Here is a 55273-nt window from a genome sequence, read left to right as displayed (position 1 = left end):
CTGGGCAATTCCACAGCCTGCACCTGATGTGGGAAAACCTCATCCCAGCACCCTATAAAGACATTCTTAGCAAACCCTGTGACCCCTTTTCTGGGTCAGTAAAGACAGTCTTGAAGACTGGCCTTTCCCGCCTCCTGTATGCTGACCCCACCGCCCTGTGCTTGGAGAGGGTAGAGTGTGTGTGCGTGTGTGTGTGTGTGTGTGTGTGTGTGTGTGTGTGTAGTGGGGGGGGTCTTCACCCCCAGGTCCCTTCCCCCTTTCCCTTCCCCCTCCTCTCCATCCTTTCCCTCTTCTTTCCACTCCTTCCCTTTCTCCCCAACCTCCTCCCCTCTCTCCTCTCCTCCCCCTATTCGTCCTTCCTCCTCCTGTTCCCCGCTGCCCAGCTTCCCGCCCACCCTCTCCTTTCCCCTCCCCTCCCCCCTCAGCCCCGCCCACCTCCCTGATCACGTGGGGGCGCCGCCGGATTTAAGCCTAATCTGCCCAGCGCTCAGCACAGCAGTCTGGCTGTAGGGTGGGCGGGCTGTGTTGGTCTCCAGGGCCCTGGCGCAGGGCCTGGAGAGGGGTGCCCACGGCCTCCACCCCATGAACTTGGGGCTGGAGGGGTCGTTGGAGGCCCAGCTGGCACTGGAGGCGGTTATCCAGGTGGGTCCTGGGGGCTGTGCCCACCCTGTCCAGGGCAGGGGAGTGTGGGCCTAGCAGGAGTGGGAGGCGTGGGCACATCTTAGGGGTCCAGGGGTGGGAGAGGTGTGGTGACGGGGTGCGCAGGGACCCCAGCTTGCAGCTCCCGGCCAGACTGGTGGTAGAGGGGTGCTCAGGGCTCAACTCTGTGACTCCCTTATCCAGTGCCCCTCGAGTGAAGGGAAGTCCCTACTTCCAGATTTTAGGGTTGAGGTGACCTCTGCTGGAGCAGTGGGGTCATCACCCATCTAGGGCGGGAGCTGGATTGGAGCCCCCAACGCTCTGTGCTGCCCTGGGAGGTCTGTGAGTGGGCCGTGGGCTTTGGTTTGCTTCTCTGGCCCCCGAGGGGGCCTCCTTCCCGGGGCAGGGGGCACACAGAGTATCCTCCCATTGGGCTTTTTGCGATTCTAACTCCCAGGCTTCCTTCCATTTGGGGATTTCCCGAGGGTCTCCTGGGCACCCACATCTTTGTTTGGTGCGGCAGGACTTTGTTTCTCTCCCACCCACACCAGGGAGCCCAAGGTCCCAGGTTCCCCGCAGACCCTCCTTCTTTCCCTGCAGACACTGGAGAGCAGCATCCTGGGGTCGGGCCAGGAGAAGGGCCTGAACGTGCAGGACCCGGCCCAGGATTCCCAGCCCACCTGCCTGCCTGCCCGCATCAGGGAGATTGTCACCCGCAACTTCTCCCAGCCTGAGAGCCCAGGTACCACTCCCCTTCACAGACACTGCCTGCATCTCACCTCTTCTCACATCCCCCTCTTCAACAGTCATAATGACGATAACGAGTGCAGCTTCCATTTCTTGAATAATCACTGTGAGGCAGGCACAAGCCTGTGATGGAGGGTCCCATTTTACAGATGAGGAAATGGAGGCTCAGAGGTGTAATTTTCCCAGACTTGTTCTCCATGTGATGCTGCTGGAAGGCAGGGCTGAGCATCCCCTCCTTGCTTGCAGGCAGCCTGCTGCAAAGACTTAAACCCCAAACACCACATTCTCTCCCAGGGAAGGTGTGAGCTGGATGAACCCAAGATTAGAGGGGGAGGGCAGCTCAGCTTAGCTCAGGGCTTTGTAGAAGTATAAGGAGCGGCAGTGTCCATTCCCCACCCGGGCAGGAAGGCTGATGGGCCCCTGCTCCCCCTGGAGGGCGGCACCCACACCTCATATTTGGGTCGAGAGAGTCTGGGAAGGGCCCCCTCAGCTACAGCTCCTCGTGGGGACCTGGTCCATCTTCCTGCCTCCAGGGATGGGTAGGGCACCTGTAGGGGGAGGCGGTCCCTCAGGATGCAGGTGGAAGCTAATTGTGTGCCCGCTGTCCCTCTCCAGCCCTGCTGCCGGCCACCGAGATGGCATCCATGCTGTCACTGAAGGAGGAGAGCCAGCTTCTGCAGCAGGAGCTGTCCCGCGTGGAGGACCTGCTGGCCCAGAGCCGGGCTGAGCGCGATGAGCTGGCCATCAAGTACAACGCGGTCAGTGAGAGGGTGGGTGCTGCGGGGGGCTGAGAGCTGGGCTAGGGGCTCCCCTGCCGCAGGGGTGGGGAGACAGCCAGGGCAGGCCCTCTTCCTGGGCAGAATGTGGGCCCTGGAGTCAGGCCGCCTCCATTCAGATTGTGGCTCTGCCCACTTGAGCGGCCTTGAGCAAATCACCCCGCGCTGCGAGCCTGCTTTCCGTAGCGGGGACAGTAATGTGACACGGAGCTGTGAGGAATCAATGAGACGAGGGGATGAAGTGCCTGGAAACTGGGGTATTTCATTCCTGGCTGTCCCGAGCCTGCTTGTGGGGTGGGGCACGGAGCACAAGACCCCTAGAGGCCCCTGCCACCCCTTGAGTCTCTGGGCATCTTCCTGTGCCCCCGGTTACCTGGGCCTTGGGGTCCACCCAACAGGCTGGGGTAGGCACAGGTAGCCACAGACCTGCCCTGCTCTCCGTGGGGGTGAGGCCCAGCAAAGGAAGGAAGGAAGGAGAAGCCGGGCCTGCCTGCAAGTCCAGGCAGGATTCACGTCCCCCGGACCTGTGCTGCAGGGCCTGGGCAGGAGGTCGGTGTGGGTGGAGTACAGGTGGTTCTTAGTGCATTTTCTCCTTTAGGCCTCCAGGCTCCTGGGAAGTGACCCTGGGGAGTTGATGGTGGCTGAAAGTTGGTGAGAGAGTTGCATGAGGGAGGGAGTGTGTGTGCGGATGGGAGATGTGTGGGTGGTAATAACACTCATTATATTAGCTGCTGGTTACTGAGTGCCTACTCTGTGCCAAGCATGAGCTGGGTGCTTTACATTTAATGCACCAAGGTCGGGACCATTATGATGCTCATTTAACAGAGGAGATAACCAAGGCTCAGAGAGGGAAAGCACCCTGCTTGAGGGTCACACAGCTGAGGGCTCTGTGTTACAGTTTTGTTTCCTGGGTATGGGAAGAGGCAACCGGCCTGGGAGTTCCAGGGGGCACCTGGCCCTGGGAAAGCTGGAAGGGCCTCAGACGTGACCCCTGATGTTACAAACGGAAGATTGAAGCTGGCCCAGGGTCCCCTGTGTGGGACTAGCAGAGCTAGGGATGGCTAGACCCCTGAGCCGGGCCTGTCCACACAGGGGCTTGTATACCCGTGATGGGAAGAGGGATCTGTGTTCCTCTGTGTCGTTGTGGGATGTGCCTGTGTCCTGACATCCGCCTGCCTGGACAAGCCCCTGACGTGTTGGGACTTGCAGAAGAGCAGGATGGTGGCCGGCACTGGGGACCGTGCAGAGCTAGTTTTCCCAAAGTTTGCAGGGGGCGTGGCAGGTGGGCTGGGCGGAGTCTGTATTGTTGGTGGTGGGCCCTGAGACAGCCCCCTCCTAGTTTAGGCTGGTCATCTTTTGGCCCCTGGCACAGTGTCAGGCCCCTGGGGGCTGCCTCTTTTATTTATTTATTTTTGGCTGCCTCTTTTATTTTTATTTTTTATTTTTTATTATTATTATTTTTTTTTGCGGTACGCGGGCCTCTCACCGTTGTGGCCTCTCCCGTTGCGGAGCACAGGCTCCGGACGCGCAGGCTCAGCGGCCATGGCTCACGGGCCCAGCCGCTCCGCGGCATGTGGGATCTTCCCGGACCGGGGCACGAACCCATGTCCCCTGCATCGGCAGGCGGCCTCTCAACCACTGTGCCACCAGTGAAACCCTGGCTGCCTCTTTTAAATGCCAACTTCTGACTGACAGTGAGGCTAGCACTGCCCCTCAGGCTGGCATGGGGAGGGAAGAAGAGGTGGAGGTAGCGGGTCCCTTTGCTTCTAGGACACAGCTGTGGGGCTGGGCCGGTTGGGGGAGCTGCTTTGGTCTAGAAAGTTTCCTTGTGTGGCTGGAGAGGCCCCTGAATAGCATGTAGAGCGAGCCTGGCAGGAGACTGTCCTCTGTCTGAGATGTGGCCCCCTGGAGGCAGGGGCTGCATGACAGTGACCTTGAGGCCTTTCCTGGGGGTGGGTCCACAGGGAACCTCAGAGCCTGGAGATCACCTCATTAGAGTTGGGGAAACAGGCCCAGGGAGGGGACATGACAGGCCCAAGGTCGGTGGTGGAGCTGGGCCGAGACCCCTGGTCCGGGACTCTGTGCTCCTGCGGCACGGTCACTCCCTGCTGCCCACTTGTCCCCGGGCTGCAGGTGACAGGGCCTGCCCTTGTGGCTATAACTGCTGCACGTGCGCTGGCTTAGGGGGCCAGTCAGTGAGGTTGTTCCGACCCCTTAAACCCCACAGCATCCCTGGGAAAGGGGAGTGGAGGTGAGGTCAGGGTCTCTGTCCTATTGACTACATGTAGGGAAACTGAGGCAGGGGCTCCTAGTGGCTACCTCCCAGGTCAGAGGGAGAACCTCAGGGTCCCAGTGGAGACCCCCGCTTCTTCCTGTCCCTGATGAGCAGGTGCTGGGCGAGGCAGCTGGGATGGGAAGGAGGGAGTCGGCTCCACAGGCCAGGCCCCCTGCCCCCCCCACCCCCAGTGTCCGTGGCAACCTGGACCGGAATGTCGGGGACTGGGGCAGCGGTTGCTAGGGGAGACAGTAAACTTCTTTCATCCCTGGCTTGGTAGCAGCCTCCTTCCCTCTTGAATTACAAGTAAAATTGAAAGGCTGCTTGGTGAGCAGCAAAGTTTGTGGAAAGGGGTGGGGTGTGGCCAGGAGTGGCTTGGGTCTGGCGGTGAGCGCTGGAGAAGCGGTGGAGCACCTGGCGGCTGCAGGAAGCCCTCTAAAGCCACGAAGCAGACAGCAGCTGGTTCACACAGATGTGCAAAATGCACACAACACAGCCACAGTCAGACCCTCCCCGCACACCAACACAAACCCACCTCGGGGAGACACTCAGATTCACAGAAGCTGCCCAGACACCGCACAGTCCCACCCACACGCACAGTCACACACCGCGGTATATCCGGCATACCCACACCGCAGACAACACAACACTGTCTCACAGCTCCTGGACACCTACAGCCAGACAAAGGTACACACAAGTGCACAGACGCGTGCAGAGCCCAGCTTCGCTCCCCAGGTCCGCCCACTTGTGACTGTGCACACAGTCATACAGACACATGGACACACGGGTGCACATGAAGACGACCCATCGCCCGCAGCACAACGTAGACCTGGGACTGCAGCCGCCACCTCACCCGGTCCCTGTGAAGGCCCAGACCCAGAGACACACAGGGTCCCACATGGAGACAGACGACAAGACGCACCCCCCCACCCCCAAGGAAGCGCCCGCATCCATGCACAACACACTCACGGCATCTCGGTGCCACCGTCACCACACTCAGATGCGATGCTCTGCCCATCACCTGACTTAGGTGGACTTCGCGCAGATGCTGGCCACAGGCCTGCAGCACACCCTCCAGGTGGAGACCCCCTGCACATTGCCTTCTCCTCCACCCTCAGACCGGATCCCCACCCACATAAGCTGAAGCCCCCAGGCAGCCTCCGTGGGCACAGTCACCCTGCCCAGCGCTGTCCCCGGGGGTGGGCGTGGTTTGGCCGAATATCGGCTTCCCTGTGCACCGAGGCCGAACAGAAATACGGAGACAGGGATTTTGGAGGAAGAGAGAGATGGCTTTATTTTTCTGCCAGGCCGAAGGCAAGACACAGCAGGCTAGCACCTCAAGAACTGTGCCCCCACCCTTGGGAATCAGGGAAGATTTTATATGTGGGGCTCGCAGTCCGGGGTGTGTGATGAGGATCAGAGTAGTGAAGGTCTTGCATTCTTTCTTTCCTTTGCATTATTTCAAAACAGTCATAGCTGGCGTCAGGTCGCCCAGTAATTGGGGTCCGGCGGTCTGGTAATGGTGTCCGTTTGCCTCGTTCGTTGGCCTCTGGTTTATCAGCCGGCGACCTTGTTTCTGAAATGCAAAAACTATAGGGGGTGATTTGTTATCGAATGTAAGTGCCAGGACAAAGTAAGGTTAGGGATTGAGAGGCAGGGGATGTAACTTGAAGAGCTAGGCGTGATAGGTGCTGAACGTAAATTACATAGTGTCAGGGAGTGAGGTTAGCTTTGTAAAGTTACTACAAATTAGTGACAGTTAAAGTAAAACGAGGAGTGATTAACTCTTTCAGGCCAGGTTATGTTTCTTCTCTAGCCTGTTCACTGTTCCCTTTGTTCTCCTTGTTCTCAGGGGAGGGAAAACTCCATTTCTATATTTGCTGCAACAGGGGTGGGGCTGGAGATGCCTCTCAGCTTGGTGGCTCACTGGGTCTCTCCTGCCATACCGCTTAACACAGGCCTGGAGGGCTGACCTGGCCTGGCCCCGCTACTAGCGTGGGTGAGAGTAGCTGCCCTTGCCATTGGCTTCCCTGGGACCCAGTGTGGGTGGGCGTGTGAATACCCTGCCCGGGCTTTTGCAGGCCAGGCACTGGGCTGGGCTCTCGTGCTGTTGGTTCTCCCTGGGCACTGTCGCTCCTCTGTTGTTCTTGCTTGTCCTCAGCGGCCTCCTCCCTCCTCCCTTCCAAACAGCTGGAGGAGGCTGAGGGGCCCCCTGGGACCAGCGGGTACCTAAGGGTGTTAGGGGGTTCCAGGCTAGCGAGGCAGTCAGAGCCGGCAGGCATCCTGCCTCTGCCCCCAGGGTCTGATGATGAAGGGGCTGCAAGCTGCCTGTGGGTAAGGGAAGGGCGGCGACCGCAGAGGCTTCCCATGAGCCCAGGGAGAGGAGGGAGCCCAAGGCTAGGCTGGGCTGAGAGGGCATTAATAAACCACACCTTATATTAGAACCCATGTGCGCACCTCTTACAAACCTGAGTGCTGTGTATGTGGGGAGTGGGGGCGGGATGAGTTCATCTGTGTCACCTTCGGGGTGTTTTAGGTGGCCTCTGTGTGTTATGTGCGTGCATGTCTCTAAGCTCAGATATGCATACGTGTATTGATGCCTGTGAATGTATTCACGTGTGCTCATGCTGTTAATTCATTAACATTGCTACTGCCACTGTTCTAAAATACAATGGGGAGCAAAATCCAGGCTTTTCTGAGCTCACTTAGGGTGGGGGTGGGGAGACAGGGGCATGAATCCAATAATTATCCACCAGAGGGGGTTGGGTGTCTTGGAGGAGAGGCTCGCGGTGTACCCAGGGCCTTTAAGGTTTATCCCAGGTGCGTCTTTGTGCTTTGCATGCACACGTTTGTGGGCCCACCTGCATGTGTCCATGCACACCCAGTCTGTGTATCTGCGCTTGCCCAGTCTGTGTGTCCATGCACGGCTGCATTACCCGTGCACACGTGCATTGCATCATGGTATTGCCCACATGTGCCTGCAAGGCATTGTGGGTCCGGGTCCAGCCTGGCGCCCCCTGCAGAGGCCTGTGACTGCCTTCCTGGGGGGCCCAGGACTCTCACCCAGGGCCCTTCCCTGCAGCTGGAGCAGGCTGTGCGGCTGGAGTCTGGGGAGCTGGAAACACAGGAGCCCAGGGGGCTGGCACGGCAGAGCGTGGAGCTGCGGAGGCAGCTGCAGGAGGAGCAGGCCTCCTACCGGCGCAAGCTGCAGGCCTACCAGGAGGGCCAGCAGCGGCAGGCCCAGCTCGTGCAGCGGCTGCAGGCCAAGGTCAGGGCCACCCACTCCTGCTCCTGCCCACCCTTGCGCTCACTTGGCCCGGCCCCCATGCCCCCTGGGGCTGACCGGCCACTCTCCACCCATCCCCAGATCCTCCAGTACAAGAAGAAGACCTCGGAGCTGGAGCAGCAGCTGCTGGAGAGAGCTGCGGAGCTGGGGCAGCAGCGGCTGAGGGTGGGTGCCGGGCTGTGGCAGGGCAGACGCTTCCCTCCATGTTGCCCAGCCTAATGCCCCCGCTTCTCCCACCTAGGCCACAGAGCACAGCCATGACCTAGAGAGCGCCCTCATCCGCCTGGAGGAGGAACAGCAGAGGTGGGACACAGCGGGGGATAGCACGTGGCTGGCAGGGCTGTCCTCTCTGGCCACGCACCCACTGGTCCCTTTTCCCCCACCCAGAAGCGCCAGCCTGGCCCAGGTGAACTCTATGCTCCGAGAGCAGCTGGACCAGGCGAACTCGGCCAACCAGGCTCTGAGTGAGGACATACGCAAGGTGACCAGTGACTGGACACGCAGCCGCCAGGAGCTGGAGCAGCGGGAGGCAGCGTGGAGGCGCGAGGGAGAGGTGGGCACCGGGGAGCTGACCCGAGGGGAACAGCCTATGGGGGCGGGGGCGGGGGAGGGGGGGAGGGGGAGGGAGGGCCCTGCTGGTCAGGTGAGCCCTTTAGTAGAGGTAAATGGTTGTCATGGGCTTCCCTGGTGGCGCAGTGGTTGAGCGTCCACCTGCTGATGCAGGGGACACGGGTTCGTGCCCCGGTCCGGGAAGATCCCACATGCCGCGGAGCGGCCGGGCACGTGAGCCATGGCCGCTGAGCCTGCGCATCCGGAGCCTGTGCTCCACAATGGGAGAGGCCACAACAGTGAGAGGCCCGCGTACCGCAAAAAAAAAAAAAAAAAAGAAAAAAAAGAAAAAAAATGGTTGTCACAATAATAGCCTTGATTAGCACATACCACGTGCCAGTGCCAGGCAGGCGATTTCTCCTCTGTTCCTCATGGTAACCATATGTGGAAAGTGTCATCATCCTCCTTCTAAAGAGAGGTTGGATAGCTGCCCAGTCATGCAGCTGGCTGGCAGCTGGGATGCAAACCTCGGTCCCCAGCGCTTTCTGCCCTCCCTCACTGCTGCTTGCAGTCCGTGGAGGCTTTGAAATCCAGCTCCCCGAGCCAGCGGGAGGCTTGAGCTGGTGACCATACAGCTCCGGCACAGCCCTGTATGCGGGCCCAGAGCCGGCCCCCTGGGAGCCTCCGGGGTGGTCAGAGCTGGGGCAGGAAGTGGGCTGGCCCCCGCTCCAGCCCCTCACTCAGCCCCTCTGCCCTCCAGTCTTTCAACGCCTACTTCAGCCAGGAGCACAGCCGCCTGCTTCTCCTGTGGAGGCAGGCTGTGGGGGCCCGACGGCTGCTCAGCGAGGTGAAGATGTCCACCGAGAGGTGAGGAGGCCTGGCCGGCGGAGGGGCGGCTCGGGGAGACGCTGCAGCAGCCGGGAGACAACCCTGCTTTGCACACTGAATTCAACTCAACTCAGTTGAACTTCGGTCCGACCCAAAACACCTACCGTGTGCCGGGCCCTACGGAGATGCAGAGGCAACTAGTAATAATTAACTCTTACCAAGATCATGGCGGTCACTTAGTATTTACTTAATGTACTTGCTAAATTGGCTATTTATGACCAAATGACTAAGGCTAAATACTAAATACTATTTGGTATTTACTAAATTTACTGTTTCCTAGTCATTACCAGTAAATAGTAAAGGTTTACTAGGTGTTTGCTCTGAGCTAGGCTCTTTGTACATTTTATTTCATCTCATATCCACAGTGTCCCTATGAGGTAGGAACTGGAATGATCCCCATTTTACAGATGAGGACACTGAGGCTCAGAGAGGTAGAGTGACCTTCCCAAGGTCACACAGCAGTAAGTAAGTGGCTGAATCAGGATTTGCAGTTCCTGCTTTTAATCTACTATGATATTCAGCTTCTGCTAACAAGGACTTCACAACCTCTAGGGAATTCCCTGGCGGTCCAGTGGTTAGGACTCCACACTTTCACTGCCAAGGGCCGGGGTTCAATCCCTGGTCGGGGAACTAAGATCCCACAAGCCGTGTGGTGTGGCCAAAAATTAAATTAAATTAAATTAAATTTTTTAAAAAAGGAACTTGCAACCTCTAGACTGAGGAAGTGAGTGGTTAGAGACGTGAGAGTGGAACAGAAAGGATGTCCTGGATGCTCAGAAAACTGGGAGGGGTGGAGAGGTCAGAAAAATGCTTCATTGAGGAGGTGGAATTTGCTCTGACCCCAAGGGATGGGCGGGGTTTTAACTGGCAGAGCTGAGGGCGCCCCAGGCAGAGCAGCAGAAGCAAAGGCTTGGAGGTGCGAGAAAATGGCAGCCAGTGGGGTTGAAGCAAAAGGCAAGTGAAAGGAGGTCAGGTTGGAAAAGAGCCTCAAAGGCCTCCTGCCACAGGGGACTTGGTCCTGCTTGGTCTTTGGGCAGGTGAGGCTGCAGAGGGGAGAGCCTAGAGGCAGGCCGACCAGTTTGTTTCCTTTTGTGCCTTTGTTTGAGCGATGATCTTTTGTTGAGATCATCTACTATTCTCTCAGTATCCAAATTTCCAGCTGACTCATCAGTGTCACTGATGGTGTTTCTTCACTTTTTGTCTTTAAAATTGTTTGAATCAGGATCCATAGATGTTCACAAAGTGTGATTGGCTGATTTGTCTTCTAAGTCTCTCTTATTTGTTCAAGAAACCGGGACAGTCGTCCTTAGAGATTCCCACAGTCTGGATTCTGTGGTGTCCTTTAACACCTTTAACAGGGTTGTGCCCTGTAAATTGGATGTTGGATTTAAGGCTTGATCAGATTCAGGTTCGGGTTGTTGTGTTTTGTTTTGACAAGACTTCTTCATAAGCGCCGTGTGTACTCTGCCATCAGGAGCCTCTGTCTGTGCGTTAGCAGCCCTTGACGCTCAATGCCAAGGTCCAGACATTCGTCAGAGGCTGCAGAATCATGATTGTCTCATTCTGTCACTTCTTCATGTATTAACTGGAATTCTTCTATAATAAGGCACTTCCTCTTCTTACCGTTAGGTACCCAGTGGTACAGTTCATTCAGGAAGGGGGGAGGATTTAACCTATTTGATATATTTAAAATACCTAATTTTTAATTAGCATTTAAAATGTTAACATCTTGCTTTTGAATAACTCACACATGCACAAGGTTCAAATTTCAAAAGGGTGTATGGTGAAAACTCAACTCTTCCTGCTGCCTCTGACCCAGACACTCAGGCTCTTTTTTTTTTTTTTTTTTTTTTTTCGGTACGAGGGCCTCTCACTGTTGTGGCCTCTCCCGTTGCGGAGCACAGGCTCTGGACGCGCAGGCTCGGTGGCCATGGCTTACGGGCCCAGCCGCTCCGCGGCATGTGGGATCTTCCTGGACCGGGGCATGAACCCGTGTCCCCTGCATCGGCAGGCGGACTCTCAACCACTGTGCCACCAGGGAAGCCCTCAGGCTCATTTGATACAAGCAAATACAGCAGATTGTACGTTTCCCCCCCAGCCCCCACTTTTCTTTTATACACTCTTGGGAGAATTTCATCTTTGCAGTTCTTTTTTTTTTTTCGGGCACACCGCACAGCTTGTGGGAGTTCCCCAACCAGGGACTGAACCCATGCTCCCTGCATTGGAGGCACAGAGTCCTAACCACTGAACCACCAGGGAGTTCCCTTTTTGCAGTTCTTGAAGATGCTTTGTTCACCCAATAGTTATAGCTGGGTATTGGTTCCACATCAGGCTCTAAAGAGCTTCCCCATTCGTTTTTCTTGGCTCCAGAGTATTCCATTGAAGGGATGTATGTTTTTAATAGCAGCTCCCTGCCGAGTTACCTGGTGGCCTAGTGGTTAGGATTCCAGGCTTTCACTGCCGAGGCCCGCATTCAATTCCTGGTGTGGGAACTGAGATCCTGCAAGCCACGCGGTGGCCAAAAGAAAAAAGAAAAGGCAATAGCAGCTCCCTTTCGATAGATATTTAGGTTGCCACCAGTATTTCTTACATGAGCAAGGCTGCAGTGGAGATCCCCTTATACACAGGTCATTTTCCTTGCTCTGGGGCATATCTGTAGGATAAATTCTGAGCGATGGAGTCCGTGGGTCCTAGAACCTATCCATTTATAATTTTCAGAGTTCTTCTAATTGCCCTCTGTGTGGTTACACTCACCCTCCCACCAGGAGTGTAGGGAGAGCCTGTTTCCCCGCAGCCTCACCTACACTGCATTATGTGACTTTTTGTCCCTAGTCTGATAGCGACAAATGGCATCCCACTGTAGCTTTAATTTACTCTTGGGAGCCCTTCCCCGCATCCCGTCCCCATCCTGTGTTCTCTACACCAGGGACCTGCTGCAGCTGGGAGGGGAGCTGGCCCGGACCTCACGAGCCATCCAGGAGGCAAGCTTGGGGTTGAGTGCAGGCCTGCGGCTGGCCGAGAGCCGGGCCGAGGCGTCCCTGGAGAAGCAGGCCCTGCTGCAGGCCCAGCTGGAGGAGCAGCTGCGGGACAAGGTGCTCCAGGAGAAGGACCTGGCCCAGCTGCAGGTGCAGAGCAACCTGGACAAAGCCGACCTCAGTGCCAGGTGGGCGCCCAGAGGCACCACGCGAGGCAGACCTCCCCACAGAGTGTACGCCCGGAGATACAGGGAGGAGGGGACGTCTGTTCAACAGGGATGGGCCCTTCCCCTGTGTGAGTTCAGCCAGTCTCCCCAGGCACCCCGTTTGGCAGAGGGGGAGATGGAGGTTCATAGGGCTCTTGCCCAGGGCACATCACAAACAGTTCAGCCTCTGCTCCTGAGACCTAGACTAGTCCCAAGGGGTTTTCCCGTGAGATAAAGTGGGTGGCCACCTCATTCTCATTTAGAGATGAGAAAGGAGAGTGACTTCAGGTCACACGGCAAGGGAGGCGAATCCTAGGGTCCCTGCCTCAGGTTTGGGGAAGCATGAAGGACACAGAGCTGGTGGGTTTGAGGAGAAGCTGGGTGGGTCTCCCATTCACCTGTGTTGCTCCCCTGCCTCCAGAGTGACTGAGCTGGCCCTGACAGTCGAGCGCCTTCAGAACCAGAATCTGGAAAAGGATCGGCTCAACAAGGCCCTCACGGAGAAGCTTGAGGCCCTGGTGAGATGCAGGGCAGGGCGGGGGGACCGACCAGATCCATGGACACAGGCTGAGGGCTGGGTAGCTTGGGCCAACCCCAAGCATCCCACTCAGACTCAGTTTCACCCCTCATTAACTGAGCACCTAGTATGTGCCAGCTTTAGTGTGAGTGCCTAGTGGGGGCCAGCTTTGGTGATAAGCACATTCACCTCCTTTATCCCATTTCATCCTCTCAGCAGTTCTGTAGCATGATCCCCATTATACAGGTGAGGAACCTGAGGCCCAAGGGGAAATACTTGTCCAGAGTCTCAGAGCCATTAAGCTGGGGAGTCAGGACTTGAACTCATGCCTGTGCCCTGCTAGCCCAGGGCTCTTCTTTTGGAACTCAGCTGCCTCCCCACCAGAGGGACCCCTCTCAAGGGTACTGCCTGGGTTGGTCATCCTTCTGTGTGGGGTCTGGCCTGGGTTCTACGTCCAGCTCTCCTCCAATAGGCTGTGTGACTTGGGGCAGGACACCACATCTCTCTGGGCCTGGTCTGTTCAGTGAGGAAACTGAGGTCGCTGTGGGGTCTACCGAGCTGCTGGCCCCTGGGCATGGCCTTCGAGGCCAACTGATTGGTGGTAGTCCCGTGAGGGAGACGAAGGTGGGGTTTCTGACTAGGGCAGAGACCCTGACCCCTCTTTGCCTGTCTCCCCAACACCACTCTAGGAATCCCTGCGGCTCCAGGAGCAGGCGGCCCTGGAGACGGAGGATGGAGAGGGGCTGCAGCAGACCCTGAGGGACCTGGCACAGGTTCGGAGCCGGGAGAAGCCAGAAGGGGTGGGAACCCTAGGCAGGGCAAGGCCAGGTAGTCCTGGGCCACCACGACCCCTGGTGGCCTTCAGCTGAACTGCAAGTGGTTGGGGGCCCTGGAAACCTAGGCTGCTGTTTAACACCCCTGCTAGCTCCGCCCAAAATCTGCCACCCCCTGCCCCCCACCCCGGGGGAGTTCCCCGTTGGAGAGGAGGCACTGCATGTTCCCTGCCCATCTGTGAGAAACGCTGAATCATGTCTTCCCAGTAAATGGGAGGCCTTACCTGGTGGGCTGAGGGCTGTGAGCTAGCGGAGGTGAGAAAGTGCTGCAGGGTTAGGGATGAAGCTAGACATGAGGACCCTGGTGGCCCCACTGCCTCCCGAGGCTTCTTTGCCCAACTAACCCCGCAGCTCCCCTTCTCCTTCTGCCTCCCTAACCCACCCTCAGGCCGTCCTGTCAGACATGGAGAGCGGCGTCCAGTTAAGTGGCTCTGAGCGTACAGCGGCCGCATCGGACGGCAGCCTGCGGGGGCTCTCGGGGGCGCGGACCCCGTCCCCACCGAGGCGCTCCTCGCCCGGCCGTGGCCGTTCCCCCCGCCGAGGCCCATCCCCTGCCTGCTCGGACTCCTCCACACTAGCCCTGATTCACTCCGCTCTGCACAAGCGTCAGCTGCAGGTCCAGGTGAGAAGGGGCCTGAGTGTCCTGGGGCGGAGCTCGAGTCCAGCGGGGAGGGGCTTGGGCAACCTTGATCGGAGCCGGGGTCTTAGGGGAGGAGCCTGAGCATTCAGGCTAGAGTCAGAGCCTTGAGAAACGGCAGCTGAGTCAGGACCCATGGAGGTGGCTGAGAGCACTGGAGGAATCTGAGTCTAGAGTGGGAGGGGCTTGAGAAGCTGGGGGCGGAGCCCGGGGTGGAGTAAGAGGCCTGGTATAGGAAGGGAGATGGGGTTCCCACACAGAGCCAGAGAGCCTTGGTGTGTGTTTGGAGGGGGGCGGCGTGAGAGTGGGGGAGGGGAAGGAGTGTGCTTGGCGGTTTGTCTGGTGTCCTGGGGACTTAGGTTGCCTGGGACCCCAGGGAGATGGAGGCTCAGAGGCCTTGCAGAGGTCTCAGAAGGCTGGTGAGGGCACGATGCAGGGGAGTGGAAACTGAGTCTGGGGGCGTAGCTCCACTCTTCTGCCCCAGGCCTGGACCCAGGCCTAGGCCGCAGCGTAGGCTGGTGTGCATCGTGCGGAGAGCGGGGAGGGTGCTTCACAGGGCTCCCCTACACTCAGTGATTCCCATATGCCACAGGACATGCGGGGGCGCTATGAGGCCAGCCAGGACCTCCTGGGCACCCTGCGGAAGCAGCTTAGTGACAGCGAGTTGGAGCGCCGTGCCCTTGAGGAACAGCTGCAGCGTCTTCGGGATAAGACCGACGGGGCCACCCAGGCCCAGGAGGATGCACAGCGCGAGGCCCAGCGCCTGCGCAGTGCCGTCGACCTCCTGAACAGGTGCGGGGAGGTCAGAGGCGGGGAGCCCAGAGAATAAGTCAGCGTCTGGGCCTAACACGAGCCAGAGCCTGTGAACATGCGGATTTGCACTACTATGGTCATAACTAGCCGCATGTGTCTGTTCAAATGTAAATTAAGTAAATGTTTACAAATGTAAATGTTTGCATCAGCCACAGTTCAAGTGCTAACAAGTAGGACATATGACTACGAAACATTTCCATCATCTCCAAGAGCCATATTGACACTGTTATTCTCGACTCTGTCTCTCGGAGATTTTGGAGACAAGAAATTATCCACTCTTAGCTGCCTGGTTGTTTTGATTATTTGGGTGCTTGTTTTTTGGTTTTTCTCTTTGTAAATGTAACCACGTAATAAAAAGTTTGAAAAATTGAGGGGAAATAAAAAGATGGGACCTCCTCACAGCTTCCCCTGCTCATCCTAACCCCTGTTAATGCACTGGCTTTGCTTCCGGTTGTGTTTCCTGGCAGTCAGTTTGCAAACCTTTCCAGTATACCTACTATGTGCTAGGCTTATTGCCAAGTGCTTCCTGTGTATTATCTCAGTTAGTCTTCCCATCAAACTCATGCAGTTCACAACTGTTACTGTCCTGAGGTTGAGAGACTTGTCCAAGGTCACACAGCGACGTGGCTGGGGTAGGAATTAGGATTCAGGTCCATCTGACAGCAAAACCAGTGCTTCCCATGCCTTGGAAGGAAAGGGGCTTTTTATGTAGTTGGATTCCCAGCGAACACCTCATTTTTTTTTTTTTTTTGCGGTATGTAGGCCTCTCACTGTTGTGGCCTCTCCCGTTGCGGAGCACAGGCTCTGGACGCGCAGGCTCAGCGGCCATGGCTCACGGGCCCAGCCGCTCCGCGGCATGTGGAATCTTCCAGGACCGGGGACGAACCCGTGTCCCCTGCACTGGCAGGCGGACTCTCAGCCACTGTGCCACCAGGGAAGCCCGAACACCTCATTTTGCCTTCTACTATTTTTCTTAATTTCATGTCAAATGTTTTTTTTTTTTAAACTTGGGCAGAGTTTGACCCCCACCCTTTTTTTCTGATAATTTTATTTACTCATTTATTTATTTTTGGCTGCATTGGGTCTTCGTTGTGGTACGTGGGCTTCTCATTGCGGTAGCTTGTTGCAGAGCATGGGCTCTAGGTGCACAGGCTTCAGTAGTTGTGGCACACGGGCTTAGTTGCTCCGAGGCACATGGGATCTTCCTGGACCAGGGCTCGAACCCGTGTCCCCTGCATTGGCAGGTGGATTCTTAACCACTGCACCACCAGGGAAGCCCATGTCAAATATTTTTTCCCACCTACTGCCAGCCTTCGTATCTAATATATCAATATTTACAGGTTGCCACTTTGAGCGCAGGGGGGCGGCAGTGGAGGATATGATAGCGATCAGCCCTAAGCCTGAGCTAGAAACCCCTGCGTTGGAAGGAGCCTCCTCCCTCCCCTGCCCTGGCTACCATGTGTTGCTGGCCTGGGCAGCAGGCAGTTGTGGGATCTGGACAGACCCAGCTCTATTGAGCCTCCCAGAATTGAGGGGCATAGGGTGCTGTAGGGGGCATTTCCTGGTCACGTGGACTAGCAGAGCTGGCAGCAAAATTGCCCACATGTCTCAGGAACCTAGCCTGGCATCTTCACCTGGTGGGGTAGTTGGAGATAACGCCAGTGCCTCCATCCATTCCACTGGGCCTCCAAGTGGGCTGGTTGGGGTAGAAGGAAAGCTGAGTGCCCTATGCCGGGAAGAGTCAGCTCCAGGGAGACGTGGATGAAATGAGTGGGCCATGCTTAGGGGCAGGAAGGCTTTCTAGAGGCCGGGGCCTCGGAGGATGGGAGGATGTGGCTCCTGGCTAGGACAGCAGCACGGCCGTCTTCCCCGGTGGGAGTGGCCTCTGCATCCCCTTCAGCTCCCCCTCCCCTTTTCCTGCAGGGAGAAGGACAGCCTAGCCCACAGCCTGCAGGTGGCCCAGCAGCAGGCTGAGGAGCTACCGCAGGAGCGGGAGAAGCTGCATGCAGCCCAGGAGGAGCTGCGGCGCCAGCGGGAGCAGCTGGAGGAAGAGCGGGAGGACGCAGCACAGGACAGCGCACGGACACGCAGGGAGCTCGAGCGCAGGTGAGTGGCTTCTGGCTCCCTGCCAGGGCCGCTTGGATGGGCCATGGGGCTCCCGACTGTCCCTGGGGGCTAGGGAGTACTGACTGTGTCTTGGGCCTTCTACCGTCTCAAGGAGCCTCATGGCACCCCTCTGCTATAGGGTCTTCTCACCAGACCCATTTCAGGAAACTGAGATTCAGGGAGGTTTAGTCATTTACCTGAGATCAGAGAATTGGTAGGAGGTAGAGTGTGGATGATGATAACAACTGGACTTCCCTGGCGGTCCAGTGGTTAAGGCTTCGCGCTTCTACTGCAGGCGGCGTGGGTTCAATCCCTGGTTGGGGAGCTAAGATCTCACGTGCCTTGCAGCACAGCCAAAAAACAAAAAAACCGAATATAACAGTAGTTATATTAACTATATAGCATTAGTATTATTAATTAAGTTAACTAACAATAATATTAATATAACATTAATAATTTTTAAATTTAAAGTTATAATAATAACATCAGTACTTATGTTACTAAGTACCAGGCACCTTTTTTTTTTTTTTTTTGCGGTACGCGGGCCTCTCACTGTTGTGGCCTCTCCCGTTGCGGAGCACAGGCTCCGGACGCACAGGCTCAGTGGCCATGGCTCACGGGCCCAGCCGCCCCGCGGCATATGGGATCTTCCCGGACCAGGGCATGAACCTGTGTCCCCTGCATTGGCAGGCGGACTCTCAACCACTGTGCCACCAGGGAAGCCCCAGGCACCATTTTAAGCATTTAGATTCTCTTATTTAACCTTCATGATAACTCTGTGATGTAAGAGCTATTATTATCTCCATTTGGATGAGATGGATGGCGAAACTGAGGCACAGAGAGGTTATGTAACTTGCCCAAGGTCACACAGCTAGTTAGTGGAAGAGCCAGGATTTGAACTCAGTCATTGGGGCTTCAGAGTTAATCTCTTAACCACTTCACTATTTACTTCTGTGAGGATTAGTAACAGTGATGTTTAGTACATTGTGGCGGTGGATATTATCCTTGTTTCCGAAGGCCCTTGGAGAGATATGTCAGCTACAATAAGGACACGTATCCTTTTTTTTTTTTTTTTAATTTTATTTATTTTTGGCTGCATTGGGTTTTCGTTGCTGTGGGCGGGCTTTCTCTAGTTGCGGCGAGCGGGGGCTACTCTTCGTTGCGGTGCGTGGGCTTCTCATTGTGGTGGCTTCTCTTGTTACAGAGCACGGGCTCTAGGTGCGTGGGCTTCAGTAGTTGCAGCACACGGGCTCAGTAGTTGCGGCACGCGGGCCCTAGAGCACGTGGGCTTCAGTAGTTGCGATGCATGGGCTCAGTAGTTGTGGCTCGCGGGCTTAGTTGCTCTGTGACATGAGGGATCTTCCCGGACCAGGGGTCGAACTCGTGTCCCCTGCATTGGCAGGCAGATTCTTAACCACTGTGCCACCAGGGAAGTCCCAGGACACATATCCTTTTCACAACATTATGAGGCGAGCGTTACCCCATTTTGCAGATGTGAAAACTGAGGCCCAACAGTGGGCTTGGCTGTCCTTGTGGATGAGGCTCCTGCCTTGGGCCTGGCCCCTGGCTGCTCCAGCATGTCTGGCCATGGGAGACTCAGGGTAGGGGAGTGACATGGGGCACCCCCCCACCCTCTGTCCCACAGCCATAGACAACTAGAGCAGCTGGAAGTGAAGCGCTCAGGGCTGGCGAAGGAGCTGGTGGAGGTGAGGGAGGCGCTGAGCTGTACCACGCTTCAGCGGGACATGCTGCAGGCTGAGAAGGCCGAGGTGGCCGAGGCGCTGACCAAGGTGGGTCCCCGTTTGCCACACCGCCACAAACCCACCTCTACCCTAGGCCCCACGCCTTCTCACTCTGGGCGCAGACTGACCCCTATTTCAGGCTCACCTCTGACCCTGGCCACACACTGATCTCTGATCCCAGCCATAAGTGAACTGACCTTTAGGACTGGTCATATCCCTGCTTTTCCAGATGCTTCTGGGGCAGGGCCTGCAGCTCAGGTCATCCAGTCCCATCTGTGGACACAGGTCCTGGGGTCTGTGAGGGTTGGGGGCACAGATCTTGGTCGGTGCCTGCCCTGCTGTCTGTGGTCTGGGCCCTGAGCAAGGCCACCCTAGACCCCACTCTGGGGTGCCCTCTGACCTCTGGCCGCGCCCCACAGTGGGAGCAGCTTCATTGGTCCTTGCACGGCTCTGGGTGCGCAGCAGCGTGGGCAGCAGGGCGTCTGCAGGGATTTTGTTTCTGTCTCGTGTTCTCATGTTCTATCTCCCTCCTCGTGTCCCCTGCCCTGTCTCTGGGGGCCCTGTCTCTCCGTGCCTCTTCTCGTCACCTCCCTACCTCCTGCCTCTCCCATCTCTCTGCCTTTCTCTCCATCTCTCCTTACCTTTCCATGTCTCTGCACATCTTTTCCCATCTCTCTCCATCTCTCCCCGCCTGACCATCTCTGGCCGCCCTGGTCCTGACCCTGCAGGCTGAGGCTGGCCGCGTGGAGCTTGAGCTCTCCATGACCAAGCTGAGGGCCGAGGAGGCCTCTCTGCGGGACTCCTTATCCAAGCTGAGCGCCCTGAACGAGAGTCTTGCCCAGGACAAGCTGGGTCTGAACCGCCTTGTCGCCCAGGTATGTTGTGTGCCAGCAGGCCCTCCTGCCTCGCCCGCCTGTCCTCCCCGCTCAGAGACCCCGCTGAGGCATCCCCAGGCCCCGACATCTCCCTGTACACCTCTGTCCCTCTGTCTTGTTGTTCTGTCTCTGACTCCTTCTGTCTGTCTGTCTGCTCTCTCATGGTCTGAGAGGAAAGAAGCTCCATGGGCCCTTCCTTCTGCTCCTCCCCAGTGTCCACACACCCTAGGGCACCGCCCCTTACCCCCGGGAGCCTCCCACGTGCTGGCTGTAATAGGTGGGTGGAGAAGGCATCCTTGGTCCCGGGTGGGACCTCTTCGGACCATGAGGGCCTGGGCTGATCTGGTCACTCGCCTCCGCCTGGCCCCCACAGCTCGAAGAGGAAAAGGCAGCCCTGCTGGGCCGGCAGCGGCAGGCGGAGCGCGAGGCCGCCTCCGCGCAGGAGGGGCAGGTGCTGCTGGAGCAGCTGCGGCTGGAGCACGAGGTGGAGCGCCAGGGCCTGCAGGGCTCCCTGCGGGCGGCAGAGCAGGCCCGGGGGGGCCCTGGAGCGCCAGCTCCCGGAGTTGCACCAGGAGCGCTGCCGGCTGCAGGAGCAGCTGGCCCAGGTGGGTGTACGTGGGGTCTGGGGAGCAGGTGGGGAAGGGGTTCTAGGCTCCCGGCCTTTTGCATTCTGTCCTGGGGGGACGTCACAGGCTCAGGAGCCTGCTTCCCGGCTGAAATCCAGCCCCACCTCTGCCAGCTGGGGGCCTTGAGCAAGTTACCCGACCTCCCCATGCCTCAGTGGCCCCACCTGTAACATGGGGCTAATAGTTCTTAACACAAAGCATTGTTCTGAAGAGTATACGGTGTAAGCACTTAGAGAAATGAATCACCACTCAGTAAAGATTAATGATATGATAACTGGTAGAGAATTTTAGAATTGGAATCTTAGACTTGTTGGGAAATCATAGCTGGAAGGGATCTTAGGGTGTCTGTCCTGGAGGGCCTGGCTTCCTGGGAGGGGCCTCTAGGGAACAGACGACGTGGTGCAGGGAGCCAGGCTCTAGGTTCCCTTTCTGAGGCCTGCAGCACAGCTCTCCTTTGCTTTCTCTTATACATTCAGCTTCTCTGGACATTTTGGGGTGCAGGAAGTGTTTGGTTGCCACCCAAACTAAGTGACGACCCTTATGTTTGCATGTGCGTGCACTGCAGGTCCAGAGAAGGCTGTGGTTTGTCCAGGTTCACACAGCACATCAGGGTACAACCGGGGCTTGAACCTGGTCTCCTGCCTGCCAGGGCCGGGTCGGGCCCAGGGTCTGGGTGATGCCCGATAAGCAGGCTGGGGGATTCCAGGGCTGGTGCTCACAGCACCGGGGTGGGGCCAGCTCTCCCGGCAGCTGAGCGGGCGGGAGCATGAGCTGGAGCAGGCTCGGCGGGAGACGCAGCGGCAGACGGAGGCGTCGGAGCGGGCGGCCCGGGAGAAGGAGGCGCTGGCCAAGGAGCGGGCTGGCCTGGCGGTGCAGCTGGCAGCAGCCGAGCGTGAGGGCCGGACCCTGTCGGAGGAGGCCACACGCCTGCGGTGAGGCCTTGAGCTCTGCCCAGCCCGCCCTGGGGGGTCTGATGGAGCCACCCCGTGGCCAGCCACGTCCAGCACGGGCCCTCAGGGGCCAGGTCACCGGCTCATCTCAGCCTGGGCTCAGGCTTCCCTGGGGAGCGTGGGCACGGCTGGGCAGGTGGGCTGGCCCCTGGCCCATGGCTGGCCACGCCCTGGGATTCACAGTGTCCTGGGGCCCGGGAGGCTGGGTCCCGGGGCCTCAGGGATCGTACGTGCTGCAGCTTGGAGAAGGAAGCCCTGGAGAGCAGCCTGTTTGAGGTGCAGCGGCAGCTGGCGCAGCTCGAGGCCCGGCGGGAGCAGCTGGAAGCAGATGGGCAGGCCCTACTGCTGGCCAAGGAGACCCTGACCGGTAGGGAGGCCAGGGGTGAGGGGTGGGGAACCCCGGGCTCCAGCCCGGAGCTGGAGCTGTAACCTGTCGAGTTCTGGGGTCCCACCGAAACTGGGATCACTGGCTTTGGGTTGTGGCTGACCTGGCTTCCAATCCAGCCACTGTCCCAGGCCAGCCGCTTCCCTCTCTGGGCCACGGGTTCCTCATCTGACAGTTAGAGGTGATGAGGCTTTGCCAGGATGAGGTGAGAAAAGCATGGCCTTGGCACAGTGCCTGGCTCTGCAGCCAGCGCTGGCTGCTGTCTGTCATCATCAGGGCGCTTAGAGAGTTCTGCGTCTCCGCGGAGCCATCATCAGCTGCTTTTCTGACGACTCTCATTCCCGCCCAGTCTCTGAACTCACAGGTTTTTCTTGCTCAACAAACATTTACTAAGCACCTGCTTGGGCCGCGAAAATTAAGTTTTTCGTCCACGTCCATGTGAGCCAGACAGAACCGGGAAGGGAAATGCTGACAGTCTCTGGTGGACTTCCCACCCCGAGGATAGTTTTTAGATTGTCCCCTGTGGGGTGCACCCTCCCCTGGTCACTTTCATTAGTGCCGAGAGTCCAGCAAGTATGCTTATGGCAGGCAGTCATTAAAGGTGATGCCTCATGGAAAGCTGTGCAGCCTTGGGAGGTTACCTGTGTCCTCTGAGCCTCTGTTTCTTCATCTGTAAATTGGGGATAAGCCACGTGGGTGTGATGTGAAGCTGTGTTGTGCTCAGCCAGGTGCCTGCCTGTGATAAGCACTCAGTCAGGGATGGGGGTTCTCATGTTTTTGCTGTCCTCTCCATGTGGGGGGCCCTCCTCATCAGTCACTTCATCCTTTAGATGCCACTCCAGGTAGGTAGGGAGAGGGACAGGGCCACTGGGCCCATGCAGTTGACGGGGAAACAGAGGCCCAGAGAGGGCAAGAATGTTCTCCAAGGGAACTCAGCTAGATGCCGGTGGGCCCTCTCCCCTCTGGGATTTTGCCCACATAGCTCACCTGGCCTGAGTCTGTTGGCCCACTGGGAGGTTCTCCTTTCCATCCCTTCTGTGCAGGGGAGTTGGCGGGCTTGCGGCAGCAGATAACAACTACAGAGGAGAAGGTCGCTCTGGACAAGGAACTGATGGCCCAGAAGTTGGTGCAGGCTGAGCGGGAGGCCCAGGCCTCTCTGCGGGAGCAGCGGGCAGTCCACAAGGAGGACTTACAGCGACTCCAGCGAGAGAAGGTTCAGGCAGCTGGGTTGGGGCAGGCGGTGGGGTGGGGGAGGGCTCTGAACCACTGTCTCTGTCTCCTCTGTGACCTCAGGCGAGTATCCTTCTCACTCTGCATCCGTGAAATGGAACTTCATCTCTGTTTCAGGGGCTCTGGGGGCAGCTGGGAGGATCCATCGGGGACCACTCCTTATCAAACATGCAGATTCCCGGGCCCCAATCTGGTCCAGCCCTGGTGATCCTGATGCAGGGGGTCCACGACCATATTTGGAAAATGCTGATCTCATGTAGAGTCAGAAAGCACTTTAATTTGCTAAGAAGTGCAGTTTGCATATGAAAGATCACTTGGGGGACCAGAGCACATAGAAGGCGAGGGGCCAGGTCACCAAAAGACAGAAGTACCTAAGAACACTGGCTCTGGAGTTACATTGCCTAGGTTTCAACCTGATCTTGGCCAAATGCTGGTTATGTTACCTAAGGTCTCTGTGCCTTCATTTCCCCATTTAAAAAAAAATATATTTATTTATTTATTTATTTGGCTGCACCAGGTTTTAGCTGCGGCATGTGGGATCTTCGTTGCCGCATGTGGGATCTTTTTTTTTTTTTAGTTGCAGCATGTGGAATCTTTAGTTGCGGCATGTGGGATCTAGTTCCCTGACCAGGGATCGAACCTGGGCCCCCTGTACTGGGAGCGTGGAGTCTTAGCCACTGGACCACCAGGGAAGTCCCCCATTTCCCCATCTTAACAATGGGGATAATGATAGTATAATTTATGAGGATGAGGTGAGATGATCCTTACAAAGAGCTTAACATAGAGACTGGCGCTTTGTAAATGCTCCACAATTGCTGGTTGTCATTATTACTATCGTACTGAGATACTCTCCAGAGTGGGCCTCTGGACAGGGGACCTGAGTCCCTCATCTTGGACTGGGCTGCTACTGACAGAGGTTCAGGCTGTGGCTCCCGACACCAGGGGGCGCCATTCACCTTGTATGTAATCTTTTTGGATTTGTGGATAGAATCACTTCTCCAGCAGGTGGCGACAGAGCATTTGAAGCAGAGACTATTTTCACACAGCTGTTAGGGACTAGTGCTGGGGCCAGGCACCTCCCTCAGACCCCAAGTGGGCTCTGCCTATGGGTTGTACCCACCCAGTCCCCAGGGAGCCAAACTCTCCTGTGCCTTCCCTCATTCTCCCTGCACCAGCAGACTCAGCCTCTTAATGTCACCATACCTGTACTCTTCTCTGCAGCTATTCTGCCACCCCCAGACCCATGCCCTCTTATTGCTTACAGCTGACCCAACTCCCCTCTACCCCAACCCCCAATCCTGGTCCCTCTTTCACAAGCTCTGAGCAACCCGCTATTCTAAAATTCAGATTGCTCCTTGTCACTGTGTCTTGAGGCTCTGCCGTCTCAACTGTCCTGAAAATCAGGTCACCCCTCCCTAAAGCCCACTGGTCTGGTCTGGCCTGGCTGCTGCCTGTGGCTCTGGCCTCGTCCTTCACCATGTCCTCCTCGTAGTCCAAGCTCCAGTGACCTTAAATATCACAGTTTCCCTGTTCGTCATGTTTCCTCTTTCCTCCGAGTCGTCTCCGGGGCTGTACTCTGGCCTGGGGTTCTTTTCCTTTTCTCTCTACCTGACTGACGGCTGCTTGTTTCCTCCAGGAAACATTCTCTGACCCCTCACCCTCCTCCCCGCGCCCACCCAAAGGCCAGGCCGTTGCTGCTCCTGGCATGTCCCCATCACGGCCCTCATTATCACCCACCCCACCTTGTAGTTCCCTGATTACCTGCCCCACGGCCCTTGCTGCCCCGAGGTTGGCGAGGGGCTGTCTGGGCCCAGCCTCGTGGGTCACACGCACGTGGGCCTGGCCCCCAGGAGGCGGCATGGCGGGAGCTGGAGGCAGAGCGGGCCCAGCTGCAGAGTCAGCTGCAGCGGGAACGGGAGGAACTGCTGGCCCGGCTGGAGGCCGAGAAGGAAGAGCTGAGCGAGGAGATTGCCGCCCTGCAGCAGGAGCGTGACGAGGGCCTCCTCCTGGCCGAGAGCGAGAAGCAGCAGGTTCGTGAGCCCTGCTGTGGCCTCCGCTGCTGCCTGAGGGGCCCCTGTTCTGGGGCTGGTCCCCGCTCAGCCACCCAGCAGCCAGGAGCTAGGAGTCCTTTTCTGGACCTCGGTTTCCTCACCTTCAGGATGGGGGAGTTCAAGGGGTGTTTGTGAAGCGTCGCTGAGACCCCTGTCCAGCGAGCGGGCCCGGCACGTGGTGGGAGCTTACTGAGTGGCAGCCGCAGTCATGACACCGTGAGCATTGTTCCGGAAAAGCTGACCCACGTTCTCCCATCCCTCCTCCCACCCCAGGCTGGGCATGGCGTCCCCATGACCGCCTCTGAGCAGTCCCTGCGAAGCCCACATGCAGCAGCTGACCCTCCTCAGAAAGAACTAACTCCTGACTTTCCCATAATGTAATGGAGACAGGGCAGACTGCGTCCATCTCCTCTCCTCACCTGCTGCATCACCCTGGGCAAGTCACTTTACCTCTTTGAGCCTCAGTAGCCTCATCTGTAAAATGGGAATCATGAAAGGCCCTGCTTCAGGATGTGAGATGTCCGAGTTGTATCTGTGTCCAGGTTATTGTTACTGCTGTTGTACCCTTTCCTGGGGCTGCCGAGGGGGTGAGCCTGCACCTCTGCCCTGGCTCCACCTGTGGTGGCCCAGTCAGGTCCCCGAGCCCCCAGTGGGCACATTTCCGAGGCCAACGTGGGGGAAAGGCCCAAGCATGCCCAAGACCACCCAACACCCCGAGCCCTTTGCTCCCTGCCTCTGCCCAGGCCCTGTCCCTGAAGGAGTCCGAGAAGACGGCGCTGTCGGAGAAGTTGATGGGGACGCAGCACAGCCTGGCCGCCATCTCCCTGGAGATGGAGCGACAGAAGCGCGATGCTCAGAGCCGGCAGGAGCAGGACCGGGTAGGCCAGGCGGGGACGGGTGGGCCTCCATCGGAGCCGGGATTGGGGATCGGGGGGGCACAGCACTGCCCGAGGGGGACACGTGGCTCTGCCCTGGGGGTGGCATCCAGCTGTCGGCGGAGCTTCCCCCTTCCTTGGGAGTCCCCATTGGAGGGAGGTGGCACGGCTCTGCCCTGTGAATGCCCTAGTCTGAGGGAGAGACCGGCTACGTGCATAGCACTTGCCAGGCGTCAAGGGATCAGTAGAGGGCCCGGCAGGCCAGCGTGAGGGGCCGTGTCTAGAGCCGCAAATGGACAGTTCAGTTGGCGCAGCTGGGATCAGTGGCGGTGCGGGTTGGGAGTGCGGGGGAGGAGGACACGGCAGTGCCAAGTCTCAGGAGCCCGTGTGTCCTAGAGCACCGTGAATGCCCTGACGTCTGAGCTGCGGGACCTGCGGGCCCAGCTTGAGGAGGCTGCCGCGGCCCATGCGCAGGAGGTGAAGAGGCTGCAGGAACAGGCCCGAGACCTGGGCCGGCAGCGGGAGTCCTGCCTGCGTGAGGTGAGCTGCCTGCCCGTCCACCCACCCGCTTCCTCCTAGGCAGTGCAGCCTAGACACCGCTGGGAACCCAGAAGCGTGTGTTCGAGGACAAAGGAATGCATGAAAGGAAGCAGGCAGCAGGCGTTAGGCGTTTATTAAGTACATGCTGGGTACGTGAGGGACTTGGGCTCTCACGGAGAGGCTGGGCTGGGCGTCCCTGCCCTCTTGAGGTTGATCCACAGGATGATCTTTTTATTTATTTTATTTTATTTTATTTATTTGATTTTTGGCTGCGTTGGGTCTTCGTTGCTGCATGCGGGCTTTCTCTAGTTGCGGTGAGCGGGGGCTGCTCTTTGTTGCGGTGCGCGGGCTTCTCATTGCAGTGGCTTCTCTTGTTGCGGAGCACGGGCTCTAGGCGCGCGGGCTTCAGTAGTTGTGGCATGCAGGCTCATTAGTTGTGGCTTGTGGGCTCTAAGAGCGCAGGCTCAGTAGTTGTGGCGCACCGGCTCAGTTGCTCTGCGGCGTGTGGGATCTACCCGGCCCAGGGCTCGAACCCGTGTCCCCTGAATTGGCAGGCGGATTCTTAACCACTGTGCCACCAGGGAAGTCCCACAGGATGATCTTGATTGATGTTTATTTCAGGCCAGAGCACCGCTGACTCCAATATGTTTTGCCCCAAATCATAACTCACACCTGCAGTCCGAGCCGCTGCAGAGGGATGGGGCAGGTGCCCCGTGGCCAGGGAGACGGGGATGGGCTCCTTTCCACCCAGCTTGAGTGGGCCCCGACCCCCGTATGTGGACCCCCGCTGTCCTCACAGGCAGAAGAGCTTCGGACCCAGCTGCACCTGCTGGAGGATGCCCGCGACGGGCTGCGGCGGGAGCTGCTGGAGGCCCAGCGCAAGTTGCGTGAGAGCCAGGACAGCCGTGAGGCCCAGCGCCAGGAGGCGGGTGAGCTGCGGCGCAGCCTGAGCGAGGGGGCCAAGGAGCTCGAGGCCCTGCGGCGGTCCAACGAGGAGCTGCGGGTGGCCGTGAAGAAGGCGGAGAGTGAGCGGATCAGGTGGGGTGACACGGGGGCCCAGCCCCCAGCCCTTCACCAAGCCTCGTCCTTCATTCGCACTGAATGTCATCCCAGGAACTAACTTCACCCCCCATGGTTCTGGGGAAATCGCGCAGATGGGGAGTCTCTGCCCTCGAACCAAGCCCGGACTTGGTTTGTTTTAGGTGACTGTCCTCCCTGAAGGAAGGGGAATGGTGGTTGCAGGCAGGGTTGGGCCCAGACTCTGACCTCACCCACTGGCATCACCCTGGAGACTAGCGTGTGTCGCTGGTCCACCTCTCTCAGCCGAGGGCCTGATCCCCAGCCCTGGAGGGCTCAGCTCAGGAGAGGGCCACTTTGCAGGCAGCACTGGGGGAACCTCTAGGCCAAGAGCCTGCCAGACCCACTCCGGGAATCGGGAAGGGACCTTTGTGTAGGGCCACTCACCTACTCTTCCAGGACCTGGGGCTACCTCTGCCCTCTGTCCCCTCCAGCCTGAAGCTTGCCAATGAGGACAAGGAACAGAAGCTCGTGCTCCTGGAGGAGGCCCGGGCGGCTGTGGGCAAGGAGGCTGGCGAGCTGCGGGCTGGGCTGCAGGAGGTGGAGCGCTCACGGCTGGAGGCTCGGAGGGAGCTGCAGGAGCTCCGGCGGCAGGTAACACCCCTGGGCAGTCACTGTGTGCGCTGGGCCACAGCACCCCCTTTTGGGAGCCGAGGTCCCTCATAGGTAAAACCAGGGCCTTGAACTATAACAAGGCTTGTTACCTAACCTTGGTATTAATGGGTGGGCTTTGAGGAATCCTCAGACCCTGAAACCGTGTGTTTGTGTGTGTGTGTGTGGATACATTTGTGTTCACAGTCGCTCACATTTCTCCAAAGATTGGGTCTGGGGCTCTTGTCCAATTCTCAAAGGAATCTGTGAACAGCAAGAGGTGCAGATCCCGTGAACTAGGTCAGGAGCTGGCAACCTTTTTTTGTAAAGCGCCCAGTAGTAAATATTTCCAGCTTTATGGGCCGTACGGTCTCTGTTGCAGCCACTCAACTCTGCCATCGTAGGGAGGAAGCAGGTCTGGATGGTACCTACATGAGTGGAGTGTGTTCCATTAAAACTTTGCTTATGGACATTGAAATTTGAATTTTATATACTTTTTTTATGATTTAAAAAAATTATTTAGGCTGCATTGGGTCTTCTTTGCTGCGTGCGGGCTTTCTCTAGTCACGGCGAGCGGGGGGCTACTCTTCGTTGCGGTGCGCGGGCTTCTCTTGTTGCGGAGCACGGGCTCTAGGCACGCGGGCTTCAGTAGTTGTGGCATGTGGGCTCAGTAGTTGTGGCTCGCGGGCTCTAGAGGGCAGGCTCAGTAGTTGTGGCGCACGGGCCTAGTTGCTCCGTGGCATATGGGATCTTCCTGGACCACAGCTTGAACCTGTGTTCCCTGCGTTGGCAGGCAGATTCTTAACCACTGTGCCACCAGGGAAGTCCCCTGAATTTTATATACTTTTCACGTGTCGGAAATATTGTTCTTCTTTTGCTTTTCTTTCAACCATGTAAAAATGAGCCGTTTTTAACTACTTAAAAATGTACAAACCATCCTTAGCTCAAGCCCTTACAGAAGCAGATGACCGGTGGAATTTGGCCTGCAGAATTTTGGCCTGCAGTTTGCAGAGCCCTGAACTAGATGATTTCCAAGCCCATCAATAACAGCAAGCATTTAACAAGTGCCTGCTGTATACTGGGCACTGCACTGGACACTAAGGGCTCAGGCTTTCCCGCCCTAGAAGACCTGGCAGAACAGGAAACAGCCCCCTTTGGCACCCAGGCCCTGCCTCCCCAGAGATATTGCAGCCTGAATAACAAATCCCCTCCACCTCCCACCGATGTACCCCTCTACCCGGGCCCCCTCCCAATGGGCTGAAGTCCCAGGAAACATTAGGAATCCCTGAAAGGAACTGTGTGCCAGGCTCTTGCTGGGTGTTTTGTGTGTTATAGTACGTTTTCATATTCCCTTTGCTGTAGCACTGTGGGGTAAGTAAGCCTCATCCCCCCACCTGCTCCTCTGGGGAAATAGGGGCCTAGAAACATCCCTTTGATTCTGCTTGTCTGAGATCAAATCCCAGTCTGCTGCTTATGAGCTGTGTGACTTTGGGCAAGTCTCTTCACCTCTCTACGCTTTCGTCTTCATGTCTGTTAAAGAGGGAGAATGTTAGTACTTACCCCGTATTGAGTTAATAGGAGCAAAGTGCTTAGAACAGAGCTGGACACATGGTAAACACTCCATAAAAGTTAGGCATCATCGTAGAGGTGAAAAGTGACCCAGAGTTCCTGCCCTGCCCTATCTCTACTCTCCACGATAGGTAGTTATGATTAGGTGGTACATTGAGGTCATTGGTGCCCAGGTGCCTGGCGTGGCTCAACCAGGGTGGAGTTATCAGGGGCAGGCTCCCAGTGGATTGGGGTGGTGTTCAATGTATATGTCCCTAGAGCAGTGGGTCCCAAATACCCTCTGTGCCCGGTTTGGACTGGGCAGGGTATAGGGGCAGAGCTGAAAAGGCTGCCATTGAGCCTGTGGGCACTCTCCAGTACCCTGGGCTAGAAGGGGCTGTGGGTGCTGAGAATGGGTCCTAGGTCCTGCCTGTGTCCACTCTTTCTCACAGATGAAGATGCTGGACAGTGAGAACACCAGGCTGGGCCGGGAGCTGGTGGAGCTGCAGGGCCGCGTGGCACTGGGCGAGAGGGCAGAAAAGGAGGGCAGACGGGAGGCCCTGGGCCTCCGACAGAAGCTGCTGAAGGGCGAAGCCAACCTGGAGGCTGTGCGGCAGGAGGTAACTAGATGGTGGGCAGACTGCCTGGAGGAGGAGGATCCTCAGAGGCAGCCAGGCTGCCCTGGGCCTTCTCCAGTGAGAAGCAATGGGGACTCCAATGCTGGAGTCATTCTGAGAGATCACGCCTAGGACTGGTCCCTGTTCCCCACTCCTTGAGATTCTTCCCCAGGTATAATAATAGCAGTAATAACAACTGCAAGAACTGTGTAGTGGGGGTGGGGGGAGCCTTGTAGACAGAATCTTGTTTGATTCTCCCAGCAGCCTCATGATGTAGGTATAATTAGCCCCAGTTTACAGAGGGAACCAGACACTGGGGCTCAGAGAGGTCAAGGGATCTACTCAAGGTCACACAGCCACCCAGGTCTGTCAGACTCCAAAGCCTACACTCTTTTCACTCTGTGTTTTCTGGCAGTGAATCTACTGTGTGACCTTGACTAAATCACTCAACCTCTCTGTGCTTTAGAGCATTCATGGGATAGGGGCTAGCACAGCAGGGGATGTATACCAGGTCCTTGTGTAGGTCTTGTCATCCAGGAGGTGTTCCATAGATGGTTTCCATTGAAACTGATGACTGTGAGAGGTTGACTCATTCTTGGAACCAGAGGGGTATGTGTGAGTGTGTGTGACCATGCACTTCACTGGTAAATAATTTTTTACTACCTCCCCTCATTGTGGGATTTATTGATAAATTATGTGTACCGAGAGGCAGTGTGGCCTAGTGGTTAAGAGAAAAGGCTCTGGAGCCAGGGTGCCTGGCTTTGAATCCTAGCTCTCAGTTTACTAGCTGTGTGGCCTCCGGCAAGTTACATAACTGCCCTGTGCTCAGTTTCCTCATCTGTAAAATGGAGATGATTTATAGTGGTAATTAGAGTTGATTTTTTTGAGGGGAAAGTACTTAGTGCCTGGCACTAATAATTCCTATCTGTGTAAGCATTAGCTGTTAGCTTATTACTAATAAACTGTGTACATTGCAAGGCATATACACAGAAGAAAGAGGTAAACAAATTCTAATAGTTTCCTTCCATACTCCCATGATGTTCCTGCATCTCCTGCCTGGGTGGAGACCATTAACGAAACAGGAGTTCTGCAAGCCACTTTTGGGCTCGTGGGCTCCAGGCTGAGCCTGGGAGGGTGGGTGTCGGGTTGAGGGGCGGCCTTGCTGACCCCCACCTCCCGGCCTTGACCCCTCACCCCAGCTCCAGGGAGCCCAGCGGAAGCTGCAGGAGCAAGAGGGCGAGTTCCGAACCCGCGAGCGAGGCCTGCTGGGCTCCCTGGAGGAGGCACACAGCGCCCAGAAACAGCAGTTGGACCATGCCCGCAGCCTGGAACTGAAGCTGGAGGCCGCCCGGGCCGAGGCTGCGGAGCTGGGGCTGCGACTGAGCGCGGCCGAGGGCCGAGCTCAAGGCCTGGAGGCCGAGCTGGCCCGCGTGGAGACGCAACGGCGCGCAGCGGAGGCCCAGCTGGGGGGCCTGCGCTCAGCCCTGCGCCGGGGCCTGGGCCTCGGTGGTGTGTCCAGCCCTCCCCCGCGGCCCGCGCCCGTCTCTCCTAACCAGAGCGCGCCTGCTGGAGGTGAGAGAGCTCGGTGGAGAAGGGGAGGGTCAGTGGGCGGGCCTCGCAGAACCTCCGCCCCTACTCTCCGCCCCCATGTCCAGTTCTGTCCCGCCTACGAGGCCGCCCTTGGCCTGGTCAGCCCCGCCCCTCTTTTGATGACCAGTCTCAAACCTCGCCTCTTCAGCTAGTTCCTTGCTGAGACCCGCCTACCTGCGCCCCCCACCCCACTTACATCACTTTCTGGCCCTTCGCTGGGCCACGCCCCTCTTGAGCCCAGTCTCTGTCCTGCCACTCACCCAGGCTGATCTGCGCACAACGTAGCTTCTTTTTAAAGGGAGTAGAGGGCGCCGCTTTTTTTTTTCCATTGAAATATAGTTGATTTACAATGTGGTAATTTCTGCTGTATTGCAAAGTGATTCAGTTATACATATATATACATTTTTAAAATATCCTGTTCCATTATGATTTATCACAATATTGAATATAGTTCCCTGTGCTATACAGTAGGACCTTGTTGTTTATCCATTCTATACATAATAGTTTGCATCTGCTAATCCCAAACTCCCACTCAATTCCTCTCCCACCCCCCTTTCCCCTTGTCAGCCACAAGTCTGTTCTGTGTCTGTGAGTCTGTTTCTGTGTCATAAAAGTTCATTTGTGTCATATTTTAGATTCCACATGTAAGTGATTATCATATGGTATTTGTCTTTCTCTTTCTGACTTACTTCACTTAGTATGATAATCTCTAGGTCCATCCATGTTGCTGCAAATGGCATTATTTTGTTCTTTTTTATGACTGAGTAGTATTCCATTGTATGTGTATACCACATCATCTTTTTTTTTTAAAAAAAGAAATTATTTATTTATTTGGTTGTACCAGGGCTTAGTTGCAGCAGGTGGGCTCCTTAGTTGTGGCTCCAGGGCTCCTTAGTTGCAGCTCGCTGGCTCCTTAGTTGTGGCATACGAACTCTTAGTTGTGGGATCTAGTTCCCTGACAAGGGATCGAACCCGGGCCCCCTGCATTGGTAGCATGGAGTCTCATCCACTGCGCCACCAGGGAAGTCCCTGTACCACATCTTCTTTATCCATTCATCTGTCGATGGACATTTAGGTTGTTTCCATGTCTTGGCTATTGTGAATATGTGCTGCTGTGAACATAGGGATGCATGTATCTTTTTCCATTATATTTTTGTCTGGGTATATGCCCAGGAGTGGGATTGCTGGGTCATATGGCAGCTCTATTTTTAGTTTTTTGAGGACCCTCCATACTGTTTTCCATAGTGGCTGACGGTGCTGCTTCTTAACGCCCTTAACTCCTCTGAGTCTTTGAGTCTCCACCCTTTCTAATTGACCCCTGCCCTCTCTCCTCATCCTCTTCATTCTCTTGTCGCTGGCTCCACACCCCTCCATACCAGACCTATGACCCCCATATCTATCCATATCTACCCCAGAAAGATACACATTCAGCCCAACCCCCTTTCCAGGAACTTCTTCAGAAGAGATCCTCCCACCCGCACCTGCTCCCAAGGCCCAGGGGATGACTCTGGGAAAATCAGCACTGTGTTTCAGCGGGTGCAAGCAGCCTTTTAGGGGAGCATTCATCTTGTCTCGGCCTGACCCCAATCTCACCTTGATTCCTAGGGCCTAGAATAGAACCTGTGGAATCTTAGAACGGTGGGAAATTTCACTATGAGATATTGAGTTGTTGCCTCTTCAAATCCACGGATTTAGCCCCAGGATTGCATTCGTTCATTCAGTTCCGCTATTTATTAAGCACATACTATGTGCCCAATACAGTTGAAGCACTGGGGATGGAGTGGTAAACAAAACTGACAAGCATTTCTGCTTTTATGGAGCTTATGGTCTAGGTATGGGAGTAGCAGACAATAAAAGTGCTGTATAAATTAAATATAGAATGTATCGGGTGGTGGTATGAGCTGGAAAATAGGTAAGGAAAAATAAGTCAAGGGATATTGCTGGTGAGAATGTAAAACGGTGCAGCCACTTTGGAAAACAGTTTGGCAGTTCCTCAAAAAACTAAAACTTAGAATTACCGTCTGACCTAACAATTCCACACCTAGGTATATACCCAAAAGAATAGGCACTTGAATAGATATTGTCCACCAGTGTTGGTTGTAGCATTATTCACAGTAGCCAAAATGTGGAAGCAACCAAAGTGTGAGTCGGCAGGTGAATTGATCATGTGATACCATTATTATTCAACCTTGAAAAGGAGTGACATTTTGATACGTGTTACAACATGGGTAGACTTTGACAACGTTATGCTAAGCGAAATAAGCTACTCACAAAAGGACAAATATAGTATGATTTTACTTATAAGAAATATTTAGAATAGACATTCATGGAGACAGAAAGAGTTTAGAGGTTACCAGGGGTATAAGGGGGTGTGAGGAGGGGAGAATTAAGAGTTACTGCTTACTGGTTACAGAGTTCGGGGTTGTATTAGTCTGCCAAGGCTGCTGTAACAAAGTACCACAAACTGAGTGGCTTAAACAACAGAAATTTGTGTCTCAGGGTTCTGGAGCCAGAAGTCCAAGGTCAGGGTGTCTACAGGGCCATGCTTCCCCTAAAGGCATTAGGGAAGAATTTGTTCCAGGTTTCCTAGCTTCTGGTAGTTCCTTGACTTATGGCAGCATAACCCCAGTCGTCACACCGAGTTCTCCTTGAGTGTGTGTCTCAATTCCCCCTTTTTATAAGGACACCGATCATACTGGATTAGGGTCCACCCTACTCCAATATGACCTCGTCTTAACTCATGACATCCATAACAACCCTATCTCCAAATAAGGTCACATTCTGGGTATGGCAGTTAGGACTTCAACATACGAATTTTGAGGAAATGCGATTCAACCCATAATAGGGGTGATGGAAAGGATTTAGAAACAGTGGTGATGTTCACACAACAGCATATAATTAATGCCACTTAAAGGTGGTGAGAAAGGCATATTTTGTTATATATATCTTATCACAGTAAAAATTTTTTTTTTAATTAATTTATTTTTGGCTGCGTTGGGTCTTCGTTGCAGCGTGCGGGCTTTCTCTAGTTGTGGCGAACGGGGGCTACTCTTTGTTGTGGTGCACCGGCTTTTCATTGTGGTGGCTTCTCTTGCTGCGGAGCACAGGCTCCAGTTGTTGTGGCACGCGGGCTCAGTAGTTGTGGCGTGCAGGCTCTAGAGCGCAGGCTCAGTAGTTGTGGCGCACGGGCTTCGTTGCTCCGCGGCATGTGGGATCTTCCCAGACCAGGGCTCGAACCCGTGTCCCCTGCATTGGCAGGCAGATTCTCAACCACTGCGACTCCAGGGAAGCCCCAGTAAAATTGTTTTTGAAGCTAAGGCCAGGACGGGAGCTAAGGTGTCCCTGTGGGAGGCAGGGAGAGCCCCGCTGAGGAGGAGGTGGGGAAGGGAAGGGTGGGAGAAGAGACTGAGGGCAAGTGGAGAAGTCCTGAGTGGCGGTACCCCTGTCCTGTGCACAGCAAGGGCCACAGCGCTGCCGGAGTGTAGCGAACCAGGTGGAGAGGTGTGGGATGTGAGGCCATGGGACACCAGACCTGCTCAAGCGGTCCTTGCAGGCCGCCACGAGGGTACCGGTGTCACTCTGAGGGGAGGGAGGCAGTGGGTAGACGTCCCGCTCTGGGTCCTCTGGGTGCTGATGGAGCCGTGGGGCTGGCTGGGTGTCACTGCTAAGGCCGACCCCCGTCCTGCAGTTCTCATTATTGACCTCCAGGTGCTGTCTCGTCTCTGTCCGCCCTGTCCCCTCCCACCTCGTCATTGCCCGTCATCTCCCAAGCACAGTTCAAGTTTTTCTGCTGGGAAATAGGGGCACCTGGGTTCAAATCCCAGCTCTGGATCTTCCAGGCTTCGAGACCAAGCAAATCACTTAACTGCTCTGAGCCTGGCCAGCCTGTGAAGGGGGGAAGTTGGTCCTTACCTCTCAGGGAATTACTGTGAGGATGAAACGAGATGATGTAGGGAAAGCATTGGCCTAGTGCCTGGCACATAGTAAGTGCTCGTTACAGGGAGGTGTTGAGGGGATGGAGTGTCCACCCTTGGACTGGGCCCAGGGGATGCAGCCCTCATGCGCTTGTGGTCTGGGTGGGAGAGGCAGACATCGGACCCCATGAGGGTGGGATGAGCTCACCCTAACCCAGCCTGGGGTCAGGGAGGCCTCTGAGGAGTGTTCTTTTTTTAAAAAATAAATTTATTTATTTATTCATTTATTTAATTTTTGGCTGCATTGGGTCTTTGCTGCTGCACGTGGGTTTTCTCTAGTTGCGGCGAGTGGGGGCTACTCTTCCTTGCGGTGCGTGGGCTTCTCACTGCGGTGGCTTCTCTTGTTGCGGAGCATGGGCTCTAGGCGCTCGGGCTTCAGTAGTTGCAGCACTCGGGCTCAATAGTTGTGGCTTGCAGTCTCTAGAGCGCAGGGTCAGTAGTTGTGGCGCACGGGCTTAGTTGCTCCGTGGCATGTGGTATCTTCCCGGCCCAGGGCTCGAACCCGTGTCCCCTGCATTGGCAGGTGGGTTATCAACCACTGCGCCACCAGGGAAGCCCCTGAGGAGGGTTCTTTACACGTAGGAATGGGCCAGGCAAAGAGAAGCCATTGAGAGAGAAGGCAACAGAAGGTACAAAGGTCCTGGTGCCTTTGTAAGAGGGAATGTTCTAGAACGTGGGAGCTGTGGGTGATGTGAAGTGGCCAGCTTGTCAAGGGAGAGGGTGATGCTGGTGGGGGTGAGCGAAAGGTGATGGCAAGGAAGCTGGGCTTGGTTCTGAGGGTTGGAAGGGCTGGTCAAGGGCTAAGCAAGAGGCCGAGGGGACCCAGTTTGCGCTGTGGGGAGCTCACTGGGCTGCCGGGCTCAGCAGGGACGGGCGAGATGCACTGGGAGCCTGCAGGCACCAACCAGGCAGGAGAGGCCTGTGGCTCCTGCATCCCCGAGCGTGTCTCATTCTCTAGGAAGTGGGGAAGAGCTCAGCAGCCCCAAGCCCTTGGAACGCAGCCCTGGGTCCCAGCCACCATCCCCAGGACCTGCCACCTCCCCGGCATCTCCAGACCTGGATCCGGAAGCAGTGCGGGGGGCGCTCCGGGAGTTCCTGCAGGAGCTGCAGAGCGCCCAGAGAGAACGGGTGAGGTGGGGCGTGAGTGGCTGCAGGGGGAGCCCCGTGGCCCAGGGCCCTGTGAGGGGCCGCAGGTCGTCCGAGCAGGTCTTCCCTTCCCCCCAACATTGGGGTTGCAGGATGAGCTTCGGGCCCAGACGAGTACCCTGAGTCGCCAGCTGGCAGAGGCGGAGGCCGAGAGGGACAGTGCGACCTCACGGGCGAGGCAGTTGCAGAGGGCTGTGGCTGCGAGTGAGGAGGGTGAGTCTAGCCCTCTGGGTCCTTGCTTTGCTCTCTTGTGCCCTTAGCAGCTGAGGTGGGAGGCTATGGGCTTGGCCTGAGCCACTCCTGCGTCCCTGCCCTGGCCACCGTGGCCTGAGCGGGCTGTCTCCTCTGGGGCCCCCTCCCTGGTCAGCCTCACCCCATGTCCAGACCCACGGACCCCCCAAGGGCTCAGAGAGGGAAGCCCTGCAGTGGGCGGAGGGCGAACCTGATTCAGGTCTCAGGCTGTGTGCCTGGCTGGGCCTGACGGAGCTGGGCGGGGGCCGCAGCCCAGCGCAGCGTGGACGGGCGGCTGAGCGGGGCCCAGGCCGAGCTGGCGCTGCAGGAGGAGAGCGCGCGGCACAGCGAGCGGGAGCGCCGGGCTGTGCTGGACCAGGTGGCTGCCCTGGAGAGGGGCCTGCAGGCCACCGAGAGCGAGCTCCGGGCCAGCCAGGTAGGCAGGAGCTGAGGGCCAGTGGGAGAGGGCGGCGGGGTGCGGGCGATCTGTGTGCGCCTGAATGGACGTCTGTAAGGCCTCCTGTGCGCATCTCTGTTCTGTCTGCCTGGGTCTGCCAGCACCCACTGACGTGACCAGCCTGTGACTTTCTCCAAAAGCACATTCAGATTTCATCATCTTGTTCCATATGAGGTCATTAGGTTACAGAAGAAAGAGCCTGGGCGTTTGCAGCTCACAGACCTGGGTTCAAGTTCTTGCCCTGCTGTGTGATTCTTGCTTTCCTCATGTATAAAAGGGGGAGAACAGTAACTCTCTCCCAGAGACGATGCACGTGCACTCTTAACACATAGACAGTGCTCAGTGGACCTGTTTCCTTCATCTCTGTATAGCCACACCACTGGTGTTCTGGGGGTTTTATGTGTTTGGGAGACATCTGTATATACGTGTGTGCGTGCGTGCGTGCGTGCGTGTGTGTGTGTGTGTGTGTGTCTGGGGCAGGAAGCACAGGCCCTGGCGGTGACAGTCCAGGCCGCCGAAGCCTTGAGCCCTTCTTGCAGCCGCAGATTCCCCCCCTCCCCTCTCCTCCTCTGGCCCTCCATGCCTGTCCCCACAGCCCACCCCAGGCCTCTGGCTCCAGGCCGAGCTTGAGCTGGATTGTTGTGTCTGCGGCTCCGGCTCTGGCCTTGGGCCCAGCCACAGGGGCCGCGGGAGGAGGCCAGGAACAAAGCTGGGCAGGAGCCAGAGTGGGGCTGCTGGGCCCAGACATGGCAGGGTTGGGGCTCTGAGCAGGGTGGAAGCGGGGCAGGCCTGGACGCTGTTGTAATAACACCCCCTTGCCCCGCCCTGTCTTTAGGATGGTGACAGGAAGAGAAGGACCCCTGTCTGTCTTCCTGCCCTATCCCCACTCCCCAAGTCTCCTTCACCAGCTGACCCCGCATCGGGAAGGGAGGAGTATCATCCCCTAAAACCCGGCAGGGCCCAGGGCTCCTGCCCGACTCAGCTCAGGTCCCGCATGCAGCTCTGGGCCTGCCTCTGGAGGGCGATGCAGCAGAGCAGGGAAGCCCTGGAATCTGCATTTTTACACCTTCCACCCTCACCACCCTGGGGCTCTGTAAACACCCAGGTTGTGGCGTCCCTGGACCAATCTGGTCCCTCGACCACACAGAGGTGAAATAGGGCCAGAGAGCAGGGACGGAGGGATGAGCCTGGATCACACAGCCTGTGAGACTTGGGCAAACTGGAAAGTGCTCTGGGATCCTCAAGTCACCCTGTGAGCATGTGGGGAGACGGAGGCCCCAAGAGGGTCAGGGGCTGGCCCTGGGTCACACAGCAAGTGGTGTCTGTGACCACTTCCAGGCTGCTCCCCACTTCCTCCTAAGGGTCCTGAGGGATGTGGGAGGCGTGGGGTGGGCTGCACAGCTGGGGCCTGAGCCCTGCCCCACCCACAGGAGAAGATCAGCAAGATGAAGGCCAACGAGGTGAAGCTGGAGAGCGACAAGCGGCGTCTGAAGGAGGTGCTGGATGCCTCTGAGAGCCGCAGCGTCAAGCTGGAGCTGCAGCGGCGCTCGCTCGAAGGGGAGCTGCAGCGCAGCCGCCTGGGCCTGAGCGACCGGGAGGCCCAGGCCCAGGCCCTCCGGGAGCGGGTCGACTCCCTGCAGAGGCAGGTGGGTCCCCTCCCCTGACCTCAGGCCCCTCTTCTGCATGCCCTGTGCCAAGTGCGTTATGGGGACTCTGTTTGATCCTCCCAGCTACCCTGCGAGGCAGGTATTATCATCACCCCATTTCACAGATGGGCGGATGGAAGCTCACGGAGGTGATGTCATTGCCCAAGATCCCATAACTAATAAGAGGCAGGGCCAAAATGAGAATTCAGGACTGTTTGTTGACGGAGTCTGCACTCATAGGAGGCATGTGGGACCAGTTAGAGATATAGATTTCACTCATTTTCTTTTTTTGCCTTGGCCGCCAGGAAGCTCAGCTCTAACTGGAATGTTCAGTAGCTCTGCTAGCCCTACACTGTCACCCACCTAAGTCAAGAACACAGAAAATCTCAGGGTTGTGGTGGTTACCCTTTCTTCTCCATAACAGGGAGGAAAGGGGAATGAGAACCAGCGGAAGACCATGGGGTCTGGGACAGCCAGGTTGATGGCATTCTGCGTGAGGGTAGTTAACTGGCGGTGCGACCGGGCCCAGGTTGTAGTCACCTGAGCCAGTGGGAACGCATGGGAACAGTATCAGTGAGAAAGGCCTAGAGAGAGGTGGCGGGGGCCTGGGTTAGGCACACCTGGACCATCCTGTCTGTCTTCCCACCAGGTGGCAGACAGTGAGGCGAAGGCGGGGACTCTGCAGCTGACGGTCGAGCGGCTGAGGGGGGCCCTGTCCAAGGTGGAAGAGAGCGAGGGGGTCCTGCGGGACAAGGTGCAGGGCCTGATGGAGGCTCTGACCCAAAGCAGCGCCAGCCTCACCAGCACCCAGGACAAGAACCTGCACATGCAGAAGGCCCTGACTGCTTGTGAACATGACCGCCAAGTGCTCCAAGTATGGGGGTTCCAGGGTCTGGCTGCGGGCGGGCCCAGTGAGAGTTAGCCTACAAAGGCAGGCTTGGGGGCCCTGGTGGAGAGCTGACCCCTGGGACGGTCAATAAGAGCTGCCTTTGAGGGAGGGGTGGGCCCAGTAAGAGCATCAGCCAATGAGGGGAGGCTCTGGGGGGAGGTGGGATCAAGCCTACTAGGACAGGCTGCAGGACCCAGGGGCAGGCTAAGGGAAGAGCTGGGGTCTGAGGGCTTCCCCACCTTGTGTAGGTCAGTGGCTAGGCTGTGGGCCAGGCCTGCTGTCTGGCTTACTCTCCAGGTGAGAGGACTACCTGTTTAAGGGGCTGTGAACCTGGCCCGGAGGTCCCGAGTAGAGAGGAGCCCCTTGCCTCAGGGCTCCCAGGACAGCCTGGCACCATCAGCCCTTGTCCCGCAGGAACGGCTGGAGGCCACGCGGCAGGCGTTATCCGAGGCAAGGAAGCAGAGCAGCTCCCTGGCCGAGCAAGTGCAGACCGTGCGGGGCGAGCTAGCGGACCTGGAGCTGCAGCGGGCGGAGTCCGAGGGCCGGCTGCAACAGCTGCAGGAGGTGAGGGCCAGGGTGGCCCTTCCGTTCCCAGGACCGTGAGGCCCTCGGCGTCGGGACCTTCTCACCTATCTCCACCTTATCCCAAACCTAGGCCCAGCCTCCTGTGAGGAAGCATGGTTCACTCAGTCCATATCCCCATTATACAGATGGAGAAACTGAGGCCCAGAGAGAACTGTCTGGCCTCGGGTGACCATTCCCTGATGTGGGCCTCATAATAGTCTTACCTAGAAAGTGGGCCTGGCAGGCTGGCATCGTCATCTCCAAGCTTCCGATGCACACCCTGAGGCCCAGAGGGATTAGGGACTCGCTGGCTTCTGCTGCAGGCACTGCGGCAACGGCAAGAAGGTGAGGCTGCGGCCCTACACACGGTCCAGAAGCTGCAGGATGAGCGGCGGCTGCTGCAGGAGCGCCTGGGGAGCCTGCAGCGTGCCCTGGCTCAGCTGGAGGCTGAGAAGCGGGAGGCGGAGCGCTCAGCCCTGCAGCTGGAGAAGGACCGGGTGGCCCTCAAGAGGATGCTGGACAAGGTGGGCTGTGTCCCTAGGGCCCTCCCTTCACTTCCTTGGGTCCCAGCCCTGGTTGGTCCCAGCTGTGTGTCCCCAGGATGTGGGGGTTGCAAGTCCCCCCGGCCCTGCTACCTGTAACCCAACACCCCTTTCTGAGCTGCTCCCACTTCCTGGGACCTCCCTCCTTCCCCGGGCACCCTGACCCCCTCCCGCTCTCCCCACCTAGGTGGAATGGGAGAAGCTTCGCAGTCACGAGGACACGGTGCGGCTGAGCGCAGAGAAGGGCCTCCTGGACCACACGCTCACAGAGGCCGAGTTGGAGCTGGCCGAGGCCCGGGGGCAGATCCAGCTGCTGGAGGTCTAGCCCCTGCCCACCCAGCCCTGGACACGCTTTCTCTCCCCAGCCCTGGACCCAACTCCACCCCCACAGTCCACAAGCCCAGAGCCTTGGAGGGGGTGCCCAGAGCCAGGTCCCAGAGGGAGGGGTCCTCCCCAGAGTGGAGAGGAAAGAGACCTGTCAGCACACGCGCCTGTGTGCTCACGTTGGTTGTGGACGTGAAGAGCTATGAGTGTATGTGAGGGTATTCTTGCGCATGTAGCACGAATCTTGTGCATGGATGTGGCATATCTAAGTATTAGGGGTATATCTGTATCTTCGTGTACAGGTCTCTTCTTGTATGTAGATGTATGTAAGAGTATTGGGCTTCTGCACATATGCATGCATCCGTGTGAACACAGGTTTTTACATGCTTGCTTTTATCTGTCTTATCTATCTATATCTGTATACACATATGGGCTTGTCTCTGTGTTTGAATATGTCTGTGTGTGTGTTTGTGTGCCTGAATGGGGGTCACTAACTACCCTGACCCAGGATTTGCAGGCCAGGAGGGCTGGGGGGTGGGAGAAAAACAAGGGTCTCTCCTACATCCCCTGCTTTGCCCCAAGGGGCCCTCAGGCTCCCACCCCAGGGAGGTGCCTGACACCCTTCGGCCAGAGGCCTGACCCGTGGGCCCTCATGCAGGCCCAGGTGGCAGCACTGCAGCAGAACCACAGCCCAGCGCGGCTGGAGGTGGATGAGCAGCGGCTGGAGCTGCAGCAGGAAGTGGATCGCCTGCGCAGTGCCCAGGTGCAGACGGAGCGCACTCTGGAGGCGCGGGAGCGGGCCCACCGGCAGCGGGTGCGTGGCCTGGAGGAGCAGGTACTCAGGCCTGGTGGGCTCTGGCCCTTCCCCAGGGGGCGGCAGCATCGGCAGGACTCCCCCTTCAGGAGGCTGGGCCAGGATGGAAGTGTGGAGCTGGGGGAAGGGGACGGAGGAAGAGGAGGGGGCAAGGGAGAGGAAGAAGTGGGGGCAGGGAGAGGGCTGGCAGTAACCTCTTGGGTATAAGTGGTCAATGGCACCCATAACTGAAACGGTCCGGGTGGATCTGTGCTGCTATGAGCCACGGCTGGACACAGGGGCTCAAGTGATGTCATCGGAACTCAGTCCCCTTGCCACAGCACCATGCCCGGGCAGGCTGTCTCCCCGGGTGGCACAGGTGGCCTCAGCAGCTCCAGCCTGGGGTTATCCTAACAACCATGATCCCAGCGGAGAGGGGGGCCCTTTTCCCTGAGGTCAGCAGCACAGGTCCCAAGGATGAGCCTCACTGGCCAGCTGAGACCGCAGGCCCCCTCGTGACCATCTCTGCCTGATCATGTCTGCAGGGCAAGGCTGCTTTGGTGGGCCAGGCCTGGGTCACAGGTCCACCCCTGGAGTCCAGCTAGCTCCAGGCCTGGCCTAGTGGTGAGAGTGGGGATGGGTGGCCCCAAAGAGAGGCCAAGCAGTCTGGAGACACCCGCTGCTCCATGGAGCAGAATGAGAAGGGGAGGAGATACCCTGGCTCTTAATGACACCTGGTTTTTCTGAAACAGGCAGCACTGGGTCCCTTCTGGTGTCCTTCCATCAGTCACACCCCACCCCCGCCGCCCCGCTTTTTCTGAAACCAGGCTGGGGTCCTGGGCTGGCCCTACCGCCTTTCTTCTCCAGGTATCCACACTGAAGGGACAGTTGCAGCAGGAGCTTCGAAGGGGCTCAGCTTCTTTCTCCCCCTCCTCCGGCCCCCCAGAGAAGTGAGCACCTTGCCGGCGGGCACCCTGGAGAGCAGCCCCGTGGCCGGGGCGGGACAGGGGAGGGGGGACTCCGGCACCAGGCCAGACCCAGCAGCGCCCTCCCAGCCTCGTCAGAGCCGACCACCCTCTGTGGGCTCCCCACTCAGTCCAGCCCCCTCTCCCCCAGGATGAGCCCGTGTGAGGTCCCCCAGGACCAGTTTGAGGTCCTCCCTGAGTGTCTGAGCCAAAGCCAGGGGTTGGAGAGACCTCCCCCCTACCTTGTCTCTGGCCAACCCTGGAGCACAGGTTCACGGGAAAGAGAAGGGATGTCCAGGCCTGGGGCAGGGGACCTTCTCTGGCTTCCCAGAGATCTCTTTGCCTTAGTTCAGAGTATTTGTCAGGAAATTCCTCAGAGTTCAGAGTCCCTGTATTTTTGTACCTTTTTACAATGTTAACTGTTCAGAACTGTTGTGTTTTTTGTAACAAGACGACCCCATTTAAAAAAAGACGGTTTGTACAGATGTGTCCCTTTACTATTAATGTGCCTTCTCCACCTGGGAGACAGGAGGGGGGACAGGCGGGCCCTGGGGCCAGAGGGATGGGGTCCCCTAGTGGGTGCTCAGGGAGATGGGGGCAGCTTTTGAAAGGCCTGTGACGAAAGGTAAGGAACTTACCAACCTCACAGGATGTCGGGATGGGGAGGCCTCCAGGGTCCTGGGCCACCCACCCCATTTAACAGATGGAGCTGTTGAGGTTTGGGATGGGACCCAACCTGTGCCGCTCGACTCTTTGCAGCTGAAGCTTTCTGCCCTTTTCTCTGGCTCCTCCTCTGGACAGGGCCCACCCTCTGGACAGTAACAGGCATTCCAGGCGGTGTGGTAAACAAGTGCAGGCCTGGGAGTGGACGTGGGGTGTGGGGTCTTGCCTTGGCTCCGCTGGGTGATCCTGGGCAAAGCCGCTTAACCTATCAGAGCCTCAGTTTGCTCCTCTGTAAAATGGGAACGTGCCTCCCAGGGTGGTTATGAGGAAGTACACACAGAAGATGCTCAGTGAGTGTTTCCAAGGAGAAATTCCATTCATCTCATGGAGTCCAGTGGAGTCAGGTTCCACCCCAGCCCTGCCACTTACCACTGTGGACCCTTGGGTGGCTTACGTAATCTAGGCTTAGTTTCCCTGTCTGTAAGATGGGAATATTAACTGTACCCACCACATAGACCTGGTTGGAGGGTTAAATAGGCCTGTGTGCTGAGCCTTCAGACAGAGCCTGGTCTCCTATGCTGGTCAGAGGGAGGTGTTGTAACAGCTTGCCCTGTTTCTGCCCTCTGAACTGCACCAGCCTTCCCTCCTGCCAAAGCCCTTGATATCAGAGTCCACCAACCTTGACCTCCTGCCTTCCACCCTATACGCTTCCACATGGGCGGCCTCTCATCTTGCCTTGCACCCTTCTCGTGATGGGGCACTCACAGACTCACCAGGCAGCCCTGACAATGAGGAAGCTATATTCCTGAACCTTCTATCTCTGATACAATCCCCTGCAACACACACACACGCGCACACGCACACACACACACCCTGGGGGCGGGGGGCAGTTGTCATGGCCCATCTTTCTGGGCAGGTCAGAGCTGAAGCGGGTGGATGAGGAGGCATGGCCACAGGTCACCTGAACCTACCCTTCTCCCGAAGGGGCCTGGCAGCCTCTCCGTGAGGACATGCAGTGTTGAGGCACCTGGCCATCTCCTCTGTGCCCTCGACCGAAAAAGTGACTCTGAATCTTTTGTAAAAACCTGTTTTTAATTTTGTATAAAACAAAGGTGGTCTATGCCCAGGGGCTGTAGGAAATCCAAGCAGACCAGCTGGGGTGAGGGTCATAGCCTACCCTGGGGGTGGGGCTGGAGTGGGGGACTGTCCTCAGAGGGATGGAGAAGGCACATCAGGGGCCCAGGTCCCACAGAGAGGCCTGGGATGTCCCCCACCTGGGGGCGGAGACTGGACACTGGGGAGCCCCCTTTGTGCCCCAAGGGTGGCCGCAGGCTGGGGGAAGGGCCTGAGGCAACCCCCGGCGCTGCAGCCACTAACATTTTACGGGATAAGAGGAACGTCTGGCTGGGGAGAAAAGCACCAGGTCAGGCAGAGCCTGAGGGCCCCAGATCCGAGGAGGGTCCAGGGCTCGGGGTGCCAGTTCCACCCTAGCAGCCCCCGCAGCTCCTGGCACAGGAGGCTGCCACAGATTGGCACAGGCCGCTGCTGGCCATCACGCCACATTTGGAGAACTTGTCACGACACAGGTCAGCTGTTGGGGGTGGCAGGAAGGAGTGGGGGTCAGGGTGCGGCTAGGTGATGGAAACTGCTACCCCCGCCCCAACCGTGGTGATGGGGGATGTTCTGAGGATAAAAAGCAGCCGGGAGGGGAGCTCAGGATTCCCCGGAAGTGGCCCTGGATTGAACACATGTTTAATAAACATCAGATGGGTGGACGCGTGGATGGATGACGAGTGGGCATGGGGGCAGGGGAAAGAGGAGGGCGGAGGCCTTCCTACCTCGCAGGAGCTCCTCGTGGGCACAGACCGTGCGGACACAGATTTCCTTGTTGATGACATACACACGGCGGAGGCTGAGAGGGACAGAGGGACGGGGGCCAGGAGAAACGTCAGCCCCATCCTCACCCTGCCCCACGGGAGAGCCGGAGACCCAGCCCCTAGGCCTGGGCGTAACCAGAGTTGAGCTCAACCTTGGGATTCACTAGCTTTCCCCACTCCCACGTTGTGGGCTGGAGCTGTGGTCCCCCTCGCTCCCCTGCCACCCCTGTCCCCCCAGTCCCTTCCTGCGCTCACCTGTAGAAGCAGACCTCGTTGAGACACTGTTTGCAAGGCTTGTGTATGGAGTAGAGGCGGGTACACGGGTACTGCTCCTCGCGGCAGTCTGAGTGACAGGTGGGATCACACTTGGGGGGCTGCAGCTGGGGGCTTAGAGCTGGGTGGCAGCCCCCAACCACACCCATGGGAGACTGGCTCTCAGGGCCTAGGTACCCCTGCACCCTCAGGCCCAGCCTAGACCTGCGTGCACACACCAACACACGCACACGCGAGCACTGTCGGACCTTGCGAGGCTGCCCAATTTTACCCAGTATATTTATACATATACAAATTCACAACCATGCTTGGAAGCATATATTCAAACACAAATCTATACCCGCACAGTCACAAAGGTCCACAGCAGCCTCACAGGAGGTCCGCACACTCACACGCTGAGCTGTGAGACGGGGTCCCTCACACACAGGCTGGCTCTTGGCCAGGGGAGGCCCGCTGAGCTGGCCTGGGCTTCCTGCCCCATCCTCACCTCTCCTGCCTCTGAGCACCACCCTGTCCTGCCGCCGGCGTGCTCCCACCCCGCCCCGCCCGAGTGTCTGGGAGTAGAGGCGCCTCCTGAGGCTGCAGCCAACTTGGCCTCCAGCTGGGCCCAGGGGCAGGGGGATCTCCCAGAGCTGCCTCGGGGGGGCCCTGGAGTTGCCAGCCCAAAGCAGGGGCACCTCTGTAAGCCCCTCATCCCACCATCTACCCCAGCGAGAGCAAAAGGCCTGGCTTTCTCTGTCCTCCCAGTGCCGCACGCCACTGCACCCTAACTTCCGGGGCCATGCCTCTGTCCCTCCAGTTGTCAGGAAGGTTCTTACCCAGAGGCCCAGGCTCCGTGGGCTCCGTCTCTACAGTTCCTGGTTCTGGTGTTGGGGGAGAGGCAGGCAGAGATCACTGGGACGGGTCTATTCAGGGCAGGGTGAGGTCACCTCTCCCAGCCCCGGACAGACCTCCCCACTCCCGGGGCTGGCTGGAGCTGGTGGCCTACCTAAGGTGGGAGCTGGGATGACTTCCTGTTGGACTTGCTGCTGGGACTGGAACTGAAACTGCTCCTCCGGGGGCCGAGGAGTCACCTCTGCAATGAGAGATGATGAAAGGGTCTGCTCCCCTACTCCCATCGCCCGCAGGTCTCTACGGACTCCCCACCCAGCTGCCTGCCCATCCTATCCTGCCCTCAGCCCTTTACCTTGATAATCATAGTAGTCCGGGTTGTCTGAAAATAAAGATGAATGTGGAATTGGTGGGGGTCAGGCTAGCCCCCAGCCCCAGGTCACAACTGAGCAAGGGACCATACCCCGAGATTCCCATCGCCCTACCACCCCACCTGATCCCTGGCTGAGCCATGCAGATCCAGGGAGCAGGGCTGGTGGGGAGGCCTGGGGGCGGACAAGGCGCTTACCGATCTGGTCGCTATAGTGGGTGTACTGGACGTGGTCTGGGAACGGAGGCAGCGGATCCAGGTCGTACTGGCCCTGAGCCAGCAGGCCTGCTGTGGGGAGGCAAAGCTGAGGGGACGTCCAGCAGGGAAGGGCAGCAGAGGCCCCAAAGCACTTCTGGGGAGGGTAGGTAGAGGTCCCTAGGGCAGGCGTGTAAGACCCTAAGATCTCAACAGACTCTAGACCCATAGGAGGCAAACGCCTTCCTTGACCATAAAGGCCCTTATACTCCCTGGTCCTGTGTCGCCTCACGGGTCATGTCCTGCCCCTCTCCCCCATGCCGGCCGCTGCCTGCCCCAAGGCCTTTGCACTTGACTCTCCCTGGGCCTGTCATCCTGATTTGCTTCTCCTCCTTCAAGTCTCAACTGAAATTTCAGCTCTGCTAAGAGGCCCTCGCTGGCCCACCCACACTCTCCATCTCGTTCTCCTGTTTATTTCCATCATAGCACTCAACATAATCTGACACTTATCACATCTCCCTTCCCTAGACTGGCAGGCAACACCATGAGGGCGGGGTCTGTCTGCCTGGTTCATCACTGTGTTCCCAGGGCCTAGCCCAGTGCCTGGCCCAAAGAGGGAGCTCCACAAATATCTGTTAAATTAATGGATGTTAGACCTGGCAGGGCCTTTGGGGTCCGCATTGATAACTCCTCATTTTGACTAACAGGGACTTCTCCAAGGTCAAGATTGTATAGGTTAGTTGGGCCCCAAAGGGGTCTAGAACCCAGGCCTTCAGACTCCCTGCCTTAGGGGCCTCCATTCCTGCACCTCAGCTCCTGGGAGGGTCAGTAAGAAGAAAAATGTGGATCCTGGTGTCTGGGCCCACTCTCCAGAATCCTGCCAGTCTGCTGCTGTGGAGGGTTGAGGAGGGGCCCAGGAGGTGCCTCTAGTCTTTGGGAGGGGTTGCCAGCTGTCTGTGGCCCAAGAGGTGGACGGCCCTGGGAGCGATGGAGCTGAGTTCTGGCCATAGGACACGACAAAAGCTTACTGCCAGCTCCCTCCCCCTACAAACCCCACTCCCACCCACATAAAGGGAGCCCCACCCACCTAGGTGCCACTTACCAGGCAGGAACAGCAGGAAGAGGTAGGCAGCTCTCATGGTTACACAACAAGGCGGGCTGGACTGGTGTCAGGGGACAGCTGGAGGAAGAGGAGGGAGCAAGCTGTATCCCGGGCCACTACCCCAGGGCTGCAGAGCCCACTTCTGCTGCCCCGAATTCAGCCTGGAGAAGGAGGGATTTGGAACAGAAGCCAGGCAGGTGGAGGGTCATGGAGTCTGGGCCCAGGGGGAGGGGACTACTTTGGACGGACATCCTCTGTCCCTGATGGCCCACTGGGTGTTCAGGTCCCGAGGGACTCGGCCTCCAACCTGGCTCCAGAGCTGGTCTTGACAAACAGACCCTACCCTGCCCTGCTCACTAAATGGACATTTCTAATCCTCTATCAGCCCTGCCCCTGCTCTCCTTGCCACAACCCATGCCCACCCTCTGGTTCAGCACTTCCCCAGGTGTCTAATGCACTGATCCTGACCCCAGGCCCATCCTCGGGACTCCAACCCTGCCCAGCCAACATCGCAGCCCAGACTTAGCAGGAAACCACATGTGTGCCTGGGCCTCGGGGGCCCCTGGGACAGCCAGGCCTGGGCAGGGTTCCCACCCCTAGAAGATTCCTCTCCTGCCAGGCCTCCAGGCCTCCCAAGACCTGGCTGACTTCATCGCACACTCACGAGACCGAGACTGAGGTCTACTTGTCTGCGGCAGCAGGAAGCACTTAGGGTGGAGTCTGAAAAGCGCCTCTCCAGATCCTAGCGGGTAGCGCTGAAGGGGACCGTGATGTCCCCCAACCTGACATTGTATGACAAGTGTTATGTGTGTAGTTTTTTGGGGAGAGGGCCGTGGTCCTTAGCTTTCACTGGGCTCTTGAAGTTCAAGAGCTCCTGGTTGAGTCTAGCCTCCAGTCTTTGACCCCACAGTGGACTTGGCAGAATCTACAGGTCCTCTTGTCCAGTCCCAGCTCAGTGCGGGGCAGCCCCAAGGCTGTCAGCCTTCTGCTAGGAGGGCTGGGAGAGAGTCCCCGGGCTCACCCATCCGGAGGACCCCCGCCCTGCCACAACAAAAGGAGTTCTTCCGGACAGCTGAATGGAAACCTAACTTTGCCCCATCGTGCCTCGCCCAGGGAGTCGAGGGAGAGGGGGAGGGAAGGGGCAGAAACATGGGCATCTTTCCCTCCTTCTGTCCAGTCCCGCTGCCTGTCTCATACACTCAGCCTCTCACTCCCTCCTCAACCCTAGCTGCAGTCGATGGGGTGGGTGGGGATGAGGTGGGGTGGCGGGGGCGAGACCTGTGACTCAAGCTGCCCCCCAGGCCGGGACATCTGGCTCCCACATCCCCATTCTGAGCACCCTTGGCCTCCTCTTGGTGGGGGACTGAAAGGCCTGGAGCTCCCCACAAGGCCTCACTGCCCCCTACTTGCCCCCCAGGCTGGTGGCAGGCAGGCTAGCTGGAGCTGTCACCACTCAGGAGAAGGCCCCGAGCTGGGGAGGTTGGTTGGGGGGCAGGGGGTTCTGTCGGTCCCCAAAGCCCCTCCTAGGCCTCTCGGCCCCCTGCAAGGAGTCTTTCCTCCCCTCGGAGGTTGAGTACCCAGGCCCAGGCTTACTGGGGGAAGGAGGGCTGGGCTGTAAAGAAGAGAGTCCCTGTGGCAGAAGCGGGTCCCTCCAGGGGACCACACCTCCAAGCACATCTAGACGACAGACTGTTTGGGTGTCGGGAGGCCGGGACCTGCCTAGGAGGCCTGTTCCTGGCCCCTGGCCCCTTCCACGGCTGGGACGCCCCCTACCCTCTGTGCCTGGCGAGGAGGGGCACTAGCGGGGCCTCCTCCGGGCCCCCTGCCCCCACGCTCACTGACTCACTCTGCTGGAGGCTCTGTCTGCTCCAGAGGCCGGGCTGGGGTCCGGCTGGAGGAAACCAGATGTTGCAGCGCCGCACAGCTGGGAACAATCAACCATGGAAACTTGCTCGGGCGCGCTCCCTCGCGCTCTCTCGGTCTCTGATCTCTCTTTGTCTCTCCGCGTCTCTGTCCCCGCCGCTCCCGCCGGACACCCACACCCCAGCCGCCGCATTCCAACCTCCCAGGGAGAACAAAAGCCGCCCCATCCCCGACGCCCCCCAAATCGGGCTCCCCTCCCTTCCCAACTCGCGTCTTCCCCTCCAAACGACCCCAAACTTTCCAAGTGCCCTCTTAGCATCTGCTCAGACGGCCCCGGACTCAGGGATCCCGAAAGGAAAGCCGCCCCCAGGATCGGGGACCCGCAGAGACCCGCACCTTCAGTACCTGGGGGCCCTCCGACGTCGCGGCCCACGACCCAGTCCCCCCTTGCGCCCCCGGCCCGGTCAGGCCGCCAGGCCCGCGCCTACCTGGCCGGGTCACTCCGCGGCCCGCTCCGAGTCCGCCCGCCGGAGCCGCCCCTTTGCCCGCTCCGAACCCCCCTCCGGGCCCCCGACGGGGCCGGCGCCCGCCCTCCAGCCTGGATCCGCTGGGTCCTAACGCGAGCGCCGCCGCCGCCGCCGGGGCCGCCACGCCGCGACCTCGGGTCTTCAACCCTCTTCTGGGGGCAGCCCCGCGGGGAGGAGGCGCCCGCGGAGCCAGCCTCACGTCTGTTCAGCACTTTGCGCTGTGCAAAATGCTTTCTCCTCACGGCCTCATCACAACTGGAGCGCAAAGTGGTGAGATGGGTGAAGTGGGCGTGCTGCCCCCATTTTACAGAGGAGGCTCGGGAAGATGATTCGCCTCCCGCGGCTCAGCGAGAAAGAGCCTTGCCCTCCCTTTTGGCTTCTCCCAGCTTCCAGGACAGCCTTCCTGGCCTGGTTTTCCTTCTGCCTCTCTGGTTGTGCCTTCCGGGTCTCCCTAGCCAGCTCCTGGCCACAGCTGCCTTCCATAACCAGCATTTCTTTGAAACCACAGGCTACAGGCTACCGGGCCTGGCCACATGAATGTCCCCAAGGCACATCCAATTCAACAGGATCCAAGTCCAAATTCACAACATCCCGACCTTCCCCAGACCTGGCCCTTGAAGGTGTTCCCATGCAGGGAATGAGCCCACCGTCCTTCCCTCACCCGGCTAACTGTAACTCCCGTGTGCTCACCCCCTGCAGGCAATCCAGCTCCCACCACTAATTCTGACTCTGTAATACCTCCAATCTAGGCCTTCCCAAACGGGCCCTGCCCTCACCCACTCACCTCAGACAGGGTGGGGGGCAGGGAGGCTTCTACCTAAAGCCTTTCACTGGTTTCCCAAGGTACCCGGGAACAAGGCTAAACTCCCCCGGGGCCCCCAAAGGCCCTACCTTTCATCACAGTCTGGCTCTGCCTCCTCATTCCCTCTGCCTGGTCTCCCAAAAGCCTCAATGGCTTTCTGGCTGATTCTCAGTAAACCCCTCCCTTCCTCCACCTGCCACCAGGCCTTTGCTCAAGATGTTTCTTCCTTCTGCAACACTGGTGAGGTTTTCCTCCTTCAGATTATAGATCAAACCCTTCCTTCCTCAGAGGCGGCTTCCCTTTCTCCTTGTTAGAGCTCTTAAGCATCTTCTGCTTTACCGGTCACAGCTGTTGCCCTATGTCTGAGACCATGTGAATCCCGCCCCTCTCCCCGAAGAGCCTGTCAGCCACGTGAAGACAGGGACAAGGTCTGCTTCTGCTCATCCTCAGTTTTTGCTCACTAGGCACAGTGCCAGGCTCAGAGCAGCTGTTCAGTAAACATTTGTGGAATGAATAAATGATGTACAGTGGATTCTCCTGGGAGGCTGGCCGGGTGTGGGGTTGCAGGTCTCCTGCCCCTGGGGCAGTCCTGCCTGGTCACGGGAATCTAGGCCTGGGGCAGGGGGCTCAGGCTGGGAGGGGGATCAAGATGCCCCTTGATTCAGGCCCTCACCGTCAGGTCTCCTTAGGCTGCTTGTCCCTTAGACACTGAATCCTGTTAGGCAGGGACTGACCATGTCCCATGCATCGTTTGTTCCCCAGTGCTGGTCTGTCAAGTGAATGGATGAATGAATAACTATCAGCCACCCCGCCCCCCTCCCCGCTCCAGTGTCTATGGCAGAATAAGCAGGGATTTTTGTCACTTGGAGCACTATGGGCCCCGGGGGCCAGCCCGGCCCTCTCTGCCCTTCCTTAGCCCTTCGCTGCTGCCAGATGCAATCCCAGTAGTGTAGGAGAGGAAACCGCCTGGCAGAACCGCCTACGCTTGACAAAAAGGGGAAACTGAAGCCCCAAAGCTGCCACCTCTAGTGTCCTGGCTCCCAGATCCTCTGCTGCTTCTACCCACTCCTCTGGCTCGAAGGACCCAAGCACAGGGGGCAGCTATCCGGGGAGGGAGGAGCAGGTGTGGAGACGCTTCTCCCAGTGTTCTTGGAGGTTTGCTCCGTCCCCGCTCGCCTCTCACAACACGTTATAAGCTGCACCCAGGCAGAGGTCATGGTTTTTGTTCACCGCCGTAGCCCCTGTGCCTGGCACACGACTGCCCAACAAATGCACGAAGAATCAGCTAGGGGTAGAGGCGGGAATCAAACCCAGGCCTCGCCGTGTCCTCCAACCTCCCTTTGAACAGCATGTGCCCCCCTGAACCACTGTTGTCTGATGGCTCAGTGCCCAGTGCAGAGGGTCTGTGCATGCGCCTGGTGTCACAGGTTACCTCCTCACGCCCCCCATCCTTGCACTCAGTTTGATTCAACATTCGCTGAGCTCCTACGAGGGTGGGCTGGGGGTGGTGCCAGGGCTTCCAGTAATGAGGTTGGCGGGGGCTTTTCTTTCCTGTGGTCCCCTGCCCAGCACAGATGGACCAGATGACGGAGCCGCATCTCCAGAGCAGGGCTTGGCGAGGGTCCCACTGGTGGGATGAGGTCAGAAGCACCCACCCTTCCCCGGGGGATGGCGCACGTGGTTCTGGCTGCGAAACGTGGGCTCAGAGCCTGGATCGCATCTGAGGGAAGAACTGGACCGTAAACACATCCCAGGATGCGGGAGGTGGGGAAAGCAGGGAACTGCCCCAGTTAAACGCCTTGTAGGTGCTGGCAAGCTGACTAGGTGCTGACTCGATGGGCTTGAGTCAAGCCCATTCTCTCCTGCCCCTGCAGGAGGGTAGGATGGTTAAGAGTGTGGACTCCGGAGTCAAAGCAATCTGGTCCCAGCTCTGACTACCTGCGTGACCTCTCAGCCTCAGTTTCCATATCTCTAAAAGGGGGACGGGGAATACCCTGGCCGTCCAGTGGTTAAGACTCAGTGCTTTCACTGCCACCGGCCCAGGTTTGATCCCTGGTCGGGGAACTAAGGTCCTGCAAGCCATGCGGTGCGGCCAAAAATAAAAATAAAAAAGGCGGGGGCAGCACTCCACAGTTATAAGGATTAAATGATGATGCCTATAAAATGCTGAACGGAGCACCGGGCACGTGCTCAACCTGGAGATGTGACTGTCAGATGAGGAAACAGAGGCTCAGAGAGGGGAGTTGTCCAACATGATCTGAAAAATCAGCGGATGCCGGGAGCAGACACGTGCCAGGGGCACCCAGGTCAGTGGTATCAGGCAGGCCGAGGCAGGAAAATATTATGACTTTATTTGCTCCACTGACAGTGGCTCTGAGTGCAGGTGGTGCCGCTGTCTCTACATGGGGCGTCCAAAGTGGGGGACAAGGGTAGTTAGCATCTCCCCGGGCGGGGGCAGGGAAGGCTGGGCCGGGCAGACGTGGGACATGAGTGTGACAACCGCCAACCTCAGGGCTGCAGGAGCGATGGCAGTGGTGTCTCTGGAGATGGGTCCTGGCCGGTGGCTCAGAAGCAGGGAGATCCAGTGTTTAGGGTGCCGGCCGGCGGGCCTGCGCTACCTCCCGGGCCCGGCGGCCGGTGGCCAGGGCTGCTCGGCCAGCTCCTGCTCCAGCTGCTTGAAGCGCTTCTTGGAGGCCCGTTTGGGCCGGAGCCACCGCAGGCAGCCTGGGAGGCACTGGTCCAGCACGCTCTGCCGGGGACAGGGAGGGCGCAGGGGGCAGCTGTGGCTGAGTCCCACCCCCCAGAGCCCCCTGCCACCCCAGCGCGGGGTGGGCCCCACCTCCAGCATGAAGGCCGCCACGAAGTTGAAGGCGACAAGGCCCAGCAGCAGCAGCTTGAAGTAGGTGTCGGCGATGCTCCTCAGCGCCAGCAGCCCCTGCAGGAGGCCGGGGGCCAGGAGGAGGCTCACCAGGACAGAGCCCAAGAGCACCAGGGCCAGCAGGAAGGGCACTGGGTGGGGGGGGAGTCCGTCAGCCAGGGAGCCCCGCACACTCACACCCATGCCTGACGGGACCCCACAGGCACCAGCCCCACAGCCCTTCCCTCCATCACATCCCCCCTCCCTCCATCTCATCCCCCTCCCTCCACCTCATCCCCCCCTCCATCTCATCCCCTCCCTCCAGTTCATCCCCCCTCCCTCCATCTCATCCCCCCTCCCCTCCATCTCATCCCCCCTCCCTCCATCTCATCCCCCTCCCCTCCATCTCATCCCCCCTACCTCATCACATCCCCCCCC

At 58.0% G+C, this 55273-nt stretch overlaps 3 protein-coding genes across 7 annotated transcripts in view; 1 reads left to right on the top strand and 2 right to left on the bottom strand.

Annotated features, from left to right (window-relative positions):
• Window positions 1-419: 419 nt before the first annotated feature.
• CROCC (ciliary rootlet coiled-coil, rootletin) lies at window positions 420-43960 on the top strand. Its single transcript, XM_027110015.1, is given in 38 exon segments — window positions 420-642; window positions 1240-1381; window positions 2002-2144; window positions 7520-7705; window positions 7805-7888; window positions 7965-8026; window positions 8111-8276; window positions 9033-9139; window positions 12087-12323; window positions 12763-12859; window positions 13548-13631; window positions 14080-14313; window positions 14921-15120; window positions 17065-17247; window positions 18893-19037; window positions 19718-19864; window positions 20238-20399; window positions 20401-20469; window positions 21229-21422; window positions 21680-21807; window positions 22869-23038; window positions 24906-25085; window positions 25850-25984; window positions 26378-26521; window positions 27321-27559; window positions 28033-28192; window positions 30190-30357; window positions 31554-31926; window positions 36877-37046; window positions 37157-37277; window positions 37568-37731; window positions 39183-39398; window positions 40048-40272; window positions 40702-40851; window positions 41175-41375; window positions 41581-41712; window positions 42376-42552; window positions 43378-43960. Coding segments are annotated over 38 exon segments (6042 nt in total). The 5' UTR covers window positions 420-582; the 3' UTR covers window positions 43465-43960.
• Window positions 43961-45044: 1084 nt separating this feature from the next.
• MFAP2 (microfibril associated protein 2) lies at window positions 45045-50824 on the bottom strand. Of its 2 annotated transcripts, XM_027110013.1 has the most exons (9): window positions 50633-50824; window positions 48787-48864; window positions 47688-47777; window positions 47475-47501; window positions 47277-47363; window positions 47107-47151; window positions 46271-46358; window positions 45977-46050; window positions 45046-45729 (listed from the first exon to the last, which is right to left on the bottom strand). In XM_027110013.1, exons 2-9 carry the CDS (start codon window positions 48821-48823, stop codon window positions 45626-45628), a joined length of 552 nt encoding a protein of 183 aa, XP_026965814.1. In that variant the 5' UTR covers window positions 48824-48864; window positions 50633-50824; the 3' UTR covers window positions 45046-45625. The 2 variants fall into 2 exon arrangements, with proteins under 2 accessions (XP_026965815.1, XP_026965814.1); XM_027110014.1 differs by lacking the exon at window positions 50633-50824 and having other exon boundaries at window positions 45045-45729; window positions 47688-47774; window positions 48787-49259.
• A 3485-nt stretch (window positions 50825-54309) lies between these two features.
• Window positions 54310-55273, bottom strand: part of ATP13A2 (ATPase cation transporting 13A2) — a 20938-nt gene continuing 19974 nt past the window's right edge. For all 4 annotated transcript variants that reach the window (XM_027110012.1, XM_027110009.1, XM_027110011.1 and 1 more), the window contains 2 exons: window positions 54818-54987; window positions 54310-54727 (listed from right to left, as the gene is read on the bottom strand). In XM_027110012.1, the coding sequence (XP_026965813.1) occupies window positions 54593-54727; window positions 54818-54987 (305 nt within the window). In that variant the 3' untranslated portion in view covers window positions 54310-54592. The remainder of the gene's footprint in view (window positions 54728-54817; window positions 54988-55273) is intronic.

Source organism: Aethalodelphis obliquidens, unplaced genomic scaffold, assembly GCF_003676395.1.
Source record: "Aethalodelphis obliquidens isolate GAN/ISIS:26980383/991018 unplaced genomic scaffold, ASM367639v1 scaffold9, whole genome shotgun sequence".
Lineage (NCBI taxonomy): Eukaryota > Metazoa > Chordata > Mammalia > Artiodactyla > Delphinidae > Aethalodelphis > Aethalodelphis obliquidens.
Note: the sequence above shows the minus strand (reverse complement) of the source record. Positions and strands in the feature narration are given on the sequence as shown.

Excerpts from the sequence above, each read along its gene's own strand:
- MFAP2 (XM_027110013.1), bottom strand. The coding sequence starts at position 48,823 with ATGAGAGCTGCCTACCTCTTCCTGCTGTTCCTGCCTG. Across the intron at positions 47,778-48,786 it reads CTTCCTGCTGTTCCTGCCTG|CAGGCCTGCTGGCTCAGGGC; the intron begins GTAAGTGGCACC and ends GCCTCCCCACAG. Across the intron at positions 46,359-47,106 it reads CACGGAGCCTGGGCCTCTGG|ACTGCCGCGAGGAGCAGTAC; the intron begins GTAAGAACCTTC and ends CCTGTCACTCAG.